General features: G+C 44.2%; 1 protein-coding gene and 1 long non-coding RNA gene across 8 annotated transcripts; both read left to right on the plus strand.

Moving 5' to 3' along the window:
* The first annotated feature begins 16542 nt into the window (after nucleotides 1-16542).
* Nucleotides 16543-24214, plus strand: LOC119314883. Of its 7 annotated transcripts, none has more exons than XR_005152494.1 (3): nucleotides 16543-17210; nucleotides 17610-23083; nucleotides 23603-24214. XR_005152494.1 is itself a non-coding variant. In XM_037589566.1 (3 exons), the coding sequence occupies exon 3, from the start codon at nucleotides 20537-20539 to the stop codon at nucleotides 22721-22723; it is 2187 nt and encodes a 728-aa protein (XP_037445463.1). In that variant the 5' UTR covers nucleotides 16543-17210; nucleotides 17610-19991; nucleotides 20480-20536; the 3' UTR covers nucleotides 22724-23582. The 7 variants fall into 7 exon arrangements, 6 of the variants coding, with proteins under 6 accessions (XP_037445463.1, XP_037445461.1, XP_037445464.1 ...); XM_037589566.1 differs by lacking the exon at nucleotides 23603-24214 and having other exon boundaries at nucleotides 17610-19991; nucleotides 20480-23582; XM_037589564.1 differs by lacking the exon at nucleotides 23603-24214 and having other exon boundaries at nucleotides 17610-17763; nucleotides 18971-23582.
* A 2349-nt stretch (nucleotides 24215-26563) lies between these two features.
* On the plus strand, nucleotides 26564-27324 carry LOC119317515. Its single transcript, XR_005153659.1, has 4 exons — nucleotides 26564-26674; nucleotides 26755-26965; nucleotides 27047-27129; nucleotides 27223-27324. It is a non-coding gene; the product is annotated as an uncharacterized LOC119317515 (long non-coding RNA).
* Nucleotides 27325-72089: the final 44765 nt, after the last annotated feature.

Below are 72089 nucleotides of genomic sequence, written 5' to 3' on the forward strand. Positions count from 1 at the left end.
AGGCATGGTAAGCTTTGATGGCGGCCACCAATGCCAACACTCAGATGCTGATTTAGCTCATGCAAGAGCGGAATCAAGGCCAAGGCAACCAAGGAAATCAAGGCCAAGGGCAATTCAACAATCAGCCTCAGTTTGCTACCCTCAACCAGTTTCTTGCAAATTAGCCAAAGACTTTCAGCGCTTGTGTTGAGGCCATGGACACTGATGATTGGCTCGTGGACATCAACAAGCATTTTGAATGCAGCAATGTCAGGCCTGAGGACTATGTCAAGTTCGCTTCTTTTCAGCTCAAGGACCAAGGAGCAGATTGGTATAGTAGTACAAAGACTCTAGAGGGGTTCGAGTGATTACCTGGACTGATTTCTGCTGGGACTTTCGACCTCATCACATTCCAACAAGTGTTGGAGAAAGCAAGCATGAGGAATTCCACAATCTCAAGCAAGGAAGCATGTCCGTGTATCAATACAATGTCAAGTTTCAAAATCTTGCTCGCTTCACAAGGCAAGACATTCCTGATGAAAAGAGCATGATTTATCACTTCAGAGGTGGCCTTAGAGAGGATCTGTAGTTACCTCTCGTTCTTGTGGAGCCTACTCAGTTCAATCAGTTCTATAACATGGCCCTCAAGCAAGAAGTTGCTCAGCTCAAGTGTGAAGCTTCCAAGAAGAGACTCAGGGATGCAGTCCACTTGTCTTCTTCCTCTCAAGTGGTCTCAAAGCAAGAGAAGTTTTGGCTTCGTCCACCTCCTCTGTTTCGCCAGCCCTATCAGCAGAAGCACTCAGGTGGTCGTCGATCTTCCCACCCACCCAACCCAGACTATCAAAACAAGTCCCGGTCTTAGGCTCTGAGGACAGGTGGTCCTCCTCCTTATCATCGCCCACTCTCAGAGGTTACTTGCAACAAGTGTGGTTAGAAAGGTCATTATGCAAACAAGTGCACCCAGAGGCGCCTCCTCCTCCTCCTCATGTGAGGTCTTCAAGCAATGCAGTTGTCAAGCATAATCCCAAGCATGCAAAGGTGAACATGATGAATGCAACTCAAGCAGAAGATTCTTCCGATGTGATCATGGGTAACCTCATAGTTAACTCTTTTTGGGCAAAAGTATTATTTGATACTGGTGCATCGCATTGTTTCATGTCAAGACCTTTTGTTGCCAAGCATGATTTCGTGACGGAAAATATTCCTATTCCATTAAAGGTTGTGTCCCCGGGGTTGCAAATGACATCTAATGCATTCGTTCCGGATGTCAACATCAAGATGGGCAACTATCCGTTTCTGGCTTCTCCGAAGGTTCTTGGGGATTCTGATATTGATCTCATTCTTGGCATGGATTGGCTTTATAAGCACAAGGCTTCTCTTGATTGTGCTGCAAAGGAGATTAAATTGACACATCCATCTGAAGATGTGATTATCTTTGCAGCTCGAGATGAAACCATTCGGTTGTTCTCTCTCAATGAGAAAGGCGAGATCGATGATATTTCTCAGATTCCAGTTGTTTGTGAGTATCAAGATGTCTTTCCTGAAGAGCTTCTAGGTATGCCTCCTCATCGGCCAGTCGAGTTTGTTATTAATCTTGAGCCCGGTACAGAACTCATTTGCAAGCGCCCATACAAGCTTGGGCCAAAAGAGCTGAAAGAATTGAAGAAACAGCTCGATGAACAAGAACGTCTGGGTCTGATTAGACCAAGTTCATCTCCTTGGGGATGTGGTGTTCTCTTTGTCCAGAAGAAAGATGGCACGGAACTACTTTGCGCCGATTACCGCCCATTGAACAAGAAGAAAATCAAGAATAAATACCCACTTCCCAGTATCAATGAGTTATTCGAGCAACTCAAAGGCGCAAAGGTGTTTTCCAATCTTGACCTTCGTATGGAGTATCATCAGATTCGCATTCATGAAGAAGATATCCCAAAGACAACATTCAGAACAAGCTTTGGTTCTTATGAATATATTGTCATGTCTTTAGGGCTTGTTAATGCCCCTCCAACATTCTCTCGTATGATGAACTTCATCTTCAACCCCTACACCAATGAATTCGTCCTGGTGCATGATACATCTCCGTCGTATCTATAATTTTTGATTGTTTCATGCTAATATTATACAAGTTTTCCATACTTTTGGCAACTTTTTATATGATTTATTGGACCAACCTATTGATCCAGTGCCAAGTGCTAGCTCCTGTTTTCTGCATGTTTTTTGTATCGCAGAGTATCCATATCAAACAAAGTCCAAATGCAATAAAATTTCACGGAGAATTATTTTGGAATATATGTGATTTTGGGGAGCTAGAATCATCGCCAACAGAGGCCCGTGGTGGCCAGAACCCACCAGGGCGCGCTAGAGGAGCCAGACGTGTCGTGGTGGGTTATGCCCACCTCGTACATCAGTTGGACCTCTACTTCGGGCGCAAGGAAGCTTATATCCGGAAAAAATTCGTGTTAAACTCTCAATGCAATCAGAGTTACGGATCTCCGGGAATATAAGAAACAGTTTTCGGCCAGATCTGGGGAACGCGAAACAGAAGAGAACAGAGAGGGAGATCCAATCTCGGAGGGGCTCCCGCCCCTCCGCTGCCATGGATACCAAGGACCAGAGGGGGAAACCTCCTCCCATCTCGGAGGAGGCTAAGGAAGAAGAAGGAGGAGGGGGGCTCTCTCCCCTCGCTTCCGGTGGCGCCGGAGTGCCACCAGGGCAACGATCGGGACGGCGATCTACATCAACAATCTTGCTACCGTCAACACCAACTCCCCCCCCCCTCTATGCAGCGATGTAACACCTCTTCTCCCTACTGTAATCTCTACTTAAAGATGGTGCTCAACTCCATATATTATTTCCCAATGATCTATGGTTATCCTATGATGTTTGAGTAGATCTGTTTTGTCCTCTAAGTTAATCATGATCTTAGTTGGTATGATTGTATATTTTATTTAATGGTGCTGTCCTACGGTGCCCTCCGTTCTCGTGCAAACGTGAGGGGCCCTCGCTGTAGGGTGTTGCAATATGTCCATGATTTTCTTACGGTGGGTTGCGAGAGTGACAGAAACTTAAACTCGAGTAGGTGGGTTATGGCATATGGGAGTAAAGAGGACTTGATACTTAATGCTATGGTTGGGTTTCACAACCTTAATGATCTTTAGTAGTTGAGGATGCTTGCTAGAGTTCCAATCATAAGTGCATATGATCCAAGTAGAGAAAGTATGTTAGCTCATGCCTCTCCCTCATATAAAATTACAAGAATGATTACCGGTACTTGTTATCGATTGCCTAGGGACAAATAACTTTCTTGTCTCTCTACTAAAACTAACTTAGTTATGTCTTTATCTAAACAGCCCCTAGATTTTATTTACATGCTCTTTATTATCTTACAAACCTATCCCATCACACCTACAAAGTACTTCTAGTTTCATATTTGTTCTAGGTAAAGCGAGCGTCAAGTGTGCGTAGAGTTGTATCGCTGGTCGATAGAACTTGAGGGAATATTTGTTCTACCTTTAGCTCCTCGTTGGGTTCGACACTCTTATTTATTGAAAAATGCTACAAATGATCCCCTATACTTTTGGGTTATCAGTGTATCTCGATGATATCCTGGTATTCTCCAAGAATAAAAAGGATCATGCCAAACATTTGCGATTGGTGCTCGAAAAGCTCAGAGAGTATCAATTCTATGCAAAGCTCTCCAAATGTGAGTTATGGCTTGATGAAGTTCTTTATCTTGGTCACATCATCTCTGCCAAGGGCATTTCGGTTAATCCGGAGAAGGTTTCTGCAATTGTGAAATGGGAGCCTCCTTAGAACGTCAAGCAGCTCCGCAGTTTCCTTGGGCTTGCAAGCTATTGCAGAAGGTTTGTGGAAAACTTCTCGAAAATTGCTAAGCCTCTTTCCAACCTCCTCCATAAGCATGTCAAGTACTCCTGAACTCCTGAGTGTGACATTGCCTTCAATTCACTCACAGAGAAACTCGTCACAGCTCCTGTCCTTACTCCTCCTCATGAGTCCAAGCCCTACCAAGTTTTCTGTGATGCCTCGTTGCAAGGTCTCGGTGCAGTCTTAATGCAAGAGAAGAAAGTTGTGGCCTATACTTCTCGGTAGTTGAAGCCAAATGAGAGGAACTACCCCACTCACAATCTTGAGTTGGCGGCAGTTGTCCATGCATTAATCACATGGATACATCTTTTGTTGGGTAGGAAAGTGGACATCTTCACCGATCACAAGAGCCTCAAATATATCTTCACTCAACCCAACCTCAACCTCCGGCAAACTCGTTGGGTCGAAATGATCCAAGAGTACAATCCAAGCATTGAATACACTCCAGGCAAGGCTAATGTGATTGCAGATGCGTCGAGCAGAAAGGCATATTGCAACGTCTTAATTCTCAAGCCATTCCAACCTGATCTTTGTGAAGCTTTCCGCAAGCTCAACCTCCAAGTTGTTCCTCAATATTTTCTTGCCAACCTTCAAGTCACTCCAAATTTCGAAGACCAAATTCGTGAGGCACAACTCCTTGATACCATGGTGAAGAAGGTGAAACATGGTGTTGCCAAGGGCCTTCCCAAATACAAGTGCTATCGCATTGATGACAAGGACACCTTATTCTTCGAGGACCGGCTAGTGGTTCCTAAAGGTGATCTCAGGAAGGTCATAATTAACGAAGCACACAATTCTCTTCTTTCCATCCACCCAGGCAGTTCGAAGATGTACCATGACCTCAAGCAGTCATATTGGTGGACTCGAGTGAAGCGAGAGATTGCTCAATTCGTGAATGAATGTGATGTCCGTTGAAGGGTGAAAGCAGAACATCAACGACCAGCTGGTCTCCTCCAACCTTTTGCTATTCCAGAATGGAAGTTTGATCATATCGAAATGGACTTTGTCACTAGCTTTCCCATGTCCAAGTGTGGGAATGATGCTATCTTCGTTGTCATTGACAAGCTTACAAAAGTGGCTCATTTCCTTCCAGTGAAAGAATCTATCACGGAAGCTCAGTTGGCAGAGCTATACACCTCCATAATTGTCTCATTGCACGGGATTCCTCAACTGATCTCCTCAAACCGCGAAAGCATTTTTAGATCCAAGTTTTGGGACTCCTTCCAGAAGGTCATGGGCACAAACATTCGTTTCAGCACGGCCTTTCATCCTCAAACAAGCGACCAAGTTGAAAGAGTCAATCAAATCCTCAAAGACATGCTCAGAGCTTGTGTCATCTCTTTCGATATAAAGTGGGAAGATTGCCTCCCATATGCCGAGTTCTCCTACAACAATAGCTACCAACCAAGTTCGGGCAAGGCCCCTTTTGAAATTCTATATGGCAGAAAGTGTCGTACTCCTCTCAACTGGTCCGAGACTGGTGAACGCCAACTTCTTGGCAATGACTTGATCACAGAAGCTGAAGAAATTTGCAAAGTCATCCATGAAAATCTAAAAGCCGCGCAATCGCGACAAAAGAGTTACTATGATAGAAAGCACTGTGACTTGGCTTTTGAGATTGGATACCATGTCTATCTCCACGTCTCTCCCATGAAAGGCACTTAACGCTTCGGTGTCAAAGGGAAGCTTGCCCCTAGATATGTTGGTCCTTTCAAGATCATTGGCAAAAGAGGCGACCTCGCCTATCAACTTGAGTTCCCTTCCAACTTCTCAAATGTGCACGATGTGTTTCATGTGTCATAGCTTCGCAAGTGCTTCAAGACGCCTGAGCGCACTATCAACTTCGAAGAGATTGACCTCCAAGAAGACTTGTCTTATCAATATGCGCTTATGCCCCGAGTCGTGCCTCGACATGTATGGAGTATAGTCCCATATTGGGCGTTACATTATTAGTAGCCACTTTGATGAAAATCTTGAAGCTGACATTAAGGAGACATATGGGTCTATATTGCTGGACCTGCTCAGCCTCCTTAATTTTCGGCAACAAAACGATCTCACCAAAATTAAGCCTAAATAGATCAAGTTGGCTAGCATGAAGACAATTGAACAACTCCAATAGGCCAGTCTTATGATATCCCAGAAATTCTGATAGAATTTCGTCGGGAAGACATCAGGGCCTGGAGCTTTTTTATGTTCCATTTGAAACACCGCAGCTCTCACCTCCTCCTTAGAGAAAGGTGTCGTGATGATATCGTTCTCTTCTGCCGTGACTTGTGGAATATCATCTATTCGGGTCTCAACAATGGTGAAGTTCCCTTCACCAGCTGCCCCAAACAGAGATTTGTAGTATTTAGATATATAACTTTTGAGCTCTGCCTGACCTTCGATCTTCCCCTCATCTTGTTGGGGACTAAAAATACACTTCTTCCTATGTCGGCCATTGGCGACTAATTGGAAGTATCGTGTATTACTATCTCCCTTCAAGACGAAGTCGGCCTTGGATCATTGGTAATATTTAATTTCCTCCTCTCGCAAAAGACGTGTAATCTTCTTGTTGGATTGATTTTTCAATTCAATCTCTTGTTGTGACAAGATGCGAATCTCTATGATTTTGTCAAGGTCATCAATAATGGTGGCGAGGCATTGCATTTCTTTTTTAAAACACACACACATAACACCAACTATGGATTTGATATTGTTTGTACAATCAACCCTCTATACTTTTTTATGGGAGCAAATTCAGCCGAACTCACAATCAAACTTTCTTATGTGGTGGCCAAAAGCTCTCGCCAGCCGTCCGAATTAAAATGTTATTGAACTGAAGTTGTATAACATTTTGTAGATGATTTCCCTCCTCACCCTTTCATTGGTCAATATGTTGCAAGATTATATTCAATGTCTAATTTCTATCTTTGTGTCACACTGCTGCCCCCATATCCAGTCAGACAATGGTTATGCTTAGTAGATTACCACAATTACAAACAACTCAAGAAGTGATGCAGTGAACAATTTCAATTAATATTTAGTGTACGACATTGGTAACAAATGTGATATAGCAATTAGAGCATGACTTTCTCCCATTATCTACGAAATTTTAGAGTATAACATCATTCTTTCTTTTAATATACATGCCCCTCTATACAACAAGATGCTCATGATCTATTTTATACTAAATAATGATCATGTATACAACATATATCTATATCTATATCTATATCTATACCAATATAAAAAGACCCAAAGGGGCAGATCCAATTAATCTCGGCCATTAAATCATGTCAATCCAATGACCTAGACTGCTTCAATGTCGAGCGCTCAACACGTTTAGTGTGTAGTTAATTTCATGCCAAATATAATGCTAATCACATAATAACACGCAAATAATATTCAACTTAATATCCGCATGCACTTAATATACTTCCAAATTAACGTGCATTGCACCTACACATTGACTAGTATTAACTAATACCACATATATAGTTCATTTTCATCAAAATTGGAAAACAATTAGTACAAACAAATGTCCTGAAATTAAGTTTCTTAGCATTAGTAGATTAGATCTCTACTCCCAATGGAGCAGTTGGTAGTCTCGCTTCCAGGGTTTTTTTCGTCCCACCTTCCATGGTTTTTTTTGGTACCTCGTCCCACCTTACACTGAGCCGCCACGAACCGAAAAAACCACGTACCGAAGCCCCCACCCACCCTCACGCATTCCAGGGCCCAACCTCCGATCGCACCCAAGACAATCCAGCAAAAAAACCTATGAAAATTAACCAGTGAAAAAAACTTAATGGAGGAGTTGGTAGTCCGGTACGGTTTATTTTCAACACTTTCCTAATGACAAAAGATCACGGATCTAACTTTTCTACCTTAGCCAAATCAACGAATCTCTCTCATTAATGCAATTTGCTTTAGGAAACAAATAATAGATTCTTTTCTACCTTAGCCAAATCAACGGATCTCTCCCATTAATGCAATTTGCTTTAGCAAACAAATAACAAATTCTTTCCTACCTTAGCCAAATCAACGAATCTCTCTCATTAATGCAATTGGCTTTAGGAAACAAATAATAGATTCTTTCCTACCTTAGCCAAATCAACGGATCTCCCCTATTAATGCAATTTGCTTTAGCAAACAAATAATAGATTCTTTCCTACCTTAGCCAAATCAATGAATCTCTCTCATTAATGCAATTTGCTTTAGGAAACAAATAATAAATTCTTTTCTACCTTAGCCAAATCAACGGATCTCTCCCATTAATGTAATTTTCTTTAGCAAACAAATAATAGATTCTTTCCTACCTTAGCCAAATCAACGGATCTCTCTCATTAATGCAATTTGCTTTAGGAAACAAATAATAGATTTTCAGGAAGCAAATAATCTCTAATCTCTAATCTCTAATTCTCTAATTATTATTATTATTATTATTAATTAATCTCTATCTCTACTTTATCTAAAAGAACCGTAAGGATCCGTCTCCCCTCTTACGTCGTCCCACCCATTCGTCCATCCTTTCTCACCCTACATCGATTTCCTCTCCTCTCGATCAATATTTGGTAATTCAATCAATTCACGGATTAATACCTTATTTGGTTAATGCATAATACAATTAATTCAGGCCAATCACGGATGACATCTCTCCTATTCCTTCCTTTTAATTGTTTAGCTTCCCTCGATCCTCTCCTTTATTCGCTCCTCCCAGATCCGTCATGGGTGCATCAAGTCAATCGTGATGGAGAGAGAGAGAGGGGGGCGCCCTGACTAGAGGAGAGGTAGCCGTTGGGGGGAGGAGAGGATGCGGGAGACAGGCCGCCGTCATGGGAAGGAGAGGATTCGGGTGGCAGGTCACTGGCCAAGGTAGAGGTCTGCCTGCTCTTCGTGCAGCGATGTAGCCAAGGTGCGTGACCACACGCTGGTGTGCGTTGTGGCACCGATGCATGTACGTTGCTGCGTGAGAGATGCAATTTTGCCACTATGCTGCTGCTGTTGTCCATATTGCTGACGCTGCTATGCTGCTGCTTCTGTTCGTCCTACCATTCCATCACGTTGAACAGAACCTCACGCCTCTATTTCCCGTGAGGCCAATATTCAGAATCCTCCCCCCATATGAAATCCTTTGATACGACATTTTATGTAGATATTGGAATTTTCACTGCCAAACTTATTATCTGAAAATATCCCTTAGCTATTAGACCCTCCTTCCAGAGTATAACATGGTTGGCCTCCATCCAGTATAGCTTTTGTTATCTTATTCCTTTAACGAATTTTTCTTGACATCGCAGGTGCATATGAAACTGCCCTACACAGCTGATGATTCAGATTCACGGGAAACATGAAAGCATGAATGGAACCTGAAGTCAAAATTCCAGGCTTTTTTCACGTCTTTAGTTCATGTATGGCTTGATTCTAGCTATCCATAATCTGGGTGTGTTGTTGTGAGTAACTTCCACTGATCCATGAGACCATGACAATTGTGTAATATTTCCTCTGAAAGGACCTTGATGTATTTCACATCAACGGAAAAGTTTACCGTATGACCAGACTATACAATTGTCCAAACAATAGTATGCTTTGTTTTTCATTTTTCTATGCTTGTAACTCAGTTTTCTGTATCCTCTCAACCTGACAATAGTCTCATTAGAGTGGAGTTAGCACTTTATCACGAATGACTTATCCTCATAGAAGGAAGTTTAGTACTTATTTAACAAATCAGAGTTAATAATCCATGCTACGTGGTAAGTGCTTTTACATTTTGAAATATTAATGTGCTTTACATGGTTCGTGCTCCATCGATATTATGCAGCTCATGTGCAGGATACAAAATCTTCACCGAAGGAAAACAATTGCTTTCATTGGCATACCAGGATATATTCTGCAGTGGATCTACAGCTAGGATGCATATGCATTTCCCACCTCTACAACTAACTTTTTTTAGCATGTCTATTAACATTTGCCTCTTCTCCTATATTAGAAAAGGATGGATATAGATATTATGATCTACACCATATATGAAAAGGATGCTGGGCAACAAGGCATGGATATAGATGTTGCTGGAAGGCATGAAAGAATTTTTTACAGAACATGAGAAGATGGTGTGCACTATCTACCAGATGGCTCCCCTCGCCAATTGGCTTGCACATTTCTATTTTTATGTCATATTACTTGAACTTGTTCAATATACTAGCATTAGTAAAACATTTGCTATACATTCTTCCTGAGAATCATGCTTTTGCTCTTTTCTGAATAATGTTATGTTTGAACAGTCCATTTCCTATCTTTTGTAGAGAGTTAGAAGCTAGGATACATAGTGCCTGCTAGAGTGAGATAAAGTAGGTGGAATAGCTTGTTTGGGGGAAACATTATGCAAAATTCTTAAATTCATCTACATTAGCAACTCTTGAGAAAGTAGGAGGAAGAAATTATTTAATGGTAAAAAGAAGTCAACAGTGTGGCCTGATGTGCCCTAAAGATATATGTTAGAACAACAAGAATGTGCCATAAAGATATACATTCATAGTAGAACAATAGGATTGGATGCTCCCGTAGCAACGCACGGGCAATTACCTATAATACCTAAAAGAAACGCAGCGTTCCGTTTCCCGTCTTACGTCGTCGAACCCTTCGTCTAGCCTCCCTCCCGTGCGCTCTTGGTTTTCCCTGCGTATGTTCCACCCCAAACGTGATTCGCTCTTCTTAATTACGTGGTCCCACCCCCATGTGATCCGGCGAAAGAACCAGCAAAACCGTCATACCCACGCACGCAAGCAACGAAAAATCCACGCAAGCCGTGTCTCCTCCTCCCTGTTCAAACCCTAGCCGCCCCTTCCTAGTTGACGCCGCTAGCGAGTAGCGCGTAGCACATGCACCAGTGCGGCCCTTCCGTGGTCCCCCTTGACCTCGCAATGAAACAGCTCATCGGCATCGATGACGAGCCGGTGCGTCCGGTGTTGATTCATGTGGATGGGTCAAGCAGGACAGAGGGCGGTGGATCCGGGACATAGCCATGAAGTCTGCTTCGATGCGCGCCCAGTATTGTCTCATGTGCATGGGTCGATCCTGGACGGCGGGCGATGGATCAAGGACGTACATAGCAGCTTTCACCTACGCAAACAGCTGACTACTCAACCTCCTCTCGGCGGTGGCAGCGGCCAGGTCTGGTTAGCTACCATTTATCTTTAATGCATGCCATGAAAGGCGATCAAGAGGAGCAATCATAAGCAGCGAGGTGTTCCAGGGCTACGAGCGCCAGTACTGCGACTCTGCGTCTGCGAGGTCTTCGCCAAGATCGCCACCATCTCTTCCCGTGCCTATTTCTATTCGATGTTGTTGGTTTCGTCTTACATGGTGAGATCTAAGAAGACAAGATGAAGCAGAGGCTCTCTGAGATCCAGTCCGACGTGCAGGATACTGAATCGCTGGTAAATACTAGATTGTGTTTTATGATTTGATCATCCATTCCGCTGCCTTACATACTGCCTGTGGGACATTTGGTAGGTGGAGGCTTCATTTTGGACGTAGGTGAATGTGTGATTTCTAGAAGCTCTGTATATTAACTTCATGATCTGCTCTTGATTTCCTTCTTGGGGACTAGATTTGAAGATTTGCCAGCTACACCATCTAAAAATCAGGCTGCTGATCCGGGTACATTGCTACTCGGCCTTGCGTTCAATTGAAGTTTTCTGAGATCAACTCTTCTGAAACTTCAAAACGAGTAGTCCTCGTATTTTGAGGTTGCTACCTGCACATTGTTCATCTTTCTGTCAATTTTGTTCCATTATTTTGCACTCTATCTGCCAATTTGATTGCATGGTATAGGGTGCGATGGTGGTGTGGGCGCCGCACGAGGTAGGAGCAGTGCCCTGCACAGGCCAGCCCATGCCGGGAGCTAGCATCGCGCCAACGCCTCCATGAACGCCGCCATGACGCGTTGCATGGTGTCACTGTCGGGTGTGGCCCCCAACATCATGATGTGTGCTCAAGCATGTCGTTTGTGGCTTCAAGCCGCCTGGTGGCCACCGTGGCATCGTGGCTAAACAAGAGGTTGGTGATGAAGAGCCTGCGATCGTCTAGGCGGATATGGCGGGGCATCCACGGCGATGTGGACGTGGCTGCAGCCGTGGCCGGATGGAGAAGCCTTAGGTCCTGGTAGATTATCTACTGATGGCATAATCCTCCAGAGCTACAATAGCCAGAAAGATGCGTTGCCGTGGGGAAGCCTCGCTGCTGGAAGTGCCATCAGTGATCTAATTTGAAGAGTCCAACAAGAGGTCAATGGAATTCTCATCTCCAATATGTTCGCATTCTAACATGTCCTTGTTGATTCAGCTGTTACATTGTGTCACAGTTCACTTGTTTTTCACCTTTTTTCGTACTACTATGCACCGGAATGTCCATGTTTGCTAATTTGCAGATTGAATTGTTCTGATAAAGTATGCTAATATATGTCACTTCTTTCTGAAAGGTATCCAGAACTCTTAACTGCATTGCTCCGGTGATAACTTTTTCTTATTGTTGCCATTTTGTGTTCCGGTCAAGATTTTCTTCTTTCACAGACATTAGAAGTCTAGAACTGGGATAAAAATAAATAAAGTTTGGAATAAACTAGAATCTTAATAATCTCCAATATCTGCTCCACATGTGTGGAATCAATCATCCAGATATATATACTCGGATTGATGCAGCCATGCCCAATAAGAATCTTCATGTAAATAAATCGAAGGATTCTCTACTGATGAATAGGGAGCTGCACCAGACATCATATGGTATTTTCATTTTCGTGGTAAGACTGGACTGACCTCAAGACTTAAGTATCTCGGAACCATGCTTTTCCTGCATAGTTTTCAACATGCTATTACATGGTCTATTAAGTGCGTGTGAAGATTCTTGAATTTACCCTGACATTATGGAACCTTTGTGCTGAAACAATTAAATATGTTAATCTATAATGATAGCAATGAAGACACGCAGTTCAGTTATCAGTACAGTGCAGATGGTCATGTGGCCATTATGGCCTATCTTCAGTATTGTGGTTAACATTGACAGGATTGATGTAATCTTTGAAACGACATGTTCCATTTTCCCTATGTATTTTTTGTTCAGATGCCCTACTACTGTTTTATTGACTGCAGGCAATTTATTTTGTATGGTACGATTTTGTTTGTTGGAGAGATACTAGCTGCCCCTTTTCCACCTGTTAGTAGGTTTTGTAGCAGACTTCTTATTGATATTATAGACGTTCTAAGGTAGACATGGTATTTTTAGTTAGACTGATTTCTTGTATTTTATCCACTGTTATAGGAGTTTTTTACCTTTGTTTTTGATCGAAAATTAAAATGTGCATGCATTGTCGAAGTTTGTGAAGTAGAATTAATAACCTTATGTTTATTGATCAATATATATATATCTTGGATGTCCCATAGCAACGCAAGGGCATTCAGCTATCCTTGAAAAAAAAGAACTGTCAAACCGATCAAGAACCTGCCAGGTCAAGCCTCTCCCTCCGCTGTTTGGCACTGCCTACCCCCTCTCCCCCGAATACCGCGACAGGGAAAGATCCGGTCCATCGAGAGAGACCGATGTTGTCGACCATTGATGTCGCATGGGAGATCTGCGACAGTGGAAACAAGCTCCCCTTCCGCCAACGACGCCTCGAGGTCACTGACACGGGTAACCCAGCGATTCGCCGCTGCCATCCCGAGCTACTTTGCCAACGTCGTGGGCATGGGCTACTGGCCTTCCAGGTACTCGACCGCCGCGCTTATCGAATTAGGCCGCCACGGTGCTGCTGGCCGCCGCCGGTCTCACTATAGATGCATCATGTGACGTCGGCCATGCCAGCATCGCCGCCTACGTTTCCCAAATCAGTTACCCGTACAGTCCATGCATACCCGGAGACGTTGGTGTGTTCACACTTCTCATGGATCTTTGTATTAGCCTGATAGTGTTGGGATCTCGAAATTTTGATGTAGGTGAAGAAGGGATTCCTATCTCGAAATTCTGCTGTAGGTGAAGCGCCTCCTGTAGGCCATGGAGATGACCAGGGATGCATTGGGAGGCGGGCGACGTAAAGCGCTGGAAAGGAGTATTGTATTATGTATGGTCCTCCTTCGCTTTTTGGAAGGTTGTATAGTCGTTTTGATACCTAAGATATAATTTCAGGTTCTACATACATATTGGTTTGAGATGTTTTCATTTTTTATAATTTCAATGAATAATGCAATCTGGATTTGTTTTATCATGTTAATTTGAGGCATTCTGTATGGGCTGGTTGGAGGAATATTATTTTTTGATGCACTATGTGTGAACATGTTGAAGGGGCATGACCATCAACGAGCTTGTGGCAGAAGTTTGAATATGAGTAGCTCCTATCTTTTGTGTATTTATTTTCAGTCTATCAATCAAAGTGTAGAATGATTACATGTGCATTGGTGTGAGATTTGACAAGGGATGCCGATTGTTAGTTGAAGAGGCTAAAATCTTCCTCGGTAAGTGATGTGCATTATGCATCTGATAAAAAAAACTTTAGGGAGTTGATTGTGCCCATGAGAGGTGGTCCTGATATTAGGCTTGCTATAACATATCATATTTAACACGTAATGTTCTTTACCAACCAAATGTTCACGTTTTAGATTATAAAAAATGATGACCTCAAAGACAAAGAGCTCCAAGAACTCGGTTCTGAAACTTTTGGTTAGTCTGAGTAATGAAATGTGACCCTACTGGAAGTTCTACCTCATTTCAGTTCTTCTCTTTTCCATTTTATTATCTATTTCATTCCAAGTTAACTGTCTTACATACCTATATCTTTCAATACAAGACTACACGAGGACTATGGGATATGGGATATCAAGCTCCTTCAAATAATCTGCACCAGTTCTTCTGGAGAATAATGTATATGCATGGTCTGCAATGGAGTTTACAAGATAGATTCACTTACTCAAAGATTCGGCCTAACATTTTCCATAAGGATTATGTATGTTATACCAACCCTCAGTAATCTCTACTACTAATGTCTTAGTTGGTAGTCTCGCCTCACTCCACCTCATCCCACCACTCCTATCTTTCTCCCACCTTTGACATCATCACATCACAGCATGGGCTGGCCCATTAACGTGTATGTGAACGCAATCCTCCCATCGCCTGCCCTCCTCGCGATAATCCCGACGTCCTCGCGCTGCCATCCTCTTCTCTTTGATCTCCTCTACCAGCGTGCCTTCCTTGCGATCCTCCCGACGTGTCCTCGCGTCGCCGACCTCTTCTCCCCAAACTCCTCTACCAGGGGGACTCCTCTATGACCCAGGTAGAGCGAACATTATACGCAGGTTTTTTGGCTTTCACCGGTTCGTTCTCTACCCCTCCTCCATGACTCCCTAGCCATCGATTTTTTTCGACGTCTAAATGCAATCCCTTCGTGGGGAAGTATGGTGTGAAGGAGAGAGGCCGCGATGGCGAAGGTGAGGTGGGCGTCATCCCGTTTTAAAGGAGAGGGCTCCAGCGAGAAATGTCTCACTACGGCGAAAACCGAGCGGAAGGGGAGGGTCCGACAGGAAAACATAAGGGTGTGTCATGGGGTGGAGTTTTTATGTTGCTACACTAGATCACGGGAACCTGCCGTCGACCTTAAGGTTGGTGTATGAGAGAGAAATAAGCTTCAATATCAATAATTTGTCTGATTCATTTATATACAGTATAGCCCGTAGCAACGCACGGGCGTTTTACTAGTATTAATAACATATCAGCTATGTGTAAGCAAGCTCCAACTCCATAAGACGGAATACCTAGATCATGCAATTATCAAATCAAATAAGTTCTTACTAATTTAGGACATCAGTCATATGAAAAGAATGAAAATTGCAACTCTTTGAATAAAAACCTCGATGAAACAACACCAAAAAGGGAAAATTGACCATCAATCTGAGACCTCCCTTGTTGCTTTAAATACTTATTGACACCCATTTCTGCAAACAGCACTATCAAGGATTTAGTGATCAAAAACAAAAGATGAGTTCCACCTCTAAATACATATTATATTGAACCATCAATTTTGACATTCAAAGCCTTCTTGGTTTGTAGAAATCTTATAGGATAGGATTTTCAAAGGAATTTTTTTTATGGAGGCCTTTGAATTGTAGGAATGGATTTCTATTCCCATGCAGGATAGAAAGCAATCCTTCACATTTTAAAGAAAAAAAAATTAGTCACACTCAATAAAATAATTCCTATTCTATGCATCAAATGCTTTATAAGAATCGAGATGCATGCCATCTCACTTCCTATATTTTTCCTATTCCTATCATGTAAACCAAAGAAGGCCCAAACTTCTAGGAGTGTTGATCTGAAGCTTTTCGAGCTGCACGCCGTTAAAGCAAGCCAATCCTTAGAGTTGAGGCGGGCCTTACTCCTTAGAACAGCTGGGCAACATGAAAGCCCTTTGCATCAGGAAGCATTTCGAGCGACCTTTTCTTACCTCGCAAGCAAGCTGATCATCCCCCACCATCTCAACGAAAAAAATTCAGATGATTAACCCAATCCACAATTGGGCGCCCGCAGACATGGTTTCATCACTCATCAAATGGAATCTGAAGAATACGTTGATTCCTGATCCAACGGCCAACCGGGAGTCCTCGAGTCGTCAAACACACAACACTCTACACTCTACAGCGCTGTACGTATCGGCCACACAGTTCACACCTCGCACCCGCCGCGTCCGTCATGTACTCCGGCGACTCTCACCGCCGGCCCGATGGCCCCTCCGCCACGCCGGCCCTCCACCTGTCGGCCGCCGCCGTGCCCCCACCGCGTGTCCTCGCTTCCTCCTCCTCCTGCCCCAACACCTCGTCTATCCGCTCCGCCTCTCACAGTCTCCCTCCTCGCGCTCTCCTTGCTCTCCGCGTCGCCGTCCTCCTCCCGCCATGGCGCCTCCCTCTCCCTCTCCCGCGCATCCTCCTCCTAGCACGCTTCCGCATTCTCGTGCCTCTCCCACGCTTCATCCCTCTCCTCCTTCCCACCTGCCGCCACCGCCGCCGCTGCCACGCTTCAGCTTCTCGCCTCCTCTTACTTCCGCCTCCGCCGCCGTTCTTCACCTGTCACTACCCGCCAGAATCACTCCGGACCAATATTCGGCTTCCCACGTACCGTTCTCTCTTGTCAAGATTCATCAGCTCACCCTTGCCCGCGTCCTGTTCGATGAAATGTCGCAGTCTTTGTTCTTATGAAATGCTGCGTCTGGTGTTCGCCTAGCCCTTCGCGCCTCGCTACTTTCCTGGTCCTAGACCCTGTGGCTGGATCACCCTCCGCCGCTCCCACGTGGGCCTCACCTTGTCCGCGACTCATCCGGCATGGTCCAGGTGAGTGAGTCATTTCTTTTTTTGATGTCGTTGGTGGCACCTTTGGTTGTTATCATTGTTATTGTTGCAAACCTAGAGGAACATCGGTTTATGATCTCGTAGCTGCGAAGTCCTGATCATTGTAATGTACTCTGTGGAGTAGAGTAGTTGCTGCTGTATTGATATTTCTTTCTTCACAAAAGTAAACACAGTAGCTACCGTTGTTGCATGATCACATAACTTACACAGTCAAACTAATATTCTCATCCCCTTTGTGGTTTATCGGAAATAAAATGCAGTATCTGTTTTATTGATACTAATTCTTACAAGATTACCAGTTCTAGATTTGATGTTTACTGTCATTGTTGTTCAAACTGTATAGAGATCTCAAGCCCTGGGTTTATTCTACTCTATCTGCAGGTGACAGCTCTGCCAGAATACCTTCAAGCTTACTCTATTGTGAATAGGCTAAGAGTGGAACAAGTCGAAAAGAACTGGCCCACAGTGGTTGCTGTCAAGGGGGTGGTGCGGCTGCGCCCGACAGAAGCCATCAATGAAGACTGGGGCTATAGAGGTACTGACTGGTCTTTATGGTACTTTATTTAAATGTCTTCTGGTAGGTAAGAGGTAGAGTTGACTCAGCCTGGTTAAAATTTCAAATTTACACTATCTAGTGTACAAATGCTACTCTACCTTCTGCTGTTACAGATCAGCAGTAGGGTGTACGTTTTCTCCAAAAGCTGTATGTGAGATCACTCTGTTATGTACCTGTTCCAAGTTGTAAGACCGCAGGACACTGTTACTTCCATTGATCATAACAGAAATGGGATCAGGATCTCACTTCAAAAAATGAACTATTTTATCTTTGAACCATATGCTACTCTTTGATTTGGTTCAGAATATTAATCAGAATGTTCAGTAGTAGAACATAGAAAGATAATAATACATTTATTTTTGTTATAGTTCTTTTTTGGGTTAGTTGAAGCTGCTTGTCATTGTGACCTGAACCCAAAATAAAGAGTATTAATTGAAGCTGTTTGTTGTGGCCTGAACCCAAAATAAAGCGTAATTAGCTCAGTTGGGATGAGTATATGACTCTGAATACACGTTTAGCACATCAAACTGGTTGGAGAACACTGAGAACTCATGCTTCCCTTTTTCGCATTGTTGTCATTCATTTCTATCACCTTCATGTGTCTAGAAATTACTAATTGGATATTGCCACAAACTAACTACCCACGGTGTGTGTATGCTACCTTCCTTTGGGACTCTAGGAACATTTCCAACTTCGCTGTGAAACTGACGTTGCTACCTCTTGAGATGATACACTCACACCACCTTGTCAATTGTTTTGGAAACTGTGTTTAAGGAGTAATACATTTTCATCTACTAGAATATGAGCACTCGAAATTCTGTAATACGCAACAAGTGACATGTTTATTAGCTTATTCTGTTGTACTGTAGCTGAACACCTTTTTTCTTGCCTCGCCTTTTTCCATTTCCATTCTACTTCTGTATTCCCTACCATGTCTATTTCTCACCTTTTCTTTCCGTACTTCATAGTTATATGTACTTTTCTGGACAAAGAGAAAAATGAACTTTCTGAAAAGGGAACACAAATAGTAGACCACTGATTTTTTTGATATATTGACTGGATATTCTTCCTATAGTTGACAATAGCATATCATAGTAAATTTCACCTATATTTGCAAGAACAGATTGGTACTATCCAATGATCAAAAGAGTGGTGTCTCACGACAGTCCTTTTAACTCTTGTATAGTTGTATGAAGTACCAGAATAGTGATGTTTGGTTTTATAATCCAAAAAGGAGTGAGAGATGGAAGCAAGCACTTGAATCTGAGAAAGGAATGATGATCAAGACAACACTAGTTGTCTGGTTCTGAGAATTTATCGTTGGGAGAGGAAATTGATGAGACTGAAATGTCATGCTTGGAGTGAAGAACCCGATGAATCTCCTGCAAAGAAAAAGTCAATGGATGTTAAACAAGTGGAGAGGAAATCTGGGTCTAAGGTAAAGGAAAAGGATTTGCAATAAGGATGATGGGAAAGAAGGCTAGATCAATAATTCTCTTGCTTTGAGCAAGAATCAACTTGCTAAGGCATCCAAGGAAAGCAAAGCTACAAGATCTGGAATACCTATCATAGTCAGTGCTACTATTTATTATCACAACATTTTCTTACATCTTCAGTAGGCTTATGCAAACAATCTATTGATCTTCTGCTCCAGATCATAGAAATACCAATCTAATTTTGCTCTTTGTTTATGCTTTAATATTATTCCCATCCGAACAAGTAAAAAAAAATATTAGATCAAACTACAGTTGGGTCAAGGGTATGTTTCGAAAATAGGGGTCACAGAACACTGCACAGAAAATAAAGACCATGCGTAAGTACTTTTCTGAAAACTTGTTTCATTTGAAGGCTTACTTTTGTTAGTCAGAGTTCACTTAATTTATGCAGATAATTGTGCCCCGACTTTTCTATGGCTTCTAGTACAAGAAAGGAATATAATTGATAAATGCTTCCACTGTCTAAAAAGAGAAGGGAATCATTATCCGAAAAAGAGAAAGGAATAAAGACCCTAGCTTGCAACACCTGCTAGGTATCTCGATGATATCTGAGCACATGTATATAATGATGACACGGATGAAATCATCCCACCTATAACATTCAATAGATATGATCATACGATAGGCACACATATATCCAGTTAAAGGCGGTGCATGTGAGCTGGGTGCTCAATACGGAATTACTGGAGTATTCAGTGTCTCAGCCAACAGGTATGCCTTGATACACCAATTCCAATTTTCACATATATTATATATTGCTAGGTTTTTGCTGAGCATCATGTAATTAGAGGCTATGTTTGCATTGCAAGGTCATGCTGATACTACTAAATTAAGGCGCCGTTTGGATTAAGAGGTAGATAGGAAGAGTAGAAATGTGGGATTGGGATATATCCGTTCAACTGCATATATGTATGTCCAAACAGCTCCTAAAAATACTGCGAGAATTTCCCAGAAAAATAAATTTTGGATAAAAATCTAAAAAATATGCTAGATGGAAGACATCATCTACCTACCTACCCACATCATGCATATGGCACGGTCAACATACTTAATATGTAGTTTGACGAAAGTACTTTAGTCATGAGTCATGAATTCTCTGCTATCTGATGTTATTTTTCTTGCTTAATTAGTCTAGCTAGCTAGATGCAGAACATACCCTGATTGCATCTAATTATCAGAAACCGCTGATGTCCATGCAGTTGCAAATCAAGAGAGAACCGGCTACCTAGGATTGCCAAGAGTACGTAAGTCGATCCATGGCAGAAGCTTCAAAGTTCATTACCATTATGCAACTATTCAGCGACTGGGAAATCCATGTATTGATTCTCTTGAGCTTTTGCCTGCAACTATTCCTCTTCTTCTCCGGCAGCCTTCGGCGCCGCCACGACCATAGGCTGCTTAGGATCATGACATGGTTGTCTTACCTATCAGCTGATTTCACTGCAGCATATGCTCTGGGCCTTCTTTCACGCGAGGTTGCTACCACTTCCACCACAGACAACAATGATGATCATCATAAATCAATGCCCAGTGAAACCCCTCATCAGCTCATGGTATTGTGGGCACCATTCCTTCTTATCCATCTTGGAGGACAGGACACTGTGACTGCTTTTTCATTGGAGGACAATGAGCTGTGGTTGAGGCACCTGCTGATGCTGCTAGGCCAAGCATGCCTAGTTGTCTATGTGCTGTGGAAATGGGTAACATTGTCATACTACCAACTTTTAATCTCGGCTGCATTGTTGTTTGTTGATGGGATCATCAAGTATGGGGAGAGGATTTGGGCACTCAAGTTGGGGAGCCAGGAAGGCCTCAGGAGTTCCACTAGCACAGAAGCTAAGAAAGCATCCCTTCAATTTGGACTAGGATTCAGTACTGAAAGAAAAGAGCAGACCTATCAAGAAATTGTTAGGTATGCTCTTCTCAGGGAGCGAGGCGTGCGGGATATATTCGCTGGACGGAAACTCTTCGACATGGACGATTTAACTCGCGAGTACTTTCTGTATCAATACGATCGGGAGGTTCCGAGAGGGGATGCACAACTGAATTTCAAAAGGGCGGAGATCGAGCTTAGCATAATGTATGACAGCCTCTACACAAAATCTCGGGTGATTCAAACAAGGTCTGGCGCCATCCTTCGGTGTGTCTCCTTCGCCTCCATAGTGATTGCCTTTGTGCTCTATGTCAAGATGATGGTGAGTAGTAGTGCCTATGCTGAGCAAACAACATCAGTATACAACAATGTCGACTACAGAAGTAGAGTTGATGCTGCCATCACCTACATATTATTCATTGGAGCAGTTTGCTTGGAAGCTTGCTCATTCTTCGTTGTGATGATCATGTCACCATTGGAGTGGCCATTGTTGGAAGCTCGAGCTGGATGGTGTCGTGTGCTGCTCACTCGAGTGGCCTGGCCTATGTTCATGAGGATCCAACCAGAGACCAAGCCATGGTGGTCAAACTCAATGGGACAGTACAACTTCTTGAGCTCCTGCTGCAACAAAAGCAGAAGCACGGACAGAAGGTGGAGTAGCACTGTCATCATGTCAAAGATGGCAGGCGTATTTGGAGCTAGTGAACTGTGGAACAAGATAAGAAACACCAAGCATGCCCACATCACAAGGGAGATGAAGGAGCTTATCCACGAAACAATAGGTCATGACAGGGGGTGGCTTCCTGAGCGCATCTGCGTTCCAAGTGCTTATAGATCACTACTTGTCCTCCCCTTCGAGAAGGCCTTGCTGTCGCTACACATTTGGACAGATGTGGTGATGCACAAGGTGGCGAAGTCGATGATGGTGAGCAGCAGTGGTCGGCTCCCGATTGACCTGGCCGTCCAAGAGCAAGACCAAGAGGCAGCACAGCGGTGGCGGCGTCTTATGGATAACTGCAAGAGGCTATCTGAGTACATGTTGTACCTGCTGCTGGCGCAACCTGCCATGCTACCCGTGAGCAGCAACGTGCAGGATTTTATGGTAGCAGCGGCTGCCTCAGACTGGTCCAGGGGTGCCTCCTCCTCCAACAGCAAGGTGCAGGATTTTATGGTAGCAGCCGATGTTGCCTCCAGAAAGGAGAATTTTCTTGAGTGGTTGGCTTCAGAATATGAGGGTCCTGGTCTGGGCTTCTGGAAGGAGCAAACGGTGGTGCTAGAAAATCAACAGGGCATCAATGCCGAGCTGGCGATACTAGAGAAGGTGTGGGTGCGGATGCTCGTCTATGCAGCTGGAAAGTCCCGTCCGGAAGAGCATGCCCGGCACCTGAGCACCGGGGGAGAGCTCATTACTTTCGTTTGGCTGCTGATGGCGCATCGGCATACTGGTGACGTGGAGCGCAGTATCAGCCTTATCAAAGATGATTTCAGCGCAGGACATCTTTTTGAGCTAACTACTGCTAGCATACCATACTGTAGGCAAATTGATATGGAGGAGTCAATTACTACTTGACTTAATTGATTGCTTCCATGCTGGTGTGGTGTGGTGTGGTGGGTAAACTCAGTCTATTTTATCTGATATTTGTTCATCAATTTTGTATTGTATCTCTGGTTATAAAAACGATTACCTTTACCATTTCTTGTTTAAATGCATGCCAGCATGTATGATTGATTTGTGCATTGAGATCACGGCGCATTCACACTGAGCTAGTTTTGCTCCAACAGGAGATTCAAGGAGTGGTCTGAACAATATTGATGCACTGCACATCTATTTCAGCACAGACTCCGGTCGTCAGTTATGGAGACATTGCTATATGTGCAAAGGGTAGTCATGACATTGCTTGCTTCATCATCGCAATAGCAACTGTCCATGGTGAGGTTAATGCCTGTACTACGGTCTGCAGTAAATAAATAAATGCCCAGAAATATCAGTAGTCGGTTCTTTCAGGCCTGGTCCATTGAGGGGGTGGGGAGGTGGTGCTCGAACTGATCAGGCGGGGGGTTATCTTCCTACTCTCCCTTCCTTGTATGATCTTTAATTCATGATGTTTTTTTTTGGCTTGGCTAGCTAGCTGCTCAACTTGTATTGTGCCCGTGATGATGTAATAATAGGCTAGTTGCTTATATGTATTAACAAGTTGTTCGATCTTCTTTACATTTATGCCTGCTACTGCTAGCTAGCTGTTTACTTATCCTTATCAAGGCCACAAGTTTTTATATATGTTGCTGAATCTTATAAGCTTGCATTGTTCTTACATGCAACTTAATTATAGCTTCAGGCTTTAATCTGATTCGCGGTTGTGTTTTGAACAATTTATACCTAGTCATTGGGCAAGCTAGGTTCTTTTTCCCAACGGATGTAATAAGAGCCTTTTGATGTATTCTTGGACAGGGAGATGTCAGTATTACTGTTGTTGGATAGGAAGGCGTCAGTGCTGGACTGCTGCATGTACGACCAGCTGTTGGAACAAATATGGAGCGAAAAATTGCCAAGGAAAATATGCATGTTCCTTTGGAGATTAGGATAGCCTTTCCACTTCCCAACCTAAAGTGCAGAGGAATTGATATGGATAGACTTGACGAGAGCGACAGTCATATCTTCCTAAAATGCAAATATACGAAAACAACGTGGAGAGAAACCAACCTGGTGCTTGTCAGTGACATCTTACTTGGCTGTGTTGGTGTTGCCGTAAGGATTTGATTTCCGAGCATAAGCTGCATGTTTCTCCTTTACAGACTGTTCACAAAGCCGCTGGGTTGCTCTTGCAGTGGCTGCCTTTCTTATACAGGCAAAGCGTAAAGACACGCTGATAGTGTTGAAAGGAAAGCTTCAGTCTTTATGTTTTCTGAGTCTTTGTTGCGCCTGCGTGCGCCAGAGGCGGATGCTTGATGCAAGTGTGCCTGGGAACGCTGTATGTGTCTTGGATGTTTGGTTGTCTCGGGCCTTCATTGGTCTGTACGTGCTTTGGGAATTGTGGATTCTTTGCTGCAGCCAGAGGCCAATGTTGTATTTCCGTTATTCAGTTATAATGGAAAGGGGCAATGCCCGGTTCAAAAAAAAAAAGCCAGAGGCCAATGTCTCCTTGCACTCCGTTCCCCTTATATGGAATCTTTGGAAGTCGCGCAATGCTGTCGTTGCTGGAGTGCCTGTCTCCTCTGCCTGCTGCGGTCTCCACTTCAGCCCTGCGCTAGGTAACCGAGTTTACTAATCACCTTTTTATCGAGCATAATAGTAGTTCTTTTGCCCTTGTACATAGGAGTATAATACAATGTGTATATCTTTTGCAGGAGCAGGCAAACTGGTGTCATGTGTACCGATCACTGGCCTAAGCCATCTGAAGATTTCCTGAAGATCAACATCAATGGCTCCTGCCAGGAGACAAGTACAGGGGGAGGCAAAATTTCGTGTTTTGACCTTTCTCGCATACAAATTCAGGATCTGACCCTGGTTGGGAATTTTTTCGGGATTTGACCCTTTTTCTTACCGCCAGGGGTGCTGGCGGTAGGGTTAGACATCCTACCGCCAGGGATCGGGTACTAATCCACGTCAGCACGTGGAGACGACCGCCGTCCCTCTTCGTCGCACCCTACCGCCAGGGGTGCTGGCGGTACATCCTTGGCGGGGGTGCGAGCAGTTATTTCGCCCGACCCTGCGCCCCTGCCCATCTCCCCACCCCTCCCCCTCCCCGGTCGGCAGCTTCTTCTTTTTTTTCCCTCGCCCCTTTCTCCCTCTCTCATCTCCTCCACTCCCCCCTCGGATCTTCACCGTTTCTTCATCGTTTTTGCAGATCGAGATGGCCCCAAAGAGAGAAACGTAAGCTCCTCCGATCCCTCCAAGTAGTTTTTGCAAACTTGCTTTCGATTCGACGCATTATTTGCTTGGAATCCCTCATATTTTTGAACTTAGATTGGAATTTTTTTCACCTAGAATTGTTTTAGTTTGATTGTAGTTCCAGTTCTTAGTTCTTTAGTAACTAGTGGTATTGAATATGAACTCTAATCAATAGTTCATATGTTAGTGTGAAGATGAACCCTAGTTCATAATTTTTTTGTTAAAAAAATTATGATGTAATGCATGTGGGAGGACTTGTTTTGTTTTATGATGCATGTTGGTATGATGATATGAAGATGTTGTTTGGAGAAAATACATTCAAGATGAACTCTATTTAAAAAAATGTTAAAAAATGATGATATGATGCATGTTGGAGGATTTTATTTTGATATGATGCATGCCGATATGATGTGATCCATCATGTGTAGTAGATGTTGTTGGAGGAATATGCATGTTGGAAGATGAACCCTAGTTCATGTAACTAAGAAATTTCATTTTTTGTTTATGTATGCTTATGCTTATGATGCTTTTGTTTATGAAATTTTATTAAGGCGGGCACCTCTTGCGGACAACATCGGCCCACGGTACTCCATGCTTGACTACGCATTTGACAAGGGTCATTGTGCCCATTTCATAGAGAACGGAGTGGTAAGTAATATGAAGGAAATATTGATCAAAGTTTTCTGATTGACAGATGCTCCAGCCACTGCGCATGAGGAGTCATGGGGTTGCCGGGAATATGGACTACGATGAGCGCTATGCGCCGTACTTCAAGAGAGCCTGACTGTTGGGTTTCGTGTTGCAGTTCAAGCATCAGCCGCCGATGCTTGTCCGCGCAGCTCTGGCAGCTTTGATTGACCAGTGGGGACCGGAGACCCATTCTTTCCATCTACCTTGCGGGGAGATGACGGTGACCCTCGAGGATTGGTCGATGATTACTGCCATGCCGATCGAGGGTCAAGCACTCACCGGGCGAGTGGAGAGGACCAACTGGTAGCAGAGAGTTACCACCCTCATCGGCGACTGCCCCGGTGCTAAAGGTAAACGTACATCCGGTGTATCGTTACCCTGGCTCTCGAAGCACCGGAAGACATGCCCCGAAGACGCCGATGAGGCGACTATGGAGTGGTACGCGAGGGCCTACCTGTGGTATCTTCTCACGGAGGTCGTGTTTTCAGACAGCTTGGGGAACTCTGCCAACTGGTCGTATCTGTTATTCCTAGCCGACTGGGATGCAGGGTACAGATGGGGGACCGCATCTCTCGCCTACCTATACTGTTTGGTAAGAGAGTATCTCATTGCCTATCTACGAAAGTATGTCCATGACATTTTGTTATATCTGATCCTCATTTGATGCTTTGCAGCTTGACGACGCAACCAAGAGGACGGGAGACAAGTCCAATATGGGTGGCTTTGTCTGGGCCCTCTCCATTTGGATGTGGCAGCGGCTGCCGGTGGGGCGTCCGGGGAAGATGCCAAGACGCCCATGGGGGTGCCTATAGCAAAGACGACGACGAGACTCAACACCCCACCATAGCTTACGAGTGGGACGTTGTCAAACTCTACACGGGCCTAAACAAAACTTCGTATAAGACCTACACCAACGAGTTGGACGCTTTGACGCATACGCAGGTATATGAACTCGCTCACCACCTTTCTCTTTGATTCCACTTTTGACCGAGAGTGGGAACTTACCAATGTACATGTAATAGGTAAACTGGTGGCCGTATCATGACCGAGAGTGGGACTTCGATCTGAACGTGATGTGCGATGCGGATAGTGGTCTTTGGCGGTGCATCGTGCGCATGATTTGTGTGTACGCCGTTGAGTGGCACTTGCCACAACGAGTGGCCATGCAGTTTGGGATGTATCAGCATACCCCACCGGGCCCCTGACTGACACCGACGGCCAAGCGCTCCACATGTGAGTGCGCTTGTTCTTCGTGCCCATGATTTCATTGTGTTTGACTTTATTATGATGTTTCTTGTGGCCTATGCCTTGCAGGATGAGCCGGTAGAAGAATCAGTTGATCACAGAATAGGGAGAGGAGCATAAAATCTGAGAACAAAGTGAGGGGGACGATGAAGGTACAATTTCAGCCTCCTCGGAACAGATGCATCTTGTTCACTTGCAATCATAAATCTGATACTTATTATGCCCTTGTTTCATTGTGAGTGCAGAAGTTCGTGAAGCGTTGTCGCAAGCTGGTAGGCCTGCTTGGGTGTGCTGGAGCTGGGTCGGTTGAAGCTTATCATCCTGCAACCACACAGGGTCACATCGGCTCATCGAGCCATGTTCCCTCGTCTTCTAGGTTGGTTGCGGAGGAGGGGGAGGAGGAGGAGGAGGAGGAGGCCACACATGAAGAAGGGGAGGAGGAGTAGTATCATGAGGACGAGGAGGATGAGAGCAATGGGGAGGAGTACGATGAAGATTATGGACCTCCACCAACTCAATCATCTGAACCATCTTAGCTGTCGAAGAGGAATCCAAAGAAGAAGGATTTGCTGAGTCCGGACCCTTTCCAGAGACCGATTACTCGATGGCCCAAGAAGAAGACTGAAGAGACTCATTCAAAGAGGAACGAGGACCGTACCTCCAAGAGAAGCAGGAGCAAGTAATTCTGCTCTTGAATACTTGGCTCTTGTAGTGTCTAGTGGTTGTGAAACTACGTGGAACTATGTGTTTGCTATTTGTGAAACTATCACTAATGCAGGATGCTGCTAACGCGACACTATGATTAGAGAACCTTTGATGAAACTGTGTGCGATGCATTAATCGCAAATGGTGATGTAAAAAACCCGTCAAAAAAGGTGCAAAACATTTGCGATGGATGATACATCAAACACGGTTCAGATTTTAGTTGCGTGTGCGATGAGGGCATACGGTTGATCTGTACGAACTATTTGTGATGAGACAGAACAACAGAAACGGGCAGCCAGGTCAAGGTGTGTGCGATATACAACATACAGTTCACTCTGATGAACCGTTTGCGATGATTGAGGTGAACACAAACGATTCGGCGTAACAAGATGTGTGTGATACCTGACAAACAGGTCGGTAATCAGAATTGTGTGCGATCATTATAGACAACCCATACAGTCTTTTTTGTGAATTGGGTGCTCGTTAGGGCACACAGTTCAACAAACCAACCTGTGGGCGATAATGTAGAAGATCTCTGTCGAATACATATTACTAACCGTCTGCGATGAGATTGACATGATAAACAGAGATATATGCAGTATGCTTAATTTAGTCCTTCTACTTCTTCCTGTTGTTGTTAGATGGCCTCGCGACATCGTCTTGGCAAGGACGCTTCTTGGCGTTGACCGTTGGCTTTTCATCATCGCCGCTGTCGTCATCGTCGTTCCTGTCGTCATCGTCCTCCTCCTCATTCGACCATTCCTCCTTATCATCATCGTCGTCCTCTTCTTCGTCCTCCGACGGCTCCTCGTCCGTCTGGTTGTTGTCTGACGACTCCGGAGGCGGCATCCCATCCATGAACCGGATAAAATCAAGGTCTGGGCTCAATGCCGGACTCATGGAAGACGAGCGGGATGATTCCGATGTTGACCTATCATCAGGCGCCAGACTGCTGGCCGAACTGTCGTCCTCGCTGTTGCTCGACATGGCTGCAGAGTGTGTGCTAGTGTGTAGCGCGGCCTGCCGGGAATGATGAAGATGGTGGACACTTAAGCAGGGTATGCATAGAAGAGGAACTGCCAATTGAAGCGGGGATTGAAGCATGGTTTGACGTATTATCTAACCGCTGATATAATCAACCGCGATTACTTGTATCCAGTCGCTCCAAATTCTCGGGGTTGCGCAGGACTCCTATTGGCTATTTGGCCGGTTTCCTTTTTTAGGACAAAACACAAGGAAAGAGTTTTGGGATTATGCACCGGTACCGGTACGAACGGAGTAGGACAATTGGCAAGCAATACATTGAGCCCTTTTATTGATAAAGCCAGTAATAATCAAACTAGAAAGGAAAAGAAAAAAGACAAAGAAAAATATCTGCATGAATCTTCGCGTAACATCAATGGCATAGGACCTAGATGTGCATTACTTAGAGCACATCTAGATGTGCTTTAGCAATACTGTCAAACATAACTCCTAATCATCATTGCAAATAGCACATAGAACATGGCTAATGCGACAACCACAACTACACATGCTAGTTCCTTCTTGTCTCTTGCTTTCATCTGTTGCCTATGATTGATTCTTTCTTGCTTCATCGTACTGATTGTACATTCCAGATCACCCAGTTCTTCTTCAGCTTTACGTTATCTTCTGCGAGCTTGGTGATAACACTCCGAGCCCTGCCATGTCATTCTTCATCCAGCCAGTTAACAAAGGCACAAGCCTCATATCCCTGCCAATGTTAAATAGTATTCTGGATGAGAGTGGCATTAACTGAAGTAAAATGATGAACTTAATTAGCACTAACCTCTAAGGGTCAACTGAGAAACCGCCTGCCAATCTCCAATCCCTCCGTGCATAGACGTCGAGCGGGAGTGTGCCCATGCACACAAATCAGATTTTGGTACTTCTCGGTGGCGCAAAACTCGGAGTCGAACTCGTGTTGTGGGAGTCTGGAGTAATGCTCCGGATCCAGCGACAGATCGCTTTCCCGGGGGGGGGGGGGTCATTCAGGACGGATTCAACAAGGAGCTATAAAAAAAGATCGGGATAGATTGGAACCTGACAGGACAATTCAGATCTTTAGTACACTTGCCTTCTGATGACCTTAGGAAAGTTCTCGGCGGCGACCGCCGTCATGGCGGCGATACGAGCAGGAGCAGCCGCACCGAAACCATCAGCACCACTCGTCCGCATTCCCCCAATGTCAGTGCCACGTGAGGAAATTTGGAGGCTATGTAGGGATTTGGGGGAAATGGGGAAACTGTGGAGATAAGCTAACGGCCGGGAACTACTAATGATACTATATAGATGTTGTATATGGCACACTGTTTGTACATGTCGTTTGTGTTAGGTATTACAACGTCACACACGATTTCCGCACCAAACCGTGTGAGAAGACAACGTAGGTTAGACACGGTTGCCGTCACATAACCATATGTGATGTACTACCCTGTCCATATAATTGAGTTACGGTGAGATACCGTGTAAACAGCCGCTCTGCATATAGAGATGGCGGCGGCGGCCTAGGCAGTGGCTACCGGAGAAGAGGTCAATCCTCGGTCGATGGGCGGTGGCGGCATCATAGGAGGTCAATCCTCGGTCTGCAGCGGGAGATAGGAGGAGCTCAACCATCGAGGTTGGTGGCGGCGTGATTCAAGAACATCCATCACGGTCGATGGCGGGATAGTGGAGGTCAAACTTCAGGCGGCAGTCGCACTAAGCTTTGCTCCTCGACCCTGCTGTCTCAGCATGCCACCGCATTGCGCTTGTCTGTCTGCTGGGTGGAGGTCGCCGCGCGGCTAAATAATTAAGGTATTCTTTTCATGAGTGGCTTAATTAAGGTATTCAATTCCTAAGTGTAGTGTTGTACTAGTACTTTGCATGTAAATTGAGTGGCCATTAATTTTTGTCATTGCATGTCTGGATAAAACTATGGAGCAAACTCAGTAATTATTAAAATAAAACCTTGTGATTTATGCATGCATCTTTGGGCAGTAGTTAATCCGTGTATTAATGTTGTTGTTTTGTTTTTAATTACCATTCGTGTGCTGCAGATGGAACGATCTCGATGGATGAAGAATCAGAAAACTGCAGATTTTATCAGTGGCGTGTCAGAGTTCATGAATTTCGCTGAAAGTACAAAGAGGAGAATTGGTGATGTGGATTACATCCTGCGTCCATGTACTGATTGTGCCAATATAGAGTCACATGAAGTTGCAGATGTCCAGATGCACTTAGTCTCTAGGGGATTCATGGATGGATATATACGTTGGACCAGACACAGTGAAGAGGAGGTCATGGATGAAGATACCCAGGGCAGCGAGATGCCAAACCCCGACCAATGTCACATGGATGTTGAATCTAACATCGGGGCAGAGGCGTCAAGCTACCAATGGAACACCGGAAAGCCGAAACGCCCACTGGAAAACCAAGACGTCGACGCATATGACGACGATCTTGATATGCCAGATTTTGCTGCTATGATTGCAGATTTCGAGGGCCCAAAAAAGGATATGATTGGGTACAAGTATCTGTCAACCATTGATGCAGACTCCAAGAAAGAATTGTATCCAGGTTGCAAAAAGAAATATTCCAGGTTGAGTGCCACCCTGGCGCTTCTCAGATTTAAAGCAGCAAACGGTCTATCAAACAAGGGCTTCATAGAGATGTTAGGTCTTTTCAAATAAATTCTTCCGGAAGATAATGTGCTCCCCAGAAGCACGAATGAAGCGAAGAAAATTGTTTGCCCATTGGAACTTGAAGTACAGAAGGTAGACGCTTGTGTGAATGATTGTATATTGTACCATGGTGAGTACAGAGATTTGCGTGCATGTCCCACATGCAAGCATGCACAATACAAGCGTAGGAGAGCAAAGTACAAATACAAATTGGATGAGGAGATCAAGATAGGAATCCCGTTCAAGGTTGTTTGGTACTTGCCTTTAGTTCCAAGGTTGAGGCGTTTGTTTGCAAACCCTAGAGAGGCAAAGAGGTTGCGGTGGCATCATGATGAGCGAATTGCAGATAGGTTTATGAGGCACCCGAAAGATGGGGCTCAGTGAGAATTAATAGACAAAAAGTTTGAAATTTTTGCCAAGGATCCTAGAAGTATAAGGCTCGAGGAGTGTACTGACGGGATGAATCCTTTTGGCGATATGAGCACCAATCACATCACATGGCCGGTGCTTTTGTGCATATATAACCTAGCTCCTTGGTTGTGTATGAAGAAAAAAATACATTATGATGTCAATGATTATCCAAGGCCTGAAGCAACCTGGAAATGGCATCGACATTTACTTTCAGCTACTGGTAGAAGAACCGTTGACAGTGTGGATAGATGTGCCTGCTGTAAAATGTTATGATGCTTACAAAAAGGAGATTTTTGATCTACATGTGATGCTGGTGCACACCATTCAAGATATGCCGACATTCGGCAACACATCAGGGAAGAAAACAAAGGGAGATGTAGGGTGTGTCACATGCATGGATAGGACAGCTAGCAGAAGACTTCCCAACTTGCGCAAAACAGTGTATTTGCGTCATCGTAGGTTCTTACGGAAAAATCACCCATACCGAAAGATGAAAGATGAATTTGATGGACGGCAGAGGTAGGTGTGGGCCCAAGACCCTATGACGGGGAGGTGGTCCACAACATGGCTAAAAAAATTAATGTTGTGCTTGGCAAGAGCCACCCTTTGACGGTGAAACAGACACCCAAGGATCAAGTGTTTAAGAAGAAATTGGTGTTATGGAAATTACCTTACTGAGAGATTCTACGTGTACATCACTGCATCGATGTCATGCACGTAGAGAAGAACGTATGTGAAAGCATCCTTGGTACTTTGCTCAAGATTAAAGGTAAAAGAAAGGATGGTGACGGTTCACGGCTCGGTATGCTTGCTGATCAATCACAACGCAAGAGTGAAGCAGAAGATGATGACAAATTCATCAAAGCTCGCCAGAGTTACAATTTCAATACAAAAGAAGCAACACAGTTCTTCACCTATTTGTTGTTAGTTAAGACACCCTCTTCCTACTGCGCAAACATCAGAAGTCTCGTGGATGTGAGCTCAGGTAAAATGAAGTTGGGACATGTGAAGTCACATGATTGCCACGTAATGTTGACAAAAATCCTCCTGGTGGCCATCAGGAATCTGATGGACAAAGATATAAGAAACACACTCATTGACCTTTGTGATTTCTTCAACCAATTATGGCAGAAAGTTGTAAATCCTGAAGAGTTGGATCATATGCAATATGATATTGCAAGAATATTGTCCAACCTAGAGATGTTTTTTCCACAGTCATTCTTTGATGTCATGGTCCATCTCACTGTGCACCTTGTCGACGAAATAAAGTATTGTGGTCCTGTGTTTCTTCGCAACATGTATCCCTTCGATCGGTTCATGGGAATCTTGAAGCGCTTCTGTCGGAACCGAAACCATCCAGAGGCAAGCATCCTACAAGGTTATACCGCGGAGGAGGTGGTTGATTTTTGCATCGAATACATGAAACAAAGACCTATGGGTTTACCCCTCTCTCGCCACGAGGAAAGGCTTAAAGGTAAGTTGGTCCTTGCTGGCACGTAAATGGCTGCACCCGGAGAATTGGCAGAGAAAGCACATTTGACGGTACTGCTTAACAGCCTAGTTCTCATCGCTTATGCTGAAGAACACTTGGTGGAGATACGCCAAAGCTTCTTACCAATGGTGCCTTCATCAGATGTGGAGATGAAGGAGCACACTAAGAACTAAGCCGAATGGCTGAAGAATTGTTTGGCACAAGGATCCATCAATGGCATTGCTACGTGGTTGGCACAAAAGCCATCACCTATGATGTTGACATACCAAGCATATGACATAAATGGATACACGTTCTACACTGAGGAACGTGATAAGAACACCTCGTATCAGAACAACTCTGTTCGAATAGAATGCATGACTCTAAATGAAGCTGATAAAAGGGTATACTATGGAACCATCAAAGAGATTTGGGAGCTTGACTATGTGAAAGTTAAGGTGGCATTATTCAGGTGCGCATGGATCCCTCTTGGCCAGGTAAGGATTGATGAGTATAGGAAGACCTGTGTTAACAGGACAACGATGTCATATCACACGAACATATTCATTCTTGCCAGCGATGCTACCCCGATTTTCTTTATGGAAGACCCCTTGCATAAGAACGGCCATTTAGCGATGCATGGGAAGAGAAGGGTACTGGGTGTCGACGATGTTGCCTATGAGGACGAGTACGATGAATTTTGATGAGTTGCCAGTCAAGAGATCACACACCCGTGTAACAGAGTAGCGTAAAATCATCAAAAAACCCAAGTTCATTCGGGGTCAACTTAATGACCCAAGTTCCCCCATGCACATGGGAATTAAGCCGTAAGACTAGTTTTTATGCTTACCCTGCAACTTAATTCGTTCAATTTAGAACTGTCGCGTGTACTGAATTTGTGAGTTATGCCCGGTTTTATGTTGATGTAAGAATCGTTAATATGTTGACCTTGATATGTTTTTAGCTCAGGCAATGAATATGAACTGTTTTTCTTCTTCTTATTATTATATCATAGAGGTAGCATGCTCAATTGATCTCACTACAGTATGTGTGAACAAAAATATGCAATCTGGTTCGCGAATAGCACACGGTTCGTTGATGAAAGCCGCGTGCCGACCAAACCCCGCCACCCCGCCCACGACCCAAGTCGTGCTTTCTGATTGGCCAGAACCCAAACCCCACGGACCGTACGTCTGCACCATTGGATGCTCCCAGATCGAACGGTGATCCTCATCCCTTTCGACGACACATGCAGTTCCGGTTGTAATTTTATTTTTATGCACAAAATGCATGTTAATCTCAAAAATGTCTTAAATATAGCTAACGACACCTGAAATGCGCCAGAAAATCAAACCCGTGGTATAATGATGATTGCGTACCGTGGAAATTTTTATAAGGCCAAACGATGAAGTCACCGGCCACAGGAGTTTGAATTGACACGTGAGATGCTCCCGTTTGGAAGGAACGGTCATCAAAACTTGTGCCAAACTTTACCAATTTTTTTCCACGGGGTCATGAGAGCACGCCATAGGCACACTCGATTATGATGATGTCTGAACTCCATCTGAATTTCCTGTAATTAAAATACCAACTAGGCCTACGACAGTGGCCTCACCTCGCGGCCGAAATGTTTGAAACTTCTCCCCGCTTCTCAAACAAACAGATGAAAACTCACAAAGCGACGCACAAATGATCTGTACACCTTTGTTAGGCTGATAGTAAGGGGGTATTATAGCTAGTATCATGCATGCCAACTAGGCAATTTTGATGAGCTGTCATAGAATTAACTAAATGAAGAAAGAGAGGGTTAAGTATCATATCATGAAATCATATCATAATAAATGCTATGCTACTATGTGTCATGCATGAAAATATAAATAAAGTACTACATATGATACTAGCTAGCTACTCGATCTATGATACTATGCATTAGAGCAAGTACACAATCGAGTGACATAAGACTAGCCACAATGGTAGTAACATAGAATGTTAGTAGTCTATGTTACTACCTCTATATAGTTGAGAGTAACATATGTGTAGTAACATGCAACACTTAATTTATTAGGCTATAGACTCATCTTGCCTTGAGATGTGTGATGTTACTCATACTACTAGTAAGACTACCCACAGTGGGAGTAACATAGGTAGTAACATCACACATATCTAGATAAAATAGATGATGTGGCAAGCAATAAATGAAGAAATGGAGGAAAGTGGTAACATAGCTAGTTACTAGTAGTATGAGTAACATCACACATATCAAGGAAAAATGAGTCTATAGCCTAATAAATGAAGTGTTGCATGTTACCACACATATGTTACTCCCCACTATAGAGGTAGTAACATAGACTAGTAACATGTGCATGTTACTACCCATTGTGGCCAGTCTAACTAGCTATGTTACCACTTTCCTCTCTTTCTTCATTTATTGCTTGCCACATCATCTATTTTATTTAGATACGTGTGATGTTACTACCTATGTTACTCCCACTGTGGGAGTCTAAGCAGGCTATAAGGAATAGAATAATATATATGTGCTTATTAGTTGGAGGAAAGAGAAGAGAAGCGGGCTCTTGGTTAGTAGAGCCAGATGCAACACGAGACCCAAGACACTTTGTGAGGATGTAGGGTGGGTCAACTATTGATAAACTAGTACATATATAAAACTTATTATTGTACATGCCCGCTAAGAGGTTGGTTGTATATGACATGGCAACTTCTTATAGCCGACCCTTGGCTGTATTATTAACCATGCTCTTAGTGAGGTAGCTAGTATATCATAGATGACTAGCTAGTATCATACTAGCCATAGTGGGAGTAACTTCAGTAGTAACATCGACTCCAACTCAGCAAACTTGCTTATGTGGCAATAAGTTAATGAGGAGAGAGATAGTTTCAGTAACTTAGCTAGTTACTGTAACATCACATGTCCCAATGCAATATGAGTCTATAACCTAATAAATGAATCTTTGCATGACACTACACTTATTTACTACCCACTATGAAGGTAGTAACATATATAGTCTAGGGATATGTGTATGTTACTAGTGTACTCTCCATTGTGGCTAGTCTCATACTCCCTCCTTTCCGGTTTAGGCTGGTTGTAATGGTATTATCATAAGCGGTATCATGCATGCCAACTAGACTTTCTGGATGATGTGACACACAATTAAATGAGGAAAGAGAGGATATGGTATCATATCATGATACCGTGTCATATTAAATGTTGTACTACTACTTTGTGGGGAAAACTTTGTTTTTGCCACTCTAGTTTTTGCCAACTTCACTTATGCCACTCTAGAATTCAGCATCTCACTTCTGCCACACTTAGATTTTGACAATGTATCACAAATGCCATTCTGTTAGGTCAATGGACGTTTTGACCAAACAGAGCAGGAAAAAGACCATATTGCCCTCGGTTTTTTGTTTTGCTTTTGCCACTCCTATTTTTGCCAAATATTACTTTTGCCATGAGAGCATCTAAATACACTAAGCTGATGTGTTACAAATTTTGGCATGACCTATTTAAAAATATAACAATGCACATAATTACACATAAATACACTATTTGATCAGAAGTAAGCGCAATAATAACATCATGACCAGTAGCATAGTAAAGAGGTTAGGCCATTATAAATACTAACAAATTACTTCATAGGAGTACAAATCCATCATCTAATTTAAACAGCAAGGTTTGCATGCATATTGACCACCCAAAAGGCAAGCTCCACACAAGTTGAGCAAAGTACAGCAAGGTCTAACCACATGACAAGCTGAACATAGTACACAGCAAGGCATGGTGCTCCACAAAATAGCATGTAGTTGCATCTACACAACAAGGCTCAGATATGCATGGTGCTCCACAAAATAACCTACAATTGCATCAGCTACACAACTACACAGCAAGGTTCCATATGCATAGTGCTCCACAATAACATGTAGTTGCACAAGAAGGTTCACAACTTCTTTCTGCTTCTTGTGCTCTTCGATGGAGGACACTGTTTGCTTCTTGTGTTCTTTGCTGGACTATCATGTGTAGTAGAAGTCTTCTTAGATGCTTCAGAAACTGGGCTAGGCTTTGCCCTTTTACCACCTCCTTTTCTCGGCTTTTTAGAACTGAGAATGAATGAAAACAAGAGTGTTGAAATGCAGATTTGCAATAGGAAAAATTAGACCACTATGGACTATTTGAAGCAAAACAAGAATGTTTACCTGCTGGTGCCGAGAGTTTCAGCATCTATGGCATTGGATTCTATGTCTTCTATGTCTTGAGGCTCAACATTTTTTCATTTCCTAGCAGTTTTCAGATAGAGAATTAAGTTAAGACTATACATTTCATTGCATTTAGACTACATGATGGATTTGTATAGCAGGTTCACATGTATATGTACTATTCTAGATCAGCAGATTTAACTCAGCAAGGTTCACAAGCATATGGACCACCAAAAATCTGAACAACAGGTTCACATGCATATATATAATTCTTTGCTAGCAATTACCTATTTCGCTTGCGTTCAGGATGAAGTATTGGACATGTCTTCAGCATATGCCCAAATTCTTTGCATTCTTTGCACTTGTGTCTTCTCTTCCATATGCTCTCAAAGGCTGACTTTATCCTTTGTGTCCTAGGTCTACCAGTAGCCTTTTTCAACATGGGAGGGTGCAATTTGAACCCAACATTGACCATTGGCCATTGCTTCTTATCGGTCATGGTGGGCACATTTTTCGCATATGCATTGCTGAATGATTTCACAGAGTAGTACTCATGCACATAGTCATCTATCCCTCGACCTCCTCTAATACTTGTGATGAATGCAATGGCATGTAGGCAAGGTTGTCCAGTTACTTGCCAACGTCTACAGGTACATTCCCACTTCTCCAAATCTACACAGTGCTTCCAATTATAGCCATGGATCTTTATAGTAACCTCCGCTTTCAAGTCATCACTTCTAGATCCCAACTAACACTATCCCCCTTGATCTATTGTTCATCATGTTGGTGATCCTTGGCAGAATTTTTAGAAGTCCACGTACAAATCTTCTCGCTATTTTAGCTCTTATTTCAAATCTGACCATTAGCCATTCTCTCAAAGAGTCCAATAATTCAAGAACAGGGAACCCCTTCAATTTCTTAATCATCGAATTGAATGACTCAGCTATGTTGTTCATGACATAGTCACATTGGCATGTTGTAGAGAACTTACTTCTGCTCCACAAATTAGAATGCCACTCATCAAGGTATGCGATAGCTTCCGGATTGGCTTCCATAATTTTGTCCATGTGATGCTTGTGCTTGGCAGGAGAATATGTGTATGCCGCTGGTCATAGATTTTCTTCAAAAACCTTGCCATGGAATTTCTTTCTGAAGTTCATTATCATGTGTCTAAAGCATTCCCTATGTTCAGTAGTTGGGAATACAGTATGCACCGCTGTTTCCAACCCTTTGCATGCATCTGTGCATATGACTAAGCCTTCTGGTGTGCCAATAGCTGATTTGAGATTCTCCATGAACCAATCCCAGTTCTCTTTAGTCTCTGAATCAAATACAGCATAAGCCACTGGATACAACCAATTGTGTCCATCAACACCACAAGCAACCGCAAGCTGTCCTTTCCATTTCCCATTCAAGGCAGTGGCATCAACACTCAAGTAAGGTCTACATCCTAACAGAAATCCATCAATGCAAGCTCTAAAACACACAAATGCCCTTGTGAAGCGTTGATGCCCTTCGATCTCTTTGTGATTTATCACTATAATACTTGTTGGGGACTTCCTAAGCACCTCAGCCTGCTAGTTGTGCAAGCACTCAAAACTGTCCTCCCACTTGCCAAATATCTGGTCCAAGGCTATGCGCCTACCTGCAAGCACTCTCTGATAATCGATATCGACATGGTATTTCTCAAGCAACCGTTTCTTCAAAGCAATGCTAGTCATACTTGGATCACCCTTCAACCAATCAGTCACTCTAGCAGCAATCCACTTCCTCTTAGCAACCTTTACTTTTCCATCTCTTTGCGTGCTGGGGCATGTGTGCATCTTGGGTTCATTCTTCACCATTACTGTTTTGTCATCATATAAGGTAGAACCATTCACCCTCCACTTGCATGGGTTTCTCCCTTCTGGTGGTTCATAAGAACAAGAAACTCTCACCCTCTTTTGATCACTTTTATCAATTTTGTAACTGAACTCGTTGACAATAGCATGTGTAGCAAGTGTAACTCTAAACTCTTCAATAGAGGGAAATAATGCCCCTTTTGTCATAGGTGGATCATCCTTGTCATAACTAATTTCTGGAATATCATACACTATGCCCCCATCACTATCCTCATCACTAACAGCCCCTCCATCATTATCCTCATCATGATCATCACTATCCTCTTCATGCTCAACACTATCCTCCTCGACATCTTGGGAAACATCTTCGGTTGCCTTATGGTCATCATCTTTGGCTTGCTCACCTCCATTTTCCTGCTCGTCGCCATCAAGGTACTGGTCCTCCTCATCTATTCCAACGTGATCCTCTCCTTCATAGCCCTCTTTAGATTTTTCTTGCCTTTTCAAGTTCTCCTCGGGTATCTCATACTCATATTCAGATTTCTGAGTTAAATCTTCCACTATGAGCTTGGGCACTTCCTTTCCTGGAGAAGATCGGATTGGTTGAAGCAAACTCTGAGCAAACTTCTCCTCCTCACCATTCTTGCAGAACTGAACAAGTATCTTAATAATCTTGTCTTCCTCATTCTCATCATACATGCTGACCACATCTTCATCATTGCGAACTAGCACAAAATATTCGTTGCTACTATTCCACTTTGAAAACACAACACCCTCATCATGTCCCCATGGATATTTACTCTGCATCAGCCCCATAAGTTGATCATAACTGGTCTGCCTCTCTACACGTTTTCCCATCTCCAAGAAGACACCATGCACTGGTCGCCCTTGTAATTCTTGTAAGAACGTGCCCCGTATGTCACAATCAGCTTATAAGGTGGCAGCTCTGACCTACATTGACACAAATTGGACATCAAAAAAGTGTGGAATTAGGCTAGGTAGCTAAGCCATCAACATATATGACATGGAAAAAACTGATCAAAATAATCTTTTTTCCGCATTGTTCCATTATCTAGTGCTACACTAAGCAATTAGCATGTATGTATGACATATATGTACCAATGCCATGACCAGACTAGCATCTTGCAATATATTTTAGAGGAACTCTGCTTGCAATATCCCCTACTAGCAACTTCCATAAAAAAACAAATGAACTATCTTCTTGCATCTCATAGGAATTATTAAACTAGTTGCTTCACTCACGAATCCCTAATTGGTCTAACTATGCACTAATGAACCAGGGCATGTGTACAATAGACAAACCAGGGCATGTGTACAATAGATCAAACTCCAATGAGTAATAGGAGCACAACAACAAAATTACTTCTAACAGATCAAATGCTACACATCAGGTATTTGAGGAATTGAACACTTGCCCATCAAGGAGAGGAACCAGCAGGTTTGAGGTCCTCTGGGCCGCCCCTGCCGCCATGGCCGGCGGCGCGACTCCCTCCATCCCATGTGAGCCGCTGAAGGGGGGGGGAAGGGAGGTCGCCAATGTGGACCGCATCAGGGAGGGAGGCCCCTGCCACCATGGCCGGCGAGGCCACTCCCTCCATCCCGTGTGAGCCGCTGAAGGGGGGGAGGGAGGTCACCGATGTGGAGCGCGTCGGGGAGGGAGGCCCTTGCCGCCATGGCCGGCGGCGCGACTCCCTCCATCCCATGTGAGCCGTTGAAGGGGGGGAAGGGGGTCGCCGATGTGGACCGCGTCGGGGAGGGAGGCCGATGAAGGGAGCCGCAGAGGGGAGGCCGCAGATGCGTGAAGCGTCGGCGATTCCAGAGCAGGTCCCCTCGGAGGGGAGACCATGGATGCGGGTTGTGTCGGCGAGGCAAGCTCAGGGCGTCGCGGAGTGGATGCGGCGGCGGACGGCGGGGTGTGGATGCGGCGGCGGCGCGCCGGGGCATGCGGACGTGGCGGCATGGATGGATGCGGCTAGGTCATTCTATGGATGGGGATTGGAATCAGGACGGGTGTGGTTCGTGTGTGTGTACAGTTTTGTGTGTGTAGAGTTTTGTGTATGGGTCACTTGCAAAGCAGCCCCACAAGTCAGTAAGGGCAACTAATGTCATTTTTGCAAAAACTGATAGGTCCTTTCTTGGTCAACTGGCTAGAGTAAACGGTCAACTCACGGATGTGTAACGGAATGCCATTTGTGATATATTGTCAAAATCTAAGAGTGGCAGAAGTGAGATGTTGAATTCTAGGGTGGCATAAGTGAAGTTGGCAGAAACTAGAGTGGCAAAAACAAAGTTTTCCCTACTTTGTGTGATGCATGACAATTAGTAAGGCAACCTAAGATGCTAACTTATTGTAGCGACCCAACCTCAGACGGTCAAGTCTCTGTGTATCTGTGCCATCCCTGGATCAGTATGCTAGCACACACAGTACATCGATGTATATACGAAAGTGCAATCACATGTATAAATAACGTAAAACTGATATATACCTCATAAGTCTCAGCGAAAACGAACGAACGGGTGTGGAATCCCATCAACGCCAACGACAAGTTGAGTGTAGACCGTAACCCTACAACATAACCCTTACTCATCGTAGAAATTCCTGCAACATAAGACATTGCAGCCCTGTAGGTCAGTACATTGAATGTACTGGCAAGTCACATCATAAGTGTAATGAACCTATTTGTACATGAAATTTGGCTGGTGGGAAGCTCTAAGTTTAGTTTGCATAAAGCTAGTTTTTCCCTAGAATAAAAGATATTATTCTATCTCTATTGTATAGCATAGGATGAGTTGGCAAACCCAACTCAATCCATTCCCAAAGTTTATTTTAAACCCAACTGTTTAAATTAAGAGTGATGAGATCTCCCGACATTTCCACTACTAGATGCTCAAGTTGTCCGTAACCGGGGACATGGCTAATCGATTAGGTTTTCACACTCTCCAGAGGTTTGCACACTTTTCCCCACAAGACTCGATCTCCTCCCTTGAAGTTCTCGCACTGCCTGGTGTTTGAGAACAGGATGACCGAGACATAGTCTTTCGAAAGTATTTCCCCTTAACCCACGGATAGGCCGGTACACCTACTCATTCTACATCTGCTAGCCTATCCCAGAAGAGGTCACACTATCTACTCAACTAAGCCAGAGCCCATATTGTCTTGTGGCTGCACACGTAAGCTTCTAGATATGTAAACACCTTTGACCCCTTTGAGCCTGGGTGGACGGACCACTAGTGGTGCACCACCATGGATTTCCCATGCGTGCCCCACTGTACTTTGCCACCATTCAAACCAAGTTTCCTCCTAGGTAGTTCATTTAAGTCTTGGTCCTGATTACTACTCTGTCACTCAAGTCTCGCCATGAACACTTCCCAATCCACGTCTAAATTTGCGAGGCAGAAATAAACTTACACGATGGTGACAAGGTTGTATGGTGCAGACCTACCTCAAATGAACTACTAGGTAAACTCATAGCCATCACAAGATTCCTACCATGCAATCCTACCGCAAAGGACTAAGTGCATAAATAAAACATAGGTAATTGGAAGAATGGTCAAATGTGAACTTGCCTGGTAATAGTTGACGAAGATTATATCGCTCTCAGAATTTTACTTATTAGAACTATTTGTCACTCTCCGATGAAAATCTATAAAGTCAAACGTTGCATTCACATAAGCAATCATTTCGGAGAACCAAATAACATGTAACATGAAAAGACTCAAAAAATTCAAATGAAAACACCACACAGTTAACTATATAAAAAAATACTATGTGCAAAACAACATCTGACATACAGTTCAAAATTGTGATGTGAACTATAGCGCATACAAGGCATAGGAGTAAAACTATCATGGAAAGATCCTAAGTGGGTGAAAATTATTGTTACAAAGGTCCAAGTGATAGGGTTTCGCTACGGTGACAAAGTGCAAAAAGAATCAACTCAATCGAAGCTACGGTTTAGGAGATATGGCCAATTGAAATTCGAATCCAAATCTGAATAAAGTTCAAATTTGAATCTGAAAAAAGTTTATAAATATGATACCAGTGGATAGATCTAATCATGACGAAGAATTTGCCGCTAGTTTCATCGAGTTTGGATCTACGGTTAAAAAGTTGTGGCCAATCTAAGTTTAGGGGCTAAACTAAAATTTCCAGGGACCTAACAGTGAAATAGAAAACAAAATAAACTACGTACAGGCCCTTGGCCACGTGGCGGCTCGTGGCCGGCCGAGCAGCGTTCGCTGCAGAAGCTATACGGCGAACGACCACTAAATAAACAAAACACTACTGCGGCTAAAAAAACGAGAGCGGTTTAACTAAACCGAACGGTTTAATAAAAACCACATTTAACCAACTAATACAAAGTAAATAAAAAAACCAAACCAAACGAACGGGGGGCGAGTGGCTCATGGCGGTCGATGGTGTTGTACAGGAGACGGCAGCGCTGGCGTGGAGCGGTGACGGGGCGGTGGCTGCAGCGGTCTCTGGCGGCGGGGAAGAAGGCGAAGGGGACCGGCGTGGCACGGGCGACCGGACGGTGGTGATGGCGGGCATCAGCGTGCACCGGACGGGACGGAGGGAGGCGGTGGAGCTCGGGCTTCATCGAGGCGACGTCTCCGGTGACCTAGGGACAAGAAGAGGATGTCAACGAGATGTGCTTCGACTCGGGCAATAGATTGAAGAAGAGACGGAGGCCGTGGCGGCTTACAGACCACGGCAAACTCCGGCGACGGAGCTTCGGCCGGCGAGATCCACACAACGATGGCAAGCAATGCTGAGCGACGTGGGATGGAGCAGAGTGGCAGAATGGAAAGAGGTGGCTCCGGGGCTTATATAGGCGCGGAGAGGGGTGCTCGGGGCTGCGGGATAAGCCTTATCCCCGAAGGCGAGGTGCGGCGGTTGCGGGCGGCAGGCTCACGAGCTCTATCCCGAGCGGAGGAGGCGGGAGGTTGGGGGGTGACCTGGGTGGGGCCCTCCTGGCAGCGACAGCTGCGTGTGAGCGAGAGGGAGACGAGGAGAGGCTGGACGAGGCGGAGGCCTGCGGGCGCTGGGCGGCCTGGGGAGGCCTTTAGCCTGTCGGGCGCGAGGTTGGGCCGAATGGCCGGCTGGTTCGCCCCTGGGCCGAACACTGTTTCGGTCCAGGCGGTGCTTCTTTTTTTTATAGAAAGAAAACTCCAACCGAGGGAAAATAAATAAAATTTTACATAGGCACGTTATATACCAAAATGTTCAGAAAAATAGCAGAAATAAGATTAACTATTTTTCAAGTTCAAATAAATTCCATAAAAATTCATAAAAGTCAAACAGTGCTCCTGTTGCATTTAAAATCAATAAAAATCATTTTAAAATAGAAAAAATATTTCAAATTATTTTCTCCTAATTTCTATTGAAGGGAATCATTTTACCCATATTTCCATTTATTTATTTTTTAGGAGAAAAATAATTTGAATAGAAACGCAAATAACTCCCAATTGGATTTTGAATTTGGAATTTCAAACAACTTCAAATGGAAAATGTGTTTCAAATAACTTCAAAGTGACTTCCAAATAATTCCTTTGAAACTTCCAACTCTCTTTCTTCGAATTTGAAGAAGTCATTTTATCTTCCCTCATGAACTCATTGAGTTGCTTAAAGTTTCTATATTTGAATATTTCAAATGGAATTCAAATCATTTAAACCCCTTTTTATTTCTTTAGATGGATGAAGTCCTATTATCTTCACTCTAGTGTTTTGTGATGAAATGAATTTGAATTCATGGAGATCAAAAAATGCAAGATGAAAGTTTTGGGAAAGTCCTTTTATTCCCTCTCATGCAACTTTCAAAATGTTTCAATTTCCACTCAATTTCACACAACAAACAAACAATCATAATTAATTATTTAATATAACATTCCAAAATTTAGAATTTTGGGATGTTACACTTATGATACTATGCATTATGGAAGTAGTATCCTACACTATCATATGCATGATACTAGTATATATGATACTCCCCATTACAACCAACCTTAGGCTAGTCATAGTGGGAGTAACTTAGATAGTAACATAGCGCACTCCAATTTTTTTTACTTATGTGGCACGTAGTTAATGAGGAGAGAGGTGTTTAGAGTAACATAATAGGGCTCAATTCAAAAATCTCACCAACCAAGGTAGATGATGAGTGGTGGAATACTTTTTGTAGTTTGCAAAAATGCCAATTAATGCTTTTGTTTTCCTCAAAAAATTATGTTTTCCAATGTATTAATTGCAATACATGCATTCATATATAAAGTACATGCATTGGTCAACTTTCTCTTAATACTTGCATGCAATGATTTAATGCACCTTGGAATCTGGACATGTGACGGGGAACAACCAAATTGAGCCTTATAAAATGGAAACTAAAATTTTGAGATAAGCCTATAAACCGGAAAGGAGGGAGTATATATGCATGATACTAGTATATGATCGGCAATACCTTCGTAATGCGCGCATGCATAGTATCATAAGTTAGTATCTTAGGTTCCCTTATTAATTTCCATGCATGACACAAAGTAGTACAACATTTAATATGATACGGTATCATGATATGATACCACACCCTCTCTTTCATCATTTAACTGTGTGCCACATCATCCAAAAAATCTAGTTGGCATGCATCATACCGCTTGATACTCCCAGATTACGACTAGCCTTATTAGGATGGCCATAGTGGGGGTATCATAGCCGGTATCATGCACTCGAGAATAGAAAACATGATGATGTGGCAAAGAAGCGGTAACATAGGTAGATACTGTAACATATATATATAATAAATGCTATACTACTTTGTGTCATGCATGGCCATAAATACGGTCGTCTATGATATATACTCCGTCCGTAAACTAATATAAGGGCGTTTAGGTCACTATTTTAGTAATCTAAAAGCTCTTATATTAGTTTATAGAGGGAGCTAGTACTACTCTATGATACTATATATGCACTATGAAGGTACGTACGTAGTATCATACACTAGTATCATATGGATTACACTATATATATAGTATATGATACTCCCCACTATATAAGGCTGGCCATAGCTGGTGGTGGTATCATAGCCGACGATGTCATGCACTCGGAAATAGCAAGTATGCTAATGTGGCAAAGAATTAAATATATATAAAGAGGGTTAGAGTAACATATAGGTAGATACCGTATTATGTTAAATGCGATGCTAATTTGTGTCATGCATGGCAATAAATATGATCCATATATGATACTATACTCTATGTATTATCCTATGCGCTATAATTAATTAAAGGTAGTATCATACACTAGTATCATATATACTATATATTCATGATACTAGTATATCACACTCTCCACTATACTCGTGATTTCTTATCATGGAAAAAAATTGGAGGCGAAATGATAAACTCATGTTTTCATTCGAACAAAAATATGATGTTAGGTAACGTAAATGTTTTCAAAGAGCACACGGTTCACTCACGAAAGTCGTGTGTCCACTAGAGCGTGGCCGATGCACCCCCACACCTTTGCCACGCGCAAGACCTGAGTCGTGCGTTCTGATTGGCCAGAACCCAAACCCCACAGATTGTACGTCTGCACCATTGGATTCTCCTTGATCGAACGGCGATCCTCATCCCTTTCGACAACACATGTACACATTGTCAAATAGCCCCTCCCAAAAAATGTTTTCAAATAGCACGCGGTTCACACACGAAAGCCGTGTGTCTACCAAACCGTGGCCGATGCCCCCCTTGCTGCGCGCACGACCTGAGTCGTGCGTTCTGATTGGCTAGAACCCAGACCCCACGGATCATACGTCTGCACCATTGGATGCTCCCAGATCGAACGACAATCCTCATCCATTTCGACAGGAAATGCAGTCCGGCTAGGAATTGGTTTATATGCCAACATGCACGATAAATGCCAAAAAATGTCTTACATATAGCACACGAGACCTGAAATGCGCCAGCAAATCAAACCCCTAGTAAAATTGTGATTGGTTTACGTGGGAAAAATTTTAGAGGCGAAACGATGAAGTCATTTCCAAATTAGTACGTCTTCATTTCAAACGAAATTATTCTGTTTGTGCATACGAGCGCTGAGAGGCAACCGTTTGCATGGGCCTTTTCGCGCGCGCGACGACCGGGGATATTTTCCACCCTTTTCACCTAGGCTGCCAACACCCGGAGTCCCCAACACCCCCCACTGCCCGCCCGCGTTTCACTCAACTAGTCCTCCCAATCTCTTTCGCCAGCTCCCCCCAGATCCACCGTAGAACCCTCTCCGGCGCCGCCGTGCTCACCCCGGTCATGTGCCCGCTCTTCGGCGTCAAGCCTACCTCCACTTCTGTGTTGGAAATATGCCCTAGAGGCAATAATAAATTAGTTATTATTATATTTCCTTGTTCATGATAATTGTTTATTATCCATGCTAGAATTGTATTGATAGGAAACTCAGATACATGTGTGGATACATAGACAACACCATGTCCCTAGTAAGCCTCTAGTTGACTAGCTCGTTGATCAATAGATGGTTACGGTTTCCTGACCATGGACATTGGATGTCATTGATAACGGGATCACATCATTAGGAGAATGATGTGATGGACAAAGACCCAATCCTAAGCCTAGCACAAGATCATGTAGTTCGTATGCTAAAGCTTTTCTAATGTCAAGTATCATTTCCTTAGACCATGAGATTGTGCAACTCCCGGATACCGTAGGAGTGCTTTGGGTGTGCCAAATGTCACAATGTAACTGGGTGGCTATAAAGGTACACTACAGGTATCTCCGAAAGTGTCTGTTGGGTTGGCACGAATCGAGACTGGAATTTGTCACTCCGTGTAAACGGAGAGGTATCTCTGGGCCCACTCGGTAGGACATCATCATAATGTGCACAGTGTGATCAAGGAGTTGATCACGGGATGATGTGTTATGAAATGAGTAAAGAGACTTGCCGGTAACGAGATTGAACAAGGTATCGGGATACCGACGATCGAATCTCGGGCAAGTATCGTACCGCTAGACAAAGGGAATTGTATATGGGATTGATTAAGTCCTTGACATCGTGGTTCATCCGATGAGATCATCGTGGAACATGTGGGAGCCAACATGGGTATCCAGATCCCGCTGTTGGTTACTGACCGGAGAGTCATATCGGTCATGTCTGCATGTCTCCCAAACCCGTAGGGTCTACACACTTAAGGTTCGGTGACGCTAGGGTTATAGAGATATAAGTATGCGGTAACCCGAAAGTTGTTCGGAGTCCCGAATGAGATCCCAGACGTCACGAGGAGTTCCGGAATGGTCCGGAGGTAAAGATTTATATATGGGAAGTCTTGTTTTGGTCGCCAGAAAAGTTTCGCGCATTATCGGTATTGTACCGGGAGTGCCGAAAGGGGTCCGGGGGTCCACCAAGGGGGTCCACCTGCCCCGGGGGGCCACATGGGCTGTAGGGGTGTGCGCCTTGGCCTATATGGGCCAAGGGCACCAGCCCCAAGAGGCCCATGCGCCAAGAGATAAGGGAAAGAAAGAGTCCTAAAGGGGGAAGGCACCTCCTAGGTGCCTTGGGGAGGATGGACTCCTCCCTGGCCGCACCCTTCCTTGGAGGAAGGGCCAAGGCTGCGCCCCCCCCCCCTATCCCTTGGCCCTATATATAGTGGGGGGAAGGGAGGGCAGCAACACCTAAGCCCTGGCGCCTCCCTCTCCCTCCCATGACACATCTCCCTCCTCCCGCAGCGCTTGGCAAAGCCCTGTTGGAATCCCGCTACTTCCACCACCACGCCGTTGTGCTGCTGGATCTCCATCAACCTCTCCTTCCCCCTTGCTGGATCAAGAAGGAGGAGACGTCGCTGCTCCGTACGTGTGTTGAACGCGGAGGTGCCGCCCGTTCGGCGCTAGGATCATCGGTGATTTGGATCACAACGAGTACGACTTCATCAACCCCGTTCTCTTGAATGCTTCCGCGCGCGATCTACAAGGGTATGTAGATCCACTCCTCCCTCGTTGCTAGATGACTCCATAGATTGATCTTGGTGATACGTAGAAAATTTTGAATTATTGCTATGTTCCCCAACAGTGGCATCATGAGCAAGGTTTATGCGTAGTTTCTATGCACGAGTAGAACACAAAGTAGTTGTGGGCGTTGATTTTGTTCAATATGCTTACCGTTACTAGTCCAATCTTGATTCGGTGGCATTGTGGGATGAAGCGGCCCGGACCGACCTTACACGTACTCTTACGTGAGACTGGTTCCACCGACTGACATGCACTAGTTGCATAAGGTGGCTAGCGGGTGTCTGTCTCTCCCACTTTAGTCGGATCGGATTCGATGAAAAGGGTCCTTATGAAGGGTAAATAGAAATTGGCATATCATGTTGTGGTCTTTGCATAAGTAAGAACGTTCTTGCTAGAAACCCATGGCAGCCACGTAAAACATGCAAACAACAATTAGAGACGTCTAACTTGTTTTTGTAGGGTATGCTATGTGATGTGATATGGACAAAGGATGTGACGAATGATATATGTGATGTATGAGATGATCATGTTCTTGTAATAGGAATCACGACTTGCATGTCGATGAGTATGACAACCGGCAGGAGCCATAGGAGTTGTCTTTATTTATTTATGACCTGCGTGTCAACATAAACGTCATGTAATTACTTTACTTTATTGCTAACCGTTAGCTGTAGTAGTAGAAGTAATAGTTGACGAGACAACTTCATGAAGACACGATGATAGAGATCATGATGATGGAGATCATGGTGTCATGCCGGTGACGATGATGATCATGGAGCCCCGAAGATGGAGATCGAAAGGAGCAATATGATATTGGCCATATCATGTCACTATTTGATTGCATGTGATGTTTATCATGTTTTTGCATCTTATTTGCTTAGAACGACGGTACTAAATAAGACGATCCTTCATTAAAATTTCAAGAAAGTGTTCTCCCTAACTGTGCACCGTTGCGAAAGTTTGTCGTTTCGAAGCACCACGTGATGATCGGGTGTGATAGATTCTTACGTTCGAATACAACGGGTGTTGACGAGCCTAGCATGTACAGACATGGCCTCGGAACACATGCGAAACACTTAGGTTGACTTGACGAGCCTAGCATGTACAGACATGGCCTCGGAACACAAGAGATCGAAAGGTCAAGCATGAGTCGTATGGTAGATACGATCAACATGAAGATGTTCACCGATGATGACTAGTCCGTCTCACGTGATGATCGGACACGGCCTAGTTGACTCGGATCATGTAATCACTTAGATGACTAGAGGGATGTCTATCTGAGTGGGAGTTCATAAGATGAACTTAATTATCCTGAACATAGTCAAAAGGTCTTCGCAAATTATGTCGTAGCTCGCGCTTCAGTTCTACTGTTTAGTTATGTTCCTAGAGAAAATTTAGTTGAAAGTTGATAGTAGAAATTATGCGGACTAGGTCCGTAAACTGAGGATTGTCCTCATTGCTTCATAGAAGGCTTATGTCCTTAATGCACCGCTCAGTGTGCTGAACCTCGAACTTCGTCTGTGGATGTTGCGAACATCTGACATACACATTTTGATAACTACATGATAGTTTAGTTAAACGGTTTAGAGTTGAGGCACCGAAGACGTTTTGAAACATCGCAAAACATATGAGATGTTTCGAGGGCTGAAATTGGGATTTCAGGCTCATGCCCACGTCAAGAGGTATGAGACCTTCGACGATTTTCTTAGCCTGCAAACTAAGGGAGAAAAGCTCAATTGTTGAGCTTGTGCTCAGATTGTCTGAGTACAACAATCATTTGAATCGAGTGGGAGTTGATCTTCCAGATGAGATAGTGATGTTTCTCCGAAGTCATTACCACCAAGCTGCTAGAGCTTCGTGATGAACTATAATATATCAGGGACATATATGATGATCCTTGAGATATTCGCAATGTTTGACACCACAAAAGTAGAAATCAAGAAGGAGCATCAATTGTTGATGGTTGGTGAAACCACTAGTTTCAAGAAGGGCAAGGGCAAGAAGGGATACTTCATGAAACGGCAAATCAGCTGCTGCTCTAGTGAAGAAACCCAAGGTTGAACCCAAACCCGAGACTAAGTGCTTCTGTAATAAGGGGAACAGCCACTGGAGCAGAATTACCCTAGATACTTGGTAGATGAGAAGGCTGGCAAGGTCGATAGAAGTATATTGGATATACATTGTGTTAATGTGTACTTTACTAGTACTCCTAGTAGCACCACGGTATTAGATACCGGTTCGGTTGCTAAGTGTTAGTAACTCGAAATAAAAGCTACGGAATAAACTGAGACTAGCTAAAGGTGAGATGACGATATGTGTTGGAAGTATTTCCAAGGTTGATCAAATATCGTACGCTCCCTCTACCATTGAGATTGGTGTTTGCGTTGAGCATAGACATGATTGGATTATGTCTATCGCAACACGGTTATTCATTTAAAGAGAATAATGGTTACTCTGTTTATTTGAATAATACCTTCAATGGTCTTACACCTGAAATGAATGGTTTATTGAATCTCGATCGTAGTGATACACATGTTCATGCCAAAAGATAGTAATGATAGTACCACCTACTTGTGGCACTGCCACGTAAGTCATATCGGTATAAAACGCATGTAGAAGCTCCATGTTGATGGATCATTGGGCTCACTCGTTTTTGAAAAGTTTGAGACATGCGAACCATGTCTATTGGTGTATATGCATGAAGAAACTCCATGCAAATGGACCGTTTGGACTCACTTGATTTTGAATCACTTGAGACATGCAAATCATACCACATGGGCAAGATGACCGAAAGCCTCATTTTCAGTAAATGGAACTAGAAAGCAACTTGTTGGAAGAAATACATTTTGATGTGTGCAGTCCAATGAGTGCTGAGGCGTGTAGTGGATATCGTTATGTTCTTACTTCACTGATGATTTGAGTAGATGTTGAGTACATTTACTTGATAAATCACGAGTCTGAATTATTGAAAGGTTCAAGTAATTTCAGGGTGAAGTTGAAAGATCGTCGTGACAAGAGGATAAAATATCTATGATATGATCATAGAGATGAATATCTGAATTACGAGTTTGGCACATAATTAAGACATTGTGGAAATTGTTTCACAACTAATACAGCCTGGAACACCATAGTGTGATGGTGTGTCCGAACATCATAACTGCACCCTATTGGATATGATGCATACCATGATGTCTCTTATCGAATTACCACGATAGTTTATGGGTTAGGCATTAGAGACAACCACATTCACTTTAAATAGGGCACCACGTAATTCTGATGAGATGACACCATATGAACTATGGTTTAGAGAAACCTAAGCAGTCATTTCTTAAAAGTTTGGGGCTGCGACGCTTATGTGAAAAAGTTTCAGGCTGATAAGCTCGAACCCAAAGCGGATAAATGCATCTTCATAGGATACCCAAAACAGTTGGGTACACCTTCTGTCTCAGATTCGAAAGCAATAAGGGGTTGTTTCTAGAATCGGGTCCTTTCTCGAGGAAAAGTTTCTCTCGAATGAATTGAGTGGGAGGATGGTGGAGACTTGATGAGGTTATTGAACCGTCTCTTCAACTAGTGTGTGGCAGGGCACAGGAAGTTGTTCCTGTGGCACCTACACCAATTGAAGTGGAAGCTTATGATAGTGATCATGAAACTTCAGATCAAGTCACTACCAAACCTCGTGGGATGACAAGGATGCGTACTACTTCAGAGTGGTACGTAATCCTGTCTTGGAAGTCATGTTGCTAGATAACAATGAACCTACGAGCCATGGAGAAGCGATGGTGGGCCCGGATTTCGATAAATGGCTCAAGGCCATAAAATCCGAGAGAGGATCCATGTATGAAAACAAAGTGTAGACTTTGGAAGAACTACTTGATGGTCGTAAGGCTGTTAGGTACATATGGATTTTAGAAGGAAGACGGACAATGATGGTAAGTATCACCATCAAGAAAGCTCGACTTGTCGTTAAGATGTTTTCCGACAAGTTCGAGTTGACTATGATGAGACTTTCTCACTCGTAGCGATGCTAAGAGTCTGTTGGAATTATATTAGCGATTACTGCATTATTTATGAAATCTTGCAGATAGGATGTCAAAACATTGTTTCCTCGACGATTTTCTTGAGGAAAGGTTGTATGTGATACAACCGGAAGGTTTTGTCAATCCTGAAAGATGCTAATAAGTATGCAAAACTCCAGCAATCCTTCTAAGGACTGGAGTAAGCATCTCGGAGTTGGAATGTATGCTTTGATGAGATGATCAAAGATTTTGGGTTTATACAAAGTTTATGAGAAACTTGTATTTCCAAAGAAGTGAGTGGGAGCACTATAGAATTTCTGATGAGTATATGTTGTTGACATATTATGGATCAGAAATGATGTAGAATTTCTGGAAAGCATATAGGGTTATTTGGAAAGTGTTTTTCAATGGAAAGCCTGGATTAAGCTACTTGAACGTTGAGCATCAAGATCTATAAGGATAGATCAAAACGCTTAATGGTACTTTCAAATGAGCACATAACTTGACATGATCTTGAAGGTGTTCAAGATGGACCAGTCAAAGAAGGAGTTCTTGCCTGAGTTGTAAGGTATGAAGTTAAGACTTAAAGCTCGACCACGGCAGAAGAAAGAGGAAGGACGAAGGTCGTCCCCTATGCTTTTGTCATAGGCTCTATACGGTATGCCATGCTGAGTACCGCACCTGATGTGTGCCTTGCCACATATCTGGCAAGAGGGTACAAAGGTAATCTAGGAGTAGATCACCAGATAGCGGTCTAAATTATCCTTAGAGGAATGAGGATATGTTTCTCGGTTATGGAGGTGATAAAGAGTTCGACGTAAAGAGTTACGTCGATGCAAGCTTAACACCTATCCGGATAGCTCTGAGTAGAGATACCAGATACGTATAATGGAGCAACAATTTAGAATAGCTCCAAGTAGAACAGTTATTTGAAATGGCTCCAAACATAGCGTAGTAGCTGCATCTACAAGATGACATAGAGATTTGCGAAGTACATACGGATCTGAAAGATTCAGACCCGTTGACTATAACATCTCTCACAAGCATAACATGTTCAAACCCAGAACTCATCGAGTGTTAATCACATGGTAATGAGAACTAGATTATTGACTCTAGTAAACTCTTTGGGTGTTAGTCACATGGGGATGTGACCTTGAGTGTTAATCACATATCGATGTGAACTGGATTATTGACTCTAGTGCAAGTGGGAGACTGTTGGAAATATGCCCTAGAGGCAATAATAAATTAGTTATTATTATATTTCCTTGTTCATGATAATTGTTTATTATCCATGCTAGAATTGTATTGATAGGAAACTCAGATACATGTGTGGATACATAGACAACACCATGTCCCTAGTAAGCCTCTAGTTGACTAGCTCGTTGATCAATAGATGGTTACGGTTTCCTGACCATGGACATTGGATGTCATTGATAATGGGATCACATCATTAGGAGAATGATGTGATGGACAAAGACCCAATCCTAAGCCTGGCACAAGATCATGTAGTTCGTATGCTAAAGCTTTTCTAATGTCAAGTATCATTTCCTTAGACCATGAGATTGTGCAACTCCCGGATACCGTAGGAGTGCTTTGGGTGTGCCAAACGTCACAACGTAACTGGGTGGCTATAAAGGTACACTACAGGTATCTCCGAAAGTGTCTGTTGGGTTGGCACGAATCGAGACTGGAATTTGTCACTCCGTGTAAACGGAGAGGTATCTCTGGGCCCACTCGGTAGGACATCATCATAATGTGCACAGTGTGATCAAGGAGTTGATCACGGGATGATGTGTTATGAAATGAGTAAAGAGACTTGCCGGTAACGAGATTGAACAAGGTATCGGGATACCGACGATCGAATCTCGGGCAAGTATCGTACCGCTAGACAAAGGGAATTGTATATGGGATTGATTAAGTCCTTGACATCGTGGTTCATCCGATGAGATCATCGTGGAACATGTGGGAGCCAACATGGGTATCCAGATCCCGCTGTTGGTTATTGACCGGAGAGTCATCTCGGTCATGTCTGCATGTCTCCCGAACCCGTAGGGTCTACACACTTAAGGTTCGGTGACGCTAGGGTTATAGAGATATAAGTATGCGGTAACCCGAAAGTTGTCCGGAGTCCCGGATGAGATCCTGGACATCACGAGGAGTTCCGGAATGGTCCGGAGGTAAAGATTTATATATGGGAAGTCTTGTTTTCGTTGCCGGAAAAGTTTCGCGCATTATCGGTATTGTACTGGGAGTGCCGAAAGGGGTCCGGGGGTCCACCAAGGGGGTCCACCTGCCCCGGGGGGCCACATGGGCTGTAGGGGTGTGCGCCTTGGCCTATATGGGCCAAGGGCACCAGCCCCAAGAGGCCCATGCGCCAAGAGATAAGGGAAAGAAAGAGTCCTAAAGGGGGAAGGCACCTCCTAGGTGCCTTGGGGAGGATGGACTCCTCCCTGGCCGCACCCTTCCTTGGAGGAAGGGCCAAGGCTGCGCCCTCACTCTCCCTTGGCCCTATATATAGTGGGGGGAAGGGAGGGCAGCAACACCTAAGCCCTGGCGCCTCCCTCTCCCTCCCATGACACATCTCCCTCCTCCCGCAGCGCTTGGCGAAGCCCTGTTGGAATCCCGCTACTTCCACCACCACGCCGTCGTGCTGCTAGATCTCCATCAACCTCTCCTTCCCCCTTGCTGGATCAAGAAGGAGGAGACGTCGCTGCTCTGTACATGTGTTGAACACGGAGGTGCCGTCCGTTCGGCGCTAGGATCATCGGTGATTTGGATCACGACGAGTACGACTCCATCAACCCCGTTCTCTTGAACGCTTCCGCGCGCGATCTACAAGGGTATGTAGATCCACTCCTCCCTCGTTGCTAGATGACTCCATAGATTGATCTTGGTGATACGTAGAAAATTTTGAATTATTGCTACGTTCCCCAACATTTCGTTCCTGACACGCGGCAACCCGTGCCTCGCCGTCTTCATTTGCTCGCCAGGCACCCTCGAGCATATCGATGAAGTAACCCTCGCCTTTCCTGTGGCCAGGCCGGGTTTGCATTAAGAAGCATGTTAGTTACTGCTCTCCATCGCGGTGAGGCATATTTCCTCGCAATCCCTCTTCCAATTTTGTTCTGTATGTTCCCAAATTGGCTATAAAATAACGGAGAGCATATATATGTTCATTATCTACCTTCCTTACTACATATAAGTTGTATTTGTTCCAATAAGTTACTGTCTATTTACAGATCGCAGGTGCCCGAGTCACACAAACTTAACAAATTAGTCGTTCATTTTCTAAATTATTGCAAGGCATGTTTAGAAAGCTTGATACCAAGTTGTTAGTTTTATGCTTATCCTCCTTTCCTGAGTTTCTCATGTGTTCTCTGTAGATGCCGAGTAGCAGCGACAACACTCATTTAGGCCATGTATCTTCATCTGATTCGGACAACCCTAGGTTTTCAGCAGATTGTGAGGGATCAAGTAGTCTTGAACGGGATAGAGTTGCAGCAATTACCCTTTCGGTCAGGACATGGAGGAACGCTCCACGGAAGCCCACACACCAGCCTAAAGGTGTATATGAAGTAACCGAGAATGATTTAAAGTCTGGGGCTCCAACTAAACCAGATAAAGCACACATGCGGTTCAGGAATGTGTGTGGATTTGTTCGCAGGGCAATTGGCTCAACATTAATCTGCCGGGGTTTCAGAAGGCTGACACAGAAACACGGCGAAGGATAGTCTAGGAGATCATGGATCAGTTCAACATTCTAGAGTCGTGGAGAATGCAGGTGGAACACGCTGCACTGAAGAAGGCTAGGGATGCTTGGAGAAACTGGAAGCACGTGTTGTACAAGAAGTACTTGAGTGAAGGCAAGGACCCAATCCCTGCATACCCACAAATTACAAAGGCAGACTGGGCAGAATTCAAAAGGGTTAGGGAAACTACACAGTTTGCTAAGAAGAGTTTCAAGCAATCGGAACTTCAAAAGAAGAACATACACCCCCACCATATGGGTGTGGCAGGATACTACGGCATGAAACTGATATGACAACAGGAGGATAAAGAAGCAGTAGCGGTGGGTGGGAATCCGGCCTTTAGTGAAATCAGGGGCAAACGCGCCAGAGACTACTTGCGGGCACGTGCAAAGAGGCGGGGATGCGGAACTTATTACTTTGAAAATGCACGTGGCGCCAAACTGTATGAAGTGATGTTAGAGGCTTCCAAGATCCCTGGAAGGTTCTACAGGAACTCAGGGCCATGTGACATTCTGTCCATTGCTCTGGACATAAAAGAGCCCCCTAGTCGTGCAAGGGGTATAGGTGTTAATGTCCGGCATAAGAGGGCTTTCACACTCAGCAAAGAAGAGAGGCTCAGCATGAAAAAAGCGAGTGAAATGAAGCAGAATGCATTGTATGAAAGGTTGAAGAAGGAGATTTATCCGGCTGTTCGAAAGGATGTTGAGGAGTCAATGATGATGCAGAAGACTCTAACACTGACGGATAGCCAGAACATGGGAGGGGAGGCGGGCATGGAGGATGCTGCTTATTGCGCGGCAACACTTCACAAGAGTAGTTGTGCATCAGCTGACCCCAGTGACACTGAGACTGCAGCTGCTCATGATGATGCTATGTCTGATCTATCTGGAATGAAAGTCAGACCAAAGGGCGTGCTTACACATTATGAAAGTACATTAAAATGTGCAACAGCCTGGGTTTGCCCACACTTCTAGGAATATGGCCTCTTCTTGGACAATGTGCCATTGAAGCCGGGCTATGTGAAGTGCTACGTGACTGAAGTAAAGTCTGGATTCAATGAATTTGCCCTGAAGAATGTCGTAGGAGACTTCCATGAGCAAAGGACCTTGGGAAAAACACTGTTACATCACATCCAGTGGCCACGAAAGGAAATAGAGTTCATCGATGAGATTCCTGAAGCCCCTCCAAGAGCAACCACTATCGCCCCTCAATCGGTGACGCTCTCCTTGCCACAGCAGCTCTCGCGGGATGATGCATCAACCTGTGATCAGTCGGCCCGACTTTGTGGCGTACAGGCCATGTCATCCTCCGCCCCAAAGCAGCCAGTGGCAAGGCCTACAACTGCTGATGACGCACCACTGATTCAGATGCCGGCCGCTGAAGTAGTGGGGGGAGACCCAGCTGCAGCACATGCTGAGGAGACCAACCTGGTGGAAGAGACTGCTAAGCAGTCTGATGCTTTAGAACTACCTGCTAAGCAGTCTGTAGGCCTAGAACCGACTGCTCATGAGTCCGTCGGTTTGCAGGTGCATGATCAGCATACCAATGCGTCAGCACTTCCTGCTCAGCAAACCAACGCGTTGGCACGGCCTTCTCAGCACACCGACAAGTTGGCACCACCTATGCAGAAACCCAACATAGCTTCAATGCATGGTCAACAGTCCGATGCCTCTGCTCCTACAGCCCAGCAGTCCGTCACAGCAGCACCGCCAGCTTAGCGGTTCAGCATAGATAAACCGTCTGCTAAGCAGTCCGTCCAAACTTCACCGTCTGCTCGATAGTCTACCTTGCAGCCAACCAGACGTTCTGCCGGTAATGCTTCAAGTACCAAGAAGGAAGTGGCCAAAAAGGCTACACCCATGACCATGAGGAAGTGCAGTAGGAGAGTGAAGAGGAAAGAGAATGATTGCCTCTTACTTAAAGCACTCATCACCCAGAACCAAGTTAACAGTAGCTTGTTTGAATCGGGGAGTAATATTATTTCTGACGCCATGGATGATGAAGAAGTAGAATTGTTGCTTGCTAAAAGTAAAGCAGACGTACTTGAAGCACACAATTACGTCCATGGCCAGCCATTTCTCGTTGGTGAATACTTTGATGAGTGCAGCTCCAGTTGCCGCGAGTTACATGAATATTGCATGATTCAAATGTCAGCGGGTCATCATGATTTGCTAGTCCACTACAATAGAGATCATTTCCGACATGATGTTGGTTCCATCAATGTGAGTTTCGAGGACTTACATCTCTTATTCAACTTCAACGTGCTCGATGCCTCTCTTCTTAGATGCTTGATTTTGTAAGTACTTAACAAACTCTGATCAACTTCTCCATACAAAGCTGTAAATGATAAACAGCTAACTGCATTTTATTCCTCTCAGGGGATTGAACGCGCAGAGAAGAAAAAGGGAGAGTGTGTATTTCATAGATCCTACATTAGCAAATGGCACAACATTGGATGGTAAGGACCGACGGGACTGGGCCGTTAACACAGTCGTCCATATCTTCGAAAACACGTCCCATGCAGAATCATTTCTCTGGCCATATCATGAATGGTAAGTCAAGTAAACAACAACGCATACACTGATTGTATTTCAGATTTTGACATCATTCGTAAGTTCATGGCTTTCTTAATATGTAGCAATCACTGGATATTGGTATTCATTGTTCCAAACAAGTACACAGTTTATTACATTGATTCTCTTAGAGAGTCAACAAACGCTCAGGATCTGATGCATGTTCAGGAATTCTTGGATAGGTATTGAATTCTATGATGTTGAAATTAATTTGCAATCATATCTAGTTCAATAATTGATATTGTCAAAATTCATCATCATTTGCAGTGTTCTCGCATTGTGGAAAAACTAAACCAGGAAACCTGTTCAAGAGGGAACTACCTCTGCAGCACGAGATCGTTTCTCCGGTAACACACCAAAATCCATTATTTTTGGAAAATTTATCCAATAGTCTGCAAATACCTTTCCTTACGCTAGTCAAATATTCAAGCTTCTAAATAAACCTCTTTCTATTTTGTCCAAAGAAAAAAATACATCTAACACCGGTTAGGTTGTTCCTAACAGGACAAATACATGACTAATTTTGTACAAAGAATTTCAGTGTCCTCAGCAAGAAGTTGGGACCAACCTTTGTGGATACTATGTTTGCAGACACATGATCTCCATCTGCAAATCTGCTGATAGTTGTGACGATCCTCGTGAATTAGTACAAGTAAGTTTTATCTTAATTAATATCTTCTACTCCACTCACATGGCACATCCAGATCTTAAAAATATTGCAGCTCATCTTAAAACCGAGGACCCCTGGACCGCTCCCGGCTGGTGAATTGCTGATGGTTCAGAGATTTATCAGCGACTTCTTCCTGGATCACTACATCAATCCCACTGGTGATAATGAAGATTTCAGCATGTGTTCTCCTGAAACATTGAGTAAGAGTTAGCCTCTAAACATATGACGCATGTATCCATTGTTTTCGATCTGATGAGGTCTTCGTATTTTGTACACTATGATTAATTATGTAATGCATATATGTGTGGACAAATCATTGGAATTTAGCCACCATATGTTCAATTGCAATTGTTGCGAAATTTGATGAATGTTTTTTCTGTTGACACTATTTGTTCAATTGAATATTGTGGCGAATTTGCTTTTTGTGTGCCGATTCAAAATGATATATTTTTTTATTTGTTCAATTGAATATTGTGGCAAATTTGCTTTTTGCATGCCGATTCAAAATGGCATATTTTTGTTTTAACCAAGCAATTGCTCCGCACATGGTTCAACTAAATGAGTGTGCGCGATCCACATCGGAAAGCATATGTCAATCATAGCGGAACCGTTGGTGATACACAACATATCGAAACGATTTGCAGCACTACTATGTGTGCTTAGGGTCTCCGGAACCGTTTGTGATATTGCGTTATCGCACACGAGAACTAGGAGTAAACCGTGCCCAATGGAAAATACAATCCCGGTCGTGATTTTTTCAGGAAACGTGTGGGATCCCAAACGAAAAGCACACGTCACTCTTGCAGCAACCGTCGGTGATACCCAACAAATCACAAATGGTCCGCATCACTTGTATGTGTGCGAAGGAGCTCCTGAACCGTTTGTGATAGAACATTATCACAGACGGTAATTGTTGGCAAACGTGTGTGATGGAGTCTAGCATGACAGACAGGTTACGCAGAAAACTCGTGCGTGATGGGGCACAAATCGCACACAGTTCATATGTTGGCCCGCGTGCCTTACATACTGTTTCCCAAACGGTTCGTTACGACAGACTGTATGGTTTCACTGCGTCATTGGAAATGCTTAATCAACGATACCACATGTGCGAAAGAATTTAGTGTGTGCTGCATCGCACACGATTACATTTTGGAAGGCCTCTGGATCACTGCTCCATATTCCCGATGGTTTCTGGGTTGTGTGGGAAGGACACCTATTGCACACACTCACTTGGCGACGGTCCCAAATACCGTCGCAGAAAGGGGTTAAAAACCGTTTGTATAGCACCGACGCGTACCAGTGTATGTGTGTGCTATTTGTGGAACTATGTGGAACTCCGTTTGCTAATTAGTTGAACTTCATTTGACATGCCTATGTACTTCAAGTTTTATTAATGTGTATGTGATACCCAAGTTTAATTGTTTGAGATTTGATTTTAGGCTCTATATCATTGTTGTGATATTGTTTTTGAAAAGAAGCAAGCAATTAAACTTGAAACTATAAAACACAAGACCCTACCGCCAAGGACCCTGGCGGTAGGGTCACACATCCTACCGCCAACCCCCCTGGCGGTAGGTTGAACCTACCGCCAGGGCACTGCGATTTTTCGTTACAGAAACTTTTCGAGACAAAAACCCCTGCCACAGCCTACCGCCAGGGGTTCTAGCGGTAAGGTCAGACAGGCTACCGCCAGGGCCCCTGGCGGTAGGTGACAGTGTCCTGGACTAGGGGGTACTCACCACGTCGTCTCCTGACCAGCTGGATCGGGCCGAGAACTCCCATGGTGGTTCACTCATGGGCCACTTCGGACAGCCCATGCCGCACACGAGGAAGATTCTACAAGACTTGATGATCAAGACAAGGACTCCTCTCCACCAATGTATTCGACTAGGACTCTTGTTATCCTAGGCCTCCGGTACATTATATAAGCCGATGCCATGCTAGTCGCTAGATTATTATGACATTATTCATCATACCCCCAGGTTTTAGACCACAACATATGATCTCGAGGTAGATCAACTCTGTACTTGATACTCCATCAATATAAACAAGAGCAGGACATAGGGTTTTACCTCCATCAAGAGGGCGCGAACCTGGGTAAAACATCGTCTCCTTCGTTCTTGTTACCATTGATCCGAGAATCCACAGCTTGGGACCCCCTACCCTGAGATCTGCCGGTTTTGACACCAACAATGGTGCTTTCAACTACGACGTCGACAAAGGATCAATGGCTCACCTGCAGATCAACTGCGACGTCGACGTCTTCATCACCGGCTCGACTGGTCACCTTGGCTTGACCAAGGACTATGCCCCGCGTCCAATCGTCATGTTTGGACGAGGGCCTTCATCAAACATTAACTCCGATCTCTATCATGACCATGGAGGAATCATCCTTGGAGCTCGGGGGCTCAACGTCAACATTGCCCTCGGGCGACCGTGCTGTTCTTCCGGAAAGAAAACTTGTATCCGCTGCCACCATCTCCTCGAGCATCGTTTTGACGATTTCTTTGGTGGAATTGTGCGGAATTGAGTCTACAACAACCTTGTAAAACTTCGTCCCATTCCGGTGGAGCAATCTCCGCCGATCTCCGATATACCGGAGCCCTGTCGAGTCTAGACGGGAATCAGGACGAATTTAGGGCGCGGTCTCCAGAGTCCAGCTCGGAGGTTATTTGAAAGATCCAATCGTTCATCTGCTGCGGCATTTCCATGTCTACCACCTCTTAAAATTTCAGCTCGATCCGACCGTTCAAACTTCGGGAACCTTCCGATTAGTGCATCACTTTTCGGATATGTTTTCTGTGTGAATAGGAATCCGACCTGAGATCATCTCTCTTCATGAACGAGATATTGGACAAACTTTTTGGAATAATATCTTTCTAGAGTATTGTGTTCTGTTTCCGAATACATGCTCACGAATTTTGCTCCTTTTCGGAGGTAATCTTCACCGTCATAATGGTGTCAAACCAGTCCGGCAATATTGCTTCACGTCTACCGACCTGCACTAGACATGTCGTCGCTTTGTTGAGCTGAGCTCAACTTCTTCGGATCATCATCTCGGCGAGCCGAACAAAGAGTTTGGAATCGCAAAGGATAAATCATCACCAACATCGCCACCCTACGGATCACACGGAGCGGGCACACTGGCATCTCCGCATGGTCACTTCATCAAGCCGGCATTGACCGTGTCACAAGTTACGACCTGCGTCGGCATGGCCGCACTGTTGCTTCTTCAAGCCGATGTCCATCATGCCAAACTGCTTCAATACCTTGGCTGACACGGCAGCTGCAACATCTCCTTACCGACCCGCTCCGTCACCTCGGCTGGACCGGTGGCTTCATCATATCTTCATCAAACCTACTCCGGTGACTTTGGCGTCACCGGCCAACTTGCTTCGACTCATCGGCTGACATGGAGGCTTCGACACCTCGGCTGGATCGGGGACTTTGCTATTTCTTCATCAACATACTCCGGTGACTCCGACGTCACCAGCCGACCAGCTTCGTCACGTTAGCTGGACTGGGGGCTTTGCCTCGGCGAGCCAACCTTTGCCAGCGTCGCCATGTTGTCGCTTTATCGCCCATCAGGCAATGGGTGTGCGGATCAAGTCTCAATTTTAGGAGTCACCTTTCTTCGGATTGCTACAACAAATAAACCAGGTGCTATTAATCCTAGTAATTTTTGCTTGTTTGGGTTTATTTTTCCCGAGGAATCATTACTCTGGTTTGTTCCATCATTTGTACACAGGTCTATCAAATGGTGGCCGCATTAACGACGGTCGCGTGGTGGTTTGGCTTTGCCACGCCTTTACTGCATCACGCCGACGCCCTGCATCGACATTGACTTCGGCACCAGGCCACATATCTTTAAATAAATTATTTTGCGTAAATTAATTATGCAAGGATTTTTATATATTTATATTATTATTGTTGGACTACACTATTTTACATGTGTAGGTAATCGACTTCGACTGCGTCACACGGTCACTTCGGCAAGCCGACGTCATCGTCCCAATCGGCCTAAATCGGCTCGCGTGATCACCTTGTTGGTCGAATTGCCATACTGACATGTTCGGTTGCCTCGGGACTTCGGCATTGCTGAGGGATCTCTACCTCATCGAGTGTTCGGCACACATGCCATATTTCTTTTATTACTCACTTTACATAAATTATTAATCACGCATCCTTTTTTATTTTTATTATTATTACTATTATCTCCATCTTGCACTATCTTTTGTGCACAGGTAAATGATCTGGATTGGGCAGTGCTGTCACCTCAGCGTATCGACATACCACGTCACCTCGGCTAGACCGGGGGCTTCGTCATCACTTCATTAACCCACGCCGAGTACTTCGGCGTCACACTACCGGCCTACATCGGCCGTTCTATGTCGCCACTTCGGAGCGTCGAGCTCTTCGCTCTGCCACCTCGAGACCGGCTTGGGGGCTGGGAGCTCATCCCGCCGTAAGCTCGGACCGCGTCATCAATACCGAGCACATTAACTAGCTAAGTCGCTTTCATGCTCAAAAACTTTTAGTTTTCAATTTTGTTCGGTTTGACCAAGCATTATAATTTTTTGGCAAAAAGTTGTTTGTGAAAAACTTCATTGTCAAAACTTTGTTTGTGACACACAAATTCAAATACCCCGTTTACTTGAGGGCTTCCTTTATGAAGCCTTTCCTCTTGCATATGATTATACTTGTATGGCTTCGTTCCTTGTTCATGTATTACGCCACAATATGCACCATATTGACTTAAGCGTTCTGCAAGCTGGGTTGCCTTGCTCCTATGTTTACCCCTACATTCCCGATTGTTCGGCTAGGGAGTAAAGGGAGCACCTCTGCGATTGTCATGATCGGGTCATCCGAGCTCAGACCTCAGACTGGGTGAAGCCAAAAGCTAGCACTCTTATTGTTTTCAATCATGGTCAGCACACAACGGAACTCATGAGTACAAAAATATATTGCACAAGTCTGATAGTAACAATGAGCAACCGAAGAAAGGTATCGATGGGGGTACTATTTTCTTCGAAGATGCTTCTTACACTTCGTCAGTAATATAGCATAAGTTCCCTGAGCACGCTTTGTCTATTACAGCCTTATGGCCTGATTGCCTAGTTATCGGAAGCACCGTCGATATTCTCGACAGGTGAAGTACATAACACTTTTCGGCCCTTGACTGAAGAGGGAGAAGCCAACGGTCGGTTAAGATGCATTTAAAAGTTCGGGTGAACACATATATGATATAAGTACTTTGGTACATACAATCATTATACATAAAATTCTTTTACCCAAGTTTACTGGGGGCTCTTAAATTTATATGAGCCGTTTTATAGTAAATATGTTTTCTTCCTAGTTGTTGCAAAATCTTTTTCTATCGCTCCTTTTTCGACGCGAGTGTGTGGTCAATAGCCGGATAGCCCATTTTCTCTCTAGTGACCGCTCGAGTTTAGTTCGCTAAACTGGTCGGGATAGGAGGTTGCAGCTGTAGGCTGACCCGCTTGAAGTCTTGAGATCAGATGTGTCATATTAATGCACGACAGAAGCACAAAAGTAAGACCAATTTTTGGATTGGCACCAAATGACTTGATTTAGTTCGGGCATAAAGTTTTTACTGAAGTTTTTTATTTTTTCAAGCCTATGGCACTTTTAAACTATTTGTTTGTTTCCAGCATAAGTCTCATAGTGCAGCGCTGGACACCTTTAGAGATTCATCACAAAAATTCTCGGATATTTCTATATATGCATCGATTTCGAATTGTGTCTTTGGTCAATAGTTGGGTTGCCCGGCTCCTGTGCTCGCCTCCTACGCTCTGTTTTGTTTGGCTAGGTGTGCAAAGGGAGAACCACTGCGATTGTGCTTCCAGCTCAAATGGTTAAGCACCTCAGTGGAGAAAGCCGAAAACTAACTGTCACAATGGATATAAACTGGTCAGCGATCCGATGACGGTATCAAACTATAGATCGATACCGATTACCCTGTGTTAAACGATGGGCCTTTCATAACATTGGCCGAAGTGATAATGGCTAGACTTCGGTCGGTGCCGAACACTAACCGGGGGCTCGTAGCTAGCTTCCCCAGTTTAAAGCTCCTAGCCTCATTTCTGCTAACACAACCGCCTTCGGGCACCGAGACGTCGGCTAAGGGTTGTCTTGTTATTGCGGAAACATCCTGCGTAGCATCTACAAGGGGGTGGAAGCCGGTGATGGGCCACTTTCAAGTGATAAACGGTCGCAACGGAGTCAAAATAAATATATCATCGGCGTTCGTATTTTCTATACGAGGGCTACCTTCCATAATCATCGTTATAAAGCCATAAATATGCATCAATTTGACTTAAGATTTTGGCCAAGCTGGGTTGCCTGGCTCCTGTGCTTACCCGTACGCTCCCGATTGTTCGGCTAGGCGGTAAAGGGAGCACCTCTGTAATTGTTACTACCAGGTCATCCGAGTTAGTACCACAGACTGGGTGAAGCCTAAAGCTAGCAATCTTAAAGGATATAATTGGTTGGCAACAACGGAAGTGAAAATTTTGGTTCATTAATACCATAGAGTTTGGAAACTTTCCCTGAACTAAATCCTCAATATTTTCCTCCCACATTGATTGGAGGTGAGGTTTCGTGATCATGATCAGCATGACAACCTAAATAAAGGAACCGATAGCGGGATTATTTTCATTGGAAGATGTTTCATATCTCTCTGCGTACCTTTGTTTATAAAACCGTATGGCCGGATTGCCTTGTTTTCCATAAATCTTTGCCCTTATAACGACTTCATAAAGTAGGACAAACACTCCCCGGCTTCTGACCGAGGAGGTTGAAGCCGATGGTCGGTCAACAAAGTTTTGTACAATGCGGATACGAACATTAATGATGTAAAGTACTTGGATACATAGAATCATTAAACATAATTTGTGATATTCTCTGGATATCGATCCTTAATTCGGCCACCCGTGCCCATATTAAGGCTCGGGGCTACTGGGCTTCGGGCTTATCATTCACTAATATTAAAAGGGGCGTATCGATCCCCTGATCTAGTGTTACCACCCAACCAGTGTCTTGGGGGCTACTGCATTGCCTATTCAATGCAGAAAATTCAAAGTGCTCAGTGTTCGGCTGGACCGAACTATGGGCAAACACGTCTTCGGACAACAATAAGTACCATCTGGGACTTATTCGGCATCAAGCTAATATATTACAGCGACTTCTCAAAACCTTCTCTCAAGGGCCCGTCCGCCAATCAGTATTACCTCTAATATATTACACTGTGTTTCTATTCCTATGTATGCTGTCGAGCTAGGAGTTGATCCTCAGGCCGATTTCATGACCTGAGTCTCGGAAGCTACTAGGATCAACGGTTTCATATTTTCCTTCAGGTTCATCTCGGATTTTAGGCCAACAGACACCTTGAGGGCTACTGGCCATACATCTCATCAGCAAATAAATTTATACGCATCAGAAATAAAATCCGCAAACAATCAGCCCATGACCGAGGTGCTGAGCCACCTTGGAAGAAGTTCGACATACAGCTCGGATGCAAGTGGCTGGCTCCTTAGAGGGCATTTCCGGTATTAAGCTCGGCTAAAACTTTTTCAAGACCAAGGTAATCTATGACACCGCAGATACAGTCCAACGTTGGAGCTCGGATACATTCCGGCGTTGAAGCTCGGAAACGGTCCGGCATTGGTGCTCGGCTGCAAAAGATACCTCGAATGCAGTTCGGCGTTGGAGCTCGGACGCGAGAGGACACCGCCGCACAGGAAACACTTCAAACCTGAGGTGGGCGTAAAAATAACAAGGCATTGATAATGGCCAATAAGTTAAATGGGCTCCTCAGGATACCCGACGTGTAAACTTTCTGGATTTACTTCGGCGATCCTCAAGATCAAAGATAATAAGATTTGTTGAACCAGTTTTCAAGACCGACAACCGAAGATGAAGAACAGTTCAGAAGAATCGATGAGCGTCCCCAACTTGAAAACCGGTTCAGGGGGCTACTGACGGTGTCCTGGACTAGAGGGTACTCACCACGTCGTCTCCCGACCAGCTGGATCAGGCCGAGGACCCCATGGCGGTTCACTCATGGGCCACTTCGGGCAGCCCATGCCGCACACGAGGAAGATTCTACAAGACTTGATGATCAAGACAAGGACTCCTCTCCACCAACGTATTCGACTAGGACTCTTGTTATCCTAAGCCTCTGGTACATTATATAAATCGAGGCCAGGCTAGTCGCTAGATTATTATGACATTATTCACCATACTCTCAGGTTTTAGACCACAACATATGATCTCGAGGTAGATCAACTCTGTACTTGATACTCCATCAATATAAACAAGAGCAGGACGTAGGGTTTTACCTCCATTAAGAGGGCCCGAACCTGGGTAAAACATCGTCTCCTTCGTTCCTATTACCATTGATCCAAGAATCCATAACTCGGGACCCCCTACCCTGAGATTTGCCGGTTTTGACACCAACAGTAGGGTACTTATCCACGTCAGCTCGGGCAAATGGCCCCCGTCCCCCTCCGCCGCACCCTACCGCCAGGGACCCTGATGGTAGCCTGTCGAACCCTACCGCCAGAACCCCTGGCGGTAGCGAAAGGGTCAAATCCTGAAATTCTTTCCAACCGGGGTCAGATCCCGAATTGGTATGCGAAAAGGGTCAAAACACGAAAAATTGCCTACAGGGGCTACTGGGGCTTCTGCGCCCGTGGTCCATGTGCCAGGCTCCCGTATTCTTCATTGTTTGCTCGATGCTCTCCACCCAGAGATGATGGCCTGCCTGAAGGCAATTGAATTTGCGGCTGAAGTTGGAATGGGTTGCATCATTAAGGAGACGGATGCTTACGTACTCATGGTCGCTCTCCAGTAAAACGAATATGATGCATCATGTCATTGAGGGAAATACCTCTCTGTTCTATAGATTTATTTTGATTTCGAGATCCTACAATGTACTGTAAGCATGTGTGTAATTTGGTAGCTCATGCTTGTAGCTACCCATGGAGCTCATATGGCTCCTGGTGCTGCCTTGTAGGGGCACGATCATGTATAATAGTTTCAGAAATCATATCACCGTATCAGCTATGCAACAGAAATGCATCACTTAGTCAGAATGCATATCACCGTATAAAATTCAGTATTATATGTATCTTTTGTTTAGAAAACATGCGAATACTTCGGCAAACTAACAATCAGGGACTTGATGCAAGAAGTAATGACAACAAGACAGGGTGTAAACCTGTGCAGGAGTAATCATGCAACGCGGGTCCCTTGCAGTTTTTGAGTTTAGAGTTCAAGCAAATCTACATGAGGCAGCTGATATCTTTATGTTGTAAACTCAGCGCTCTCTTCTGCGTGATCTCCAGCGCTGCTTGCTTCCTTTTGTTGGAAAATTAGTTCCGTCTCCAGGGTATCCAGCATACCCGAGCAAGATGGCAACATACTCAGAGAGTAACATGAAGAAGCCAAAAAGGTTGAGCATACCGGACTTCTGCCTCTAGCGAAGCAAAGTGTCAATGAAGGTCGAATGGCGTTTGATTTTTGGAGCAGGATCCACTTCGCACACACACCCTAAATTCCCTCTGCCTCCCAAGCCGAACCCATGAACCTGAAAAGAGATATACACTCAACATGTCCATGAGCAAGGAAGTAGGAATGCTTATGTGAGAAGAGAGAAGAGGCTTGGGTGTTGCCTTGCATTGGCTCCTAGTACCACCTTGTATTGGCATGATCATCTAGATGACTCTGTATCTTCTCACATGTGGTGGCCGACGATTTGGTGGCACCGACCAATATGTTAATAAAGCCCACTGGTTCCTGTAAAAGGAAAATGAATATCCTACAGCCAAGGCATAAGTGAGGCATGTGGTGGTCCATGCAAATGTGAGTATCACTAAACTGTGGTTGGGTTATCTGATCCTACATATTGTTGGGGAATGTAGCATGCAATTTCAAAAAAAAAATCTATGCTCACGCAAGATCTATCTAGGAGATGCATAGCAACAAGAGGGGGAGAGTGTGTCCACGTACCATCGTAGACCGAAAGCGGAAGCGTTTGACAACGCGGTTGATGTAGTCGAACTTCTTCTCGTTCCGAGCACCAAATGTACGGCACCTCCGAGTTTTGCACACGTTCAGCTCGATGACGTCCCTCAAATTCTTGATCCAGCAAAGTGTCAAGGGAGAGTTTCGTCAGCACGACGGCGTGGTGACGGTGATGGTGAAGTGATCCGCGCATGACTTCGCATAAGCACTACGATAATATGGCCGGAGAAGTAAACTGTGGAGGGGGGCGCCGCACACGGCTAACAGATGTCTACTCTCAGTTCTTGAGTTATGATGGCAGATTGCAGTTTTATCCTCACTGCCTATTTTCCTTATGAGTTGTTTGCTTCTATACAAAGGTATCATTGAACAGATTGACAAGTACAGGCTCTTTTGGAGACGCAAAGATCTGGAGAAGAAAAACTCACCTTTGGCGGCATGGAACTAGTCTACAGACCTAAAGACAGAGGTGGGCTGGGCATACTGAATTTGTCTTTGCAGAATGCCCGTCTTCTCTTGAAAATGGTGCACAAATTTATCAATCACATGGATATCCCATGGGTCAACATGGTTTGGGAAGTGTACTATGGCCAGGGATTTCAACCTACTGTTGCACTACATACTTCTTTCTGGTGGTGAGATTGTATGAAGCTTTTTCTTACTTATAAAGCACTTGCTACCAGCACTCTTCAGAATGGCCAGACTCTCCAATTCTGGTCTGACAACTAGTCTGGGGAGCCCCTGCTCCAAAATTGGCCTCGCCTTCACTCCTTTGCTATCAACAAGTAGATCACCATTTTAGAATTATATCAATCAGAGGACTTAGCAAGTCTCTTCCATCTACCTCTGTCCGAGGAGGCTTATGAACAGTTCCAGGAACTTGAGACACTGCTTCAACATCTAATTATCACCACAGAGGCTGATCGGTGGCAATTACCTAAGGGCTCAAATCACTACAATGTTTCTAAACTCTATAGATTACTTGTCGCTGCACTTGAGGTTTTGCCAGTGGTCAAATGGATTTGGAAAACATGCTGCCAGCTAAAGCACAAGATCTTCTATTGGCTCCTCACAAATGATAGGTTAAACACACTCGCTCTCTCCTTCAAAGAAAACAGTTCTCTATTCAGGATTACACTTGTGTGTTGTGTAGCATGCAGGTTATGGAAACCAGAGATCATCTATTCTTCCATTGCCTCTTTGCACAACTATGTTGGTCATAACTTTGCCCATTTTACTAAACTGGATGGATGGCTTCATTTTACTAAACTTCTTTCATATGGAAAGTCTTTTCCAACGACACTATGTTGACAGTACCCAGGCCCAGGATAATTTGACTTACTTATCGTCGACATTGCTTTCAGTGCCCACGCGGGCTTACATTCAGCGACAAATCGAAACAATGGACCTCTGTGGCCAGTTTAAAACGACAGTGAAATAGACAGGAGAAGATATGCACATCAAACGGCTGATGTAAAATCTTATTTTTCTTCTCTCCTTTCTTTGTCAACATTTGTAGGTGCCTAGTTGGGAGCTATGGCCGTGGCATCCCCAAACCGTTACGTCCACAGCTCATGCGAGGACCATTCGATAGTGACAGATAAACTACAGGACAATTGAAGTCCTCATGTCTCACTTCGTCACTTGTTTGTTACAGAAATATCAACCAATGGCGACAACAGATATTTTCAGAACACAAAAGAAAAGCCTG

Source organism: Triticum dicoccoides, chromosome 6A, assembly GCF_002162155.2.
Source record: "Triticum dicoccoides isolate Atlit2015 ecotype Zavitan chromosome 6A, WEW_v2.0, whole genome shotgun sequence".
In the NCBI taxonomy this organism is placed as follows: Eukaryota; Viridiplantae; Streptophyta; class Magnoliopsida; order Poales; family Poaceae; genus Triticum; species Triticum dicoccoides.

Excerpts from the sequence above, each read along its gene's own strand:
- LOC119314883 (XM_037589566.1), top strand. The coding sequence starts at position 20,537 with ATGGCAGAAGCTTCAAAGTTCATTACCATTATGCAACTATTCAGCGAC.